General features: G+C 34.3%; 2 protein-coding genes across 2 annotated transcripts; both read right to left on the bottom strand.

Annotated features, from left to right (window-relative positions):
• Positions 1 to 13013: 13013 nt before the first annotated feature.
• Positions 13014 to 40240, bottom strand: LOC123555987 (uncharacterized). The gene is made up of 22 exons (XM_045346573.2): positions 39892 to 40240; positions 37995 to 38134; positions 37346 to 37541; positions 36682 to 37026; positions 35937 to 36314; positions 35533 to 35730; positions 33872 to 34159; positions 32999 to 33138; positions 32604 to 32802; positions 31398 to 31697; positions 29809 to 29948; positions 29137 to 29338; positions 28633 to 28947; positions 27694 to 28020; positions 26807 to 26995; positions 24604 to 24642; positions 20905 to 20934; positions 20069 to 20389; positions 19161 to 19487; positions 18513 to 18842; positions 15792 to 16142; positions 13014 to 15553 (listed from the first exon to the last, which is right to left on the bottom strand). The coding sequence occupies exons 1-22, from the start codon at positions 40238 to 40240 to the stop codon at positions 15381 to 15383; spliced, it is 5277 nt and encodes a 1758-aa protein (XP_045202508.2). The 3' UTR covers positions 13014 to 15380.
• A 3789-nt stretch (positions 40241 to 44029) lies between these two features.
• LOC128551880 (sushi, von Willebrand factor type A, EGF and pentraxin domain-containing protein 1-like) lies at positions 44030 to 53824 on the bottom strand. The gene is made up of 7 exons (XM_053532813.1): positions 53095 to 53824; positions 50481 to 50679; positions 49785 to 49906; positions 49366 to 49436; positions 47352 to 47563; positions 46546 to 46683; positions 44030 to 45672 (listed from the first exon to the last, which is right to left on the bottom strand). Exons 1-7 carry the CDS (start codon positions 53743 to 53745, stop codon positions 44030 to 44032), a joined length of 3036 nt encoding a protein of 1011 aa, XP_053388788.1. The 5' UTR covers positions 53746 to 53824.
• Between the last annotated feature and the right edge of the window lie 9325 nt (positions 53825 to 63149).

The raw sequence follows: 63149 nt of genomic DNA, 5'->3' as shown, positions 1-63149 counted from the left end.
CCATTAGTGATGCACCAAAACCTGGACGTCCTTGTAGTGCCACTTCTAACAATATGGTCAAAAAAGTATTCGATGTGGTTAAGTCTGTCGCAAGACTAACTGTTCAACAGATAGCTAGTATAGTTGGTATCTCAGCCGCAAGTATATTCCGCATACTAAAACGTAATTTGAAAATGAGACGTATTACAGCTTCTTTTTTTATTGTCGGACAAGAAAAAACGTGTCCGACTTGAAACAGCCAGAATATTGCTTAAAATGTTTCCAAAATACCATAGAAAGCAGTTTTCTGACATTATTAATGTAGATGAGACAAGGATACACTTTTTAGCCTACTAGGAAAATTAACAACAAAGTATGGGCTACCAAAAACTGCCACCGACGCTCAATTGCCAAAAGGTTGATGAGGGACAAGAAAGCAATGTTTGTTGTTTTCTTTGATATCCGTGGTCCGATTATGCAACTGGTTGTACCAAGTAGAAAATCTTATTTTATAACGAGAAATTGTTGAAGAAACTTAAACAATAAAGTTTCAAACGACACCCACACATTGAGTTTAAGCACCTATCCCTGCTGCACGACAACGCCTTTGCGCATAAGTCTGCTGTTGTGACCTCGTTTTTGAATAAGGAAAGGGTTCAAGTTCTTCCACATGCACCATATTCCACAGACCTAGCCCCGTGTAACTATTTCTTGTTGAACCCTAGTCTAAAAACATTTATCTGGTAGACATTATAGGTCCCGACAGGCCCTGGGATCAGATGTTTATTAGTATATGCTGGGTATACCTGAAAATGAGTATGAATGCCTTTAAAAGTTGGATTAAACGTTTGAAACTTTGTATACGTAGCAAGGGTGATAACTTCGAGGATTATGACGCGTTAATAAATTAAAATCTATCAAACGCGCGCTTTTATTACCCCAGTTGCATTACTTTTGAATTGCCCCTCATATTATTACCCGTCTTTAATTTTGAACGAAGTTTAAGGCCAGGGATGATTCCCTAGTAATAAGAAATTAGGAAATAGTGCCACAGACATTTGATATCTGTTTTCAAATAAATCTTATGCACTATTATCACCCTTGTTACCCGCATAATACAAAATGATGTGATAACTCCAACATGCTATAAAATGGCCGATCAACGATTTTGAAAATTTCACGTTTTTCGGTAAGTTGCTGTGGCTGGATAAGTGATTTAACCCCCAGATGTTGCAAAAAGAACGAATGGCGATTTGTTTCCATCGAACTCAAACTATTTTACTGTATTTTTGTGAATACAATACACAATATGTTAAATAGTTTACAAAAACCATGTAAGTTTAGTTTGAAAAATCATAAAAAATATTTAGAATTGTTTTTCATGCTTGTAATTCACTGTATATACGACTTTACCATTTCACTATCTGTCATAGTTTACAGTAAGTTGTTTACTTTTGCCGTTTTAATGTCAAAACCATTTATATTGATCTTTGTATGAAAAATAGATAATAGCCAAAAATGACCATGGATAATGCCCTACATGCGTTGTCTTTGAAAGTGGATAATAATCAAAATTAATTTTTTTCATTGACATCCCATAACAGATTGGCCAGTTTTGTTTGCGTGGACATGTTATGATAAATTACTTTGTAACAACATGATGATATGAGCCTGTTAACATTGTTATGCTGGTAACAGGCGCAGTGTACAACTTGCACCTTCCTGGTATCAAGTACACATGTGCATAAGTATTATTCCCCCCCCCCACACACACCCCCGCTGTCCCTTTTCACCCCACTGTCTCCATATTCCATATAAAATACATACATGTATTTGATTGTCAATTACCTTTTATAATCACTAATAGCACAAACCCTGTTCACATTCTGAATACCCAGGTGTACATATTGGTACACCAAGACCTCTCTTACTGACCACATGTATAATACATTGCACTGAGCATGCTACAGCAATAAGTTACCACATTTCATGCGTATACTTATCTAATATACAAAATTCTACCTTAAGAACAGCATATGCAAATGTCAAACTAAACTTACACGAAAAATAAACGCAACAATTATATTTCCTCACCATTTCGTTTTGAGAACATACATCAATACTTATATTCCATATTTCGCTTCCGGTTATCTAAATGGCGCTGCACAAAATGCTCGTGAACCTCGTGCTATTTTACCACGTGGCGAATCAATATAAACTTTGCTGTGTATAATTCAACGCCAATTAGGCGTGACTTAACCGCTATTTTCGGTGTTTACCGCAGTATTGTTATGACCAAAAAGTGCAGACACGCCTCGATGCATAAAGTTAATCTATACATTGCCTCATTTACATAGAGGATAATACATGATTGTCTTTTCATATTGAATTTATTAAACGAGCTGAATAAAATTATAAAATGCGAGGCTCTGCCAAGCATTTTATCAATTTTATTCAACGAGTTTAATAAATTCAATATGGAAAGTCACAAATGTAATATTCTTTTTATCACATGTTAGCCTTTCTTATCGAAACATCAAAAAATCGACTTTCTTTTACTATATAAACAAGACAATTTGACCGACGTCGCCTATACTATAAATGACGTCGATGTCAAAGCTTTATTACACTAGTGTATTATCATTTTTATTTAATGGCTTTATTACACTCCCGCGACGGCAAACATGTGATAAAAGCAGTATACTCAACACCGATTAAATTCCTTATTCAAATACCAAGGCTTAATATGGCAGAGAGAAATCGAATTTTGGGACTTTTAACCGGTGGAATTTCACAATGTTTCAAAATTAACAATTCCGACGTTAGTTGAATGTGTTAACATTACAGTAACAGCTGGTGACCGTCCACGTTCAGTTGCACCGCGTCTGACAAGCATATGTCAAGATAATATGATACGTCAACGTCATTTACGTGACAGCTTTGTGACGTCGCAATCCACGTCACATGTTGTAGTTGGAAATCCCGAACGACTAATTCACCGTGACACAGTCATAGATTATTTGTGTAAACGCAGGATTCATTTCCGTACTTCAACTCGATGTCAGGCTCTTGTCATCGTCAAGAAAAGCAACGCTGGGCTCTAAATAACCGGCGACGTCAGTGGGGAACTGTTGTATTTAGCGACGAATCAAGAATCCATCACGCTGACGGATAGGTCAGAATATACAGACGCCGCAACGAACGTTTCGCAAATAACTGTGTGCGTGAGGTTTATCCGTACAATGGTGGCAGAGTCATAGTATGGGCAACAATCAATTCCACCTTTAAGTCCACCCTTGTATAGGCTGTCATACAGAGTAATGGTGGCTATACGCGTTATTGACTGCACTGACGTTGAAGCATGGAAAGAAATATTATGATCTCAGACGATATTCATTTTTTGATGATTTTTTTTTTCTGTTATGTTTTTTTTTTGATTACACATATTTTGTATGGCTAAACATCAGTAGGTTATAAATATTGACTATTACAATACTTGTTGCGTTTCTTTTTCGTGTCAGTTTACAATGTTGACTATTATCCATATAACATTTTGGGCTTTATCTTCGAAATTTCTGTGAACACTTTGGTCAGTATCCATCGACTTATACATATGCTTATATATTTGTAAATTTGGGTTATTTGATCTAAGATAAAAACTTCCTAACATGTTCATATCATTGTTTATATATTAACTGAAAATTACAAAATAACATTCATTACCGAAAGTCCATTAAATGAGGTTGACAACGGTTTGAATCGCCAAACTCGTTCTCAGAAGCAAAATGTAAACATTGTTAAAGGGTTTCCAAAGTGAATAATATGTCCCATATGCAAATTGTTTAGTGCAAATGGTACAGCTTGTAAACTATTTTGAATCAGTTACAACACTTTAAACGATCAGAATGAGTAATTAGAAAATATTGAAATAAACAATGCCCTTACCAAGTTTGACAGTTCATCCAGTTTGTAGTATTTTGGAATTATCATATCATTTTGTATTATCCGGGTAACAAGGGTGATTATGTGCTGCGGCAGACGGTTATACACACAAAAAGTCATCGAAGCAAATCACATCGAAGCATATGTTAAATGAAGTGGAACTGTTGAATATGGCGGGTTACAACTTTTAGTCTACTGTATCTTTTCGGTGTCATAAGAAAATAACAACTTATTTTGATCTGTTAAGAGATGTAAAATAAACTTTCAAAAATGTGTAGGTTTACTGTTCCTGCTATTGAGAAGGAACACTTACGGTTGACATTTCACACTTGACCGAGCCTGGTAATGGATTCAAAGGTACTGTCAAAGGCATTCGATTATCTCAAAATATGTGTGATGTTGTGTTATCTTAAATTCGATCTATAATTCGTACAGAATACTTTTTATCGGGTAATATCATTAAACCGATGGCATTTTTCGAAACTTTACTTGCAAAAGCATCATTTCGACATATTTATAAAGTATACAAGATTTAGTTAAGCAAAAGTTCCTTCTAACGCATATGTTATATTCTGTATTTTAAGGAAGCCTGACTTCAGCATCACGTTGCAGATATTAAAATCTTTATGAATTCTGTGCATATTGGTTTTCCTCCCGGATGTTTACGTCATATGATTAACACAAGCAAGCACCTGCATATATCATGGTTAGTGCTTCAACTAGGATGAACAATTTGTACACGTCTGCAGACGTGTTACTTTTATAGTGTTGCAAAATACGACTTTACTGGAGGCCAAACACTTAAGCCAGAAAGGGCTAATATTTTTGTGACAAATGGTTTTCTTTCGCTACTTCTAATAGCAGTACTATTAATGGTAAAGCTGGGAAAAATAGTAGTTGTGAAAGTTGTAGAAGTAGCAATATTAGTAGTAGTATCAGCAGGATAAGTAGTATTATTAGTAGTAGAAGTAGTAGTAGCAGTAGTTAAATAGTAGTGGTAATAGTAGTAATCTCACCTGACTAGAGCCACCGATCTTTCGATAGCCAGTTTCTGCTTCCGCATATAAACAATTCTACACCCTAAGTGAGGTTTCGAAGTGATTCGAAATTGACGAGTTATAAAACATTGCATTTCTCATGCAAGTTATACAATTTACCACTGTTTATGCAGAAAGTTCATTTGAATCATTTGGATTTCGATCTTGATATTTTGTGACGGATTTTACCTAAAGTAAATAATTGAATCATGTATTACTTATCTCCTGTTTTACGTTTTTGCCATTTGCACAGATTTTGCAAAAAAAGGAAGTCAACTTCTTCAAGTTTAATTTTGATAGTATGTATCATGCAATTTAAGGATTTAATTAAGGGGTTTCTGGGCAATGTTTTAATATATATATATTTTAATGATTTGTGTGCGTTTTGCTATTTTGAAGTCGAAAATTAGTATCTGTAGGTAGACGCTCATGGAATTTTAAAGCGCCAGAAGACGCTCTATGAGTGCAGTTGTATAGGTATTATGCTGGTGTAAATCGGCTTTAAAAGGGAGCTTGCGCACGGTTGAACGGGCGGTTGAAAGTTGGTCGTTGGCGTGAGTAGATGATGAGTTGTCCTTGAAAGAGTCTGAAATATGTGTAAATATTTACTGATGCGCAGAAAGCTCAGATAACTGGCATTAAAAATATTTCATTGCTTAAGTAAGACCTCTCGGGCAAACGTTTGATAACAGATCTTTAAAAAATATTCTAAAGATGTTTGGTAGTGTGATGGTGAATGGGATGTTCTCGGATGGATTATGCTGGTTGTCCATGTAAGTTTCAGTATTTATATTTACTGATGCACAGAAATCTCAGATATCTGGCATTAAAAATGCTTTAATTTTCCAGTAAAACCTCATGGCACATGTTTGAAAGTGTTTGGAATATATAGGATATATCTAGAGTTCAAAAATGGAGGAGGTCTTTTTAAGATTCCTGAAATACGCATTCGAACGAAGAGTTGTTTGAGAGTCGGAAATAATTTGATAGTTTGAAATATTTTATATGTTTATGATTCAATTTATTCAGATAATGTTTTGAGATTGAAATTCTAATTATTTTAATACAATAAAATCATTTCTTGGAATATAAGTCAATCATAAAGTTGGGAAACCCGAGGAAAATTAATATATTTAAATAGTTGAAATCAGTAGGCAAAAAAGCCCAAGGAAAATATTATTATACATATTTCAAGTTATTTAAGAAACGCTCCTGTTGCACGCTACAATTTTGCAACAATGGAGGTAACAGCTACAAATTACTGAACTGCAATTCAACCAATAGGAAGCAAAGGAACAAGCTTTTTTTGTAAAAACGAAACGGCAAATCGTTACTATCGTTACATTACAGCATGAACATGCACAAAAGCCAGGTGGTTATCAAAGACCACAGTGTAACGTCAAATGGTAACAATTTCTTGACACAGTAAATAAAAGTAACAGTTAAACAAACCAGCAACTATTAACAATAACAAAATTTTATTCATGAAAGTAACAATTCAAATACCTTTAAAATGTCTTAATAGCAGTAAAATCCAATTTTATATGTAAAAGCAGTCCAAATCCCGTCCAGGTCAAATTAAAATCCAATCAGTATAATCAGTATAAATTCCACAATATTTCACAATATTTCAAAGTTGAATTTATTATATCCAAAGAATGAATAAATCCTCTCTTCAAAGATAACTTTTTAAATCCACAATTTTAATGTAAAACCTTCAAATGTTAAATATCAAAACTGGTAATATTTTGTTATTAAGAAATTCAGGTAAGTTTTCAATACTATACTATACTATACTATACTATACTATACTATACACTACACTACACTACACTACACTACACTACACTACACTATTCTATTCTATAGTATACTATACTATAAATCTAAGGTCTGGCTTGTTGTCAGAAAGCACATTATCTAATGTATCGTGGAAGGTTCCAGACCTTTCATATAACACTAAGAATAAAAAGAACAAGAAAAAGAAAGAACAATCCTTTCTAAAAATAATTGTTACACACTGTTTACTCGTATCAGTATTATGGTAGAATATTCTGGAACACAGTAGAAATATTTTGAGTATTCAGGATGTCTCAAAACTAGGTTAGTAAACAATGACCCTACAATAAAGTAAAACCAATTTAAGGGGAACGACATATACATAACAACAGAAAAGGGATGTCTTCTTTATTCTTTATAACACTGCGAAACTTGTAATGGCAGCAGCATACTGGATGACAATTTTTCACTTTTTTCTTGCAGTACACGGCAAGTGCTGAATGAAAATTAAAAAGCAAGTGGACATGTTTCATACAAGGAAACAGTTTATTCTCAACAAACACTGTAAAGACGGCTCAGAATTGATACCCCAAATTGTAGTGGTGGTGAATGACCTACGTTTCTATCATAAATGCTGTAATATAATTATTTCATGATAGTAATGCTACCTGATATCATCAAAAGAACAATTAAAACTAAATTAAGGGGAAAATGCTCTGCAGAGCTTACTTGTTTAGTGTCTGAAAACTTTTTTAAGAAGATGCAGGTATAACAGAAATTAATAGCTTATGAATGCACGACACTTCAGAAATAATTTACGTCATATTGTGATTTGTCGTTGAAAAAAAGTCTTTGTTTGGAGTTCAGATGCGAAGGAATAACATCAAGACGGCGTAGCTCGAGTGATATAATTATGATACGCATCTGAACGGCAAACAAACATTTTATTCAAGAGCAAATCACTAATGAGATATATTATTTCAATTCTAACACGTTACCAAGAATTTTCTAAGTACATCCTTGACGACAACCAAAACATATTTGCCTGTTTTCTGTTTGTTTGTTTTGTTTTCTTTTCTTTTTGCTTCTTTTTTTAGCGCGCCGCTATGCCGTTTAACTAAATGACGTTATAACTGGGACGTCAGAAAAAATGAATTGTTGTATAATAGCACACACTTTTTAACCTCCTTTGTTTAATAGGAAATCGGGTCGTGTTAGAATGGAAGATCATAAAGTGACAAAGCCAGAAATATATTTGTATCTATTCTGTATGATTCACTTATATCAATAACAATTTGGTGGACGATACTTAGGAATAGCTAGCCAACCTCACACTTACACCATATACAACTTGATGGACAAACAGTGCTAGCCAACCTCACACTTATGCTAAACACAAGAAAATCTATACATATGAGTTCAGAAGATTCTACGTAATATCATCTCATCAACGTAAACATTATTATATCTGAAAGGCACCATCACCGAAACGTTAAAGGTAGTCGCAAGTTAAGACAAGAATAAAGTCACTCAGTCGGTACTGTGCATGATTTGGAAGAAGAGCGTTAACTAATCACTGATACCGTCACAAAGCTAAAAAGTAAAACGTAGTAGAATCTCATAAACATTGTGATAAAATATAAAATCTGAAATTAACTGTTTAAATTTATTTACAATGAGACAGCTTGATGAATATACTTTCTTACTTCAAGTTCATAAACAAAGACAAAGACATAGATTTACATGTTTGATAACATCTTATACATGATTTTTTGACATTTTGCTCTTTGGAAACAACTGCACTGACTTCTTGAAGAAAAGTAACGTTATGCATCTCCTTATGAGTACCAACCCAAATGCTTTATATCAGCATGTAAAAGGGTAATCAAGTCCAAAGATCTAATACAATTCTAACCGCTTTCTACCATTATATTTACAAAACTGATTTTGGTGATTTGTCTCAAACAACAGGGTCATGATGACCCTGGATCTCTCGTCTAAGTTATATGAGCCACATATTTCAAATGGCAAACTTATGCTAAAATATTAAGAAAGTAGGTCAGTAGGTTACGTTTATGGAAACTGAAAGTCATTTTTAAGATCGGTGTGCAAAACTGTACATGTCATCCAAATTTCAAGGCTGTATCTGAAAAAAAAAAAACAAGAAAGTAGGTCAGTAAGTCAAGGTCACAGTCAAGTGATCCCTAATCGCTTGGGGTCATCAGGTAATCATAATTCAACAGTCTAGGAAATATGATCTGATCATTTTTGATGTATTTTTCCTATATAACTCATATAACAAGTGACCCCCAGGGCGGGGCCTCTTTTTACCCCAGGGACATAATTTGAACAATCTTGTTAGAAATTCACTAGGCAATGCTACATATCAAATATCAAAGGCCTAGGTCTTCAACTTTCAGACAAGAAGATCTTTTTTTTTTCTTTGTAAGTCTATGTAAAACTTGGTACCCCACGGCAGGGCCTCTTTATCCCAGGGACATAATTTGAACAATTTTGGTAGAGAAACACAAGGAAATCCAAAATACCAAATATCAAAAGCAAAAGCCTTGCAGTTTCAGACATGAAGATCTTTAAAGTTTTTTTCCTATATAAATCTATGTAAAACTTGAGACCCCCGGGGCAGGGCCCCTTTTCACTCAAGGGGCATAATTTGAACAAATTTCGTAGAGGACTACAAGGCAATGCTACAAACAAAATATCAAAAGCCTAGGTCTTGTGGTTTGAAACAAGAAGATTTTTTCCCTATATAAATCTATCATAAAACTTTCATCCCAGGGGCACACTTAGAACTGTCTTAATAGAGGACCATAAGATGATATCACAGGCCAAATATCAAAGCCCTATGCCTTGAGGTTTTGGACAAGAAGAATTTTAAAGTTTTCCTTTCGGTTGCCATGGCAACCAGAGTTCTGCTGGGAATTTAATTCTTTGAAAAAATTTGAAAGAGAACTATCCAAGGATCATTCCTGTGAAGTTTTGTGTAGTTCTGCCCAGTGGTTTTCAAGAAGAAGATACTTTTAGAAAATGTTGACGGAAGCACGACGGACGACGCACGGCGGACGATGGACATTGAGCGTTAACAAAAGCTTACCATGAGCCTTTGGCTCAGATGAGCTTAAATGATCAGGAACACTTGATAAAAAATGTGAAAGCCATTTTTTAACATTTAACGATAAATTGCTATCAAAAAGTGTCCAGAAGAAATGTTCCGCGGTTCGTGCTTTTCACAATGCACTTCTGACGACGCTGTGTGACCTCGAAAATGTTCCATTTCCCACGTCAAGTTAATGTATAGAAATTGATAGTTAAATAGAATCTAGTCACTTTTAATACAGGAAACGCATTTGAACTATAAACTATAATAAAGGTTTGTAACAGTTGAACACTTGATTCGATTACAACAGTGAACAACAAAAATAGGTGAACGTAAGGACATTTGTAAACAAATTAAATAATGAATTTGACTCTGTATGTCATTGGAAGAAAATTCCTTCTATTTTTATGCGCACCATAGATAAAGACATTAGCGCTGGGCTTTCATTATCTCAACCATTTATTTCAGCCAATTCGGGGAAAAGAAGGTAAAACTTTTAAAGTCAAATATCTTTGCCATACATGTCAATTTTTCCAAGAAACTTTCATATGAATATTATGAACTGTTTCTTCATATCAGTCAAAAGTTGAGGTCCAAAATTAGGTGGGACAGAATGTAGTGTAATAAAGCTTTGACGTCGACGTTCTTTAAAGTATAGGAGACTTTGTCAAATTAACTTCTTTATGATAGTTTTAATGTTTCGGCAGGAAAAGCTACATTGGGATAAAATAATACTACATTTGTGACTTACCACATTGAATTTATTAAACACATTCAATAACATTGATAAAATGCTCGACAGAACCTTGCATTTAATCATTCAATTCAACTCGTTTAATAAGTTTAACATGAAAAGACACTCATGTAATATCCTCATATAATCAGCGGTTGTTATTTTTCTCAAGTTACAGCCTTAAATTCTGCACGACTTTATTTGTTATGACATCGCTGTTGTAGGTAAATATGTGTTTTGGGCTCAGCCCTCGGGTATATATGACATTTCATCACATCATAACTGTGTTTAGACCTGTGATTATGAATATAGTTCTTATAATAATGCTAATCATAATTTTAGATATCATCCAATGAATTTTGTAACCTCACAAAGTGATTTAAATATCCCCTTCTCATAAAAAAAATTAATATTTACAAAATAGAATATTTGAGATATTTTAACACTATACAAATTATTTTAGAACTAAAATAATTTCATTTAAGAAGTAATTTATAGCAAAAGAGTGCTTTAACATTATTTATGCACGATGGGCGGTAATACGTCGTACTAATAATTTCACTCGGACAGATAGTGTAAAAACACTCTTTTGCTATAAATTATTTCGATTCTAATATATCTATTATCTAAAACAGTGGATAAAGTACAGAAGCGCTCTTTCTTGGTCGCAAGAAAAACTTTTACGTCACCACACGTGGACGTGACGTCATTCTAGCGTAAGAGTGTTTTAACAGAGACAATCATATTAGAATTATTTTTTCTCAACATTGTCGTCTGCTTCGCCTATTCACTACCACCATACAGGTATTAGTTACACCTAAACGATCACGGCTTGTTTCCGCTAAAAGTATTGATACGGCTACTCCCCCACCTCCCCAGTGCATATAAAACATGAAAATTCGTGTTTTCCTCCACTTTTTCGCTAGCTACACTGACATTAATGTTCACCACACCCCATTGAATCGTTTTAACATGAAAATGCAATGATTAAAGTTTTTTCTGCCTTGCCTGATTAAGTTAATAAATTATGTTGACGGACAATTTATTCATACATGTATAATTGTCGCTGAAAGTATTTTTGTTACAGAACTTGAGTGCCAGAATCGTATCTCACATAGAGATTACAGAAGAGTGGATTGTATACATACGAACTATATGGTTTGGATGTGTTCTGGTCAGGGATGTGATTAACTTTTATATTTTGGAAGGAAGTTTCGATGAAATATAACTCTCCAGCTGTTCTACGTGTTTGTGTGTTAGCTCTCTGAGATTGGCACAAATTTTAGTTCATTTATATTGTTTATTGTGTTCAGGTTTTTGCATTTGCAACAGTATGTTCAATATATTGTAATGGTATTGGACATTTATATTGCAAGCATTGGATAAATAATACATATTGTGTCGTGTATTGATTGTAGTGAAAAAATGATGCAGAGTATGTTCAGAACTTTAAGTGTTTGAAATTAATGACGATTCTGTAATTAAGTTTATTCATCTGTAAACATTGTAGTTGAGACACTGTAACCCTGACTGTGACTTAGTCGATGTAATATAAATACCGTGGCATTGCTTATAATGGCATGGAAATATGTAACAATTTGTACATTTTCTTTCCAGTTTGTAAAGTACAGGTCTGGATATTATGCATGTTTCAGTAGGAATTGTTGCTCATATTACTGTTATTGCGGGGTGGGGGTAAATTCTTTCGACCTGGGGGTGACCGGATTCAAGTTTACAATGTTGCTTAGTTATTTGCTCTTCGAGATATGTTGCCACTTACCACTCGCTCTATTGTGACCGTGTGTGGAAAGGTTTTTGCTATAGTAATTGGTAATACCTACTTAGCTTTGCTTCCTTACTTCCAAAGGTGTTTATTTGCGTTGCATAGCCACAGCGTTCGTTACATTCTGGATCAGGTTGCCAATACCACCTACTGCATGGAGCCAACCAGAGTATATGGGTCGGCGATTAGATACTGAATTATTGACCGATATTTCGAAGTTGCATACGTATTTCACTTTCTAGCAAACAGTGGTCACTTCGCAAATCGATTTGAACGTTGCTTGCCTAGGTTTTAGCTGTCTGGTAATACCTTGCCTTGGCCTTGCATTGCCTAGCATTTAATCGACGTTGGGTGTGGATTAAACGTTTAACGTGGGGATCGGACTTATGACTTTGGCGTTGCTGGATCAGAATGTTTGATAGCAAGGTTCTTTCTCCTATCGAACGACGGATTTTGTCCTTTTAAAAAATTCCGCTTACATTTTATTCAATATGTATAGGGTTCATGTCTTATAAATATTTTCTTTAAATCGTCTATTGTACGAATATACCATTAGGAACCTGTTATATACTCAAATAAAAAGACTATACTGAATAACTTTGTTTAGTCTTTATTTTGAGTAATACATAAATAAATAACCTCTTATATTAACTCCATTTTATGATGCCGAAAATGAAATGTTTTGATATCTAATGTACATTCTATAATATCAGTAATACAATTAAAGTTATTTCTAAACTGATGTAATTTTATGTTCCTCAATTCGATTAAAGGATATGAATATCATGTACACAACAGCAGAATTGTGCGATATTTTTTGTACAAAATTTTTAGATATCCCAAATATTTTATATTTTTTGTTATCCATTTTTCATTAATGACATGCATAAGGTTGTGTTGAAAGCTTTTTTGAAAATTTATTTGCCAAACCTTCTAGGGTTTGCACTTTTTATAGTATATGAATCTTTTTATTTTGAAAAGTATTCTAAATTTCAGAACTGATTAAACAGAAGTGACCATACTGCTTATGATTAAAACAGATATAGGTCACTTTAAGAAATAAAATTCCTTATCCATTATCACTTATAACAAGGCCTATAGATTGTGGTAACCCCTTACACCCAACAGTTTCACCGTCACAGATGTTTCAATATATGGTTTCATTCAATTTGTATCACATTTTCAATTTGTATCACATTTTTTGTATGATTAAAGAGGTATAACCTTCTGCCACTGTACATTAAAAGACATTTTGTTTTTAGAAAACATATTTCAATATTTTGTAACACGGTTCCGTCATGCAGGGACAGTTGTGTAAAATTACTGGGTGAGACACCTCTCCTAACAAGAGTGTTAAAAAATTATGGTCAGTAAGAAGCGTTTCATATCTCACTGTCTTGTAAAAAGATTATAATGAGTTTTGTTTTAAAAGAACTTTCCAAGAATGTACAGGTTTACATACTTTCTAAATACAATAAAAAAGGATGCAAGTCTCCTTAAAGGTGTTTCTCTTGTTGCTCTGTCTTCTGAAAAGGCATTGAGTACATACGTTTTTGGTTCTTAAGGTTTGCTTTTTATATATTTATACACGAGCATTTTTGTGTTTTACATGCCATGCCTTTTTGTTTCCATTACGTGTGTTAGAGATTCACCTGGAGGGGATTACTTTTATTTACACTGTCCCATGTCTTTGGAACATGGTGGGGGTAAGAGTGAGGTTGGGTGCGCACCATAAACCGGTTTAAGCTCCCCAGTGGTGTTTTTGCCACTGACCGTTCCAAGGCGGTGCCCCACTGTGTTCCTTTGTTTGTTCGTTTTGTCCTTGTGTGTTGACTTTGTGTGCGCGCGTGTGTGTATGCTTATTGTTCGTCTTGTCCTTATGTGTTGGCTTTGAGTGTGTGTGTGTGTGTGTTGTTCGTTTTGTCCTGATGCGTAGGCTTTGAGTGTGTGTGTGGTGCACGCGTTTGCGTGCTGGGGGTTCGTTTTGAAGAGGCTGCGCTTTTGGTGCGTGGCACTCCCTGTTTGATATTTTTCTTTGTTTTTTTGAAGATTTCAGCGTATGATATTTCCTAACGCATTTAACACGACCTTATCAAATAATTAATAAATATGAAATCATACAATTGATCAAGTAAAGTTTCAATGCTATCGTTTCCATGATATTTTGAATTATAATCTATGATATCCTTCATTCATTTTCAAATGCATTTAAAGGTACTACAAATAATCAGCAGAACCCTAAAATAAATGTGTTATATCAATAAATGGATTAAAAAATTAGGAAAACGAAACCAAATACAATTGTGATACAAAACAATTTACATGTAACATTTTAGCTATTGAACATTGTACAGCTTTACAGCATGTCTTAATCTATTCAATTTCAAACATAACATTGACTGACTTTATTGTTTCATGTTTGACTTGTTGGATATAGGTACTATGATATGACTGAACGTGAAAATAACAAAAACACAAAGCCACATGACTAAATAATGCAATATGATAGGGGTAAGAGACATATATAAAAAATAAAAATAATGTCTGAGACAAACATTTCTTTTAAACGGAGCTTACATCCAAAATTACAAGTATTACATTGGAAATCATTCTCCAGACACAACTACAACGGTAAAAATTATATCACATCTGAAAATTTTCCAAATATGGCACTTGGCACACTTTAAGGACGGTACACTTATCATTTAATAAAATCTGTGAAAAGATCCTTTTGAAGCATAAAGTGTTTCAAGAGAAGAATTTTTAAAAGTATTTTCTATTTTTAGATGCGATATAATTTTACACTATGTTTGATTTAGTCTGTTCGTAAGAGTGCAAGACCTATCATGCCCCTAACATTGTAAAGCATGCAAATGTAAGTTAATTTTTTGTAATATGTGAAACTATTTGTGATAATGTTTCTGCAATTTGTCTGTTATCAATTTTTTGCAAGTCGTTTTGTAATCATGCTTTTGCAGTTCGTCTGATATGTTTTTACATTTCGTTGGTTACCTAGCAGTCAGGAACACTGCAACCTGTACAACCTGTCATAGTGGTGTTTACAAAATTTGGACAGTCTTTTGAACCACAGTCACTGACGGATATTGCTCCTTCACTGCATCTAATATAGTAATGACAATTAAACGGATGGTAATATTCCGGGTATCCAGTAGACGGACATTCATCTGAAAAATATGATTGAATGAATTGATTTGTTATCGTTCTAGTTTTACACTGTGTTAACAGTAAAGCGATTTTGACAGTGAACATTACATTCTTTCCGACGTAAAGTATTATACTTATCCACTAGCAATTATGTTTTTACCTACTTCAAAGTCACGAATATCCATAGTGTGCCTCCTTATTTCATATATTTATAGTTGACTAGTACATGTTTGCCAAACATAAAGCAATAGTACTTACTTTCTATCAACTTTATTCGCTGTACATCCGAAACTAACATTGGTTCGGTGACGTCAGTATGATTGTAGACTGCACATCGTATATCTGTGTTATTCCAAGATTCCGTGAAGGTGTGTTCTTTATAGGAGACTGTTTTGTTGATAGAACATTCCTTTTTTAATTCTGTTTCTGGTTCTTTAGTTCCAATATTGTATGTGTCGTATGATTCAAAATTGTTTTTACTGTACTCAATGCGAATTTCTCCCGCCGGGTATCCGACATTTGCATCACATGTTACTTTTTCACTGTATTCCGCTAGATTTAAAACCATTCTCGTAGGAAGTGACAGAAGAACTCCTCCACTCGGTGGCTCTGTTTTAGAACGTAAATATTGAATTATATATAATATGGCATAATTGTGTTGAAATTATTTTCCGTTTGCAATCTCTAACGAGCAATATTAAATTATTAAACATACAAGGCCGTTCAGTTCCTAAAGGGAGCTGAGCGTCTCAGTTCAAGCACAATTAGGAGAGGACACAGATTAAATTTGATATAAATCCAAGAGAAAAATTGCTTAGATATCTTCTTTCAAGCTTTCGTGGCACTAATAAGGACCGAGTATAAATTTAAACATAGTTTGGAGAGGACTCATAGTGAAATTAGAGACCATGTTGAGGAAGATCCATCGAGCGGTCCGTGAGAAGAAGTTCTTTAAAGGTATTTCGAATCTCAGTTCTAATGACTCCTTAAACAGCATTGGGAAAAGACCTTATAATTATGCTACAGACCAAGCTTGATAAAGATCTATCAAGCGGTTCGTGAAAAGAAGTTGCTGCAAAGGCATCTTTATTAAAAGGGCCTGATGCCCAATTTGAACAGAAATGAGAGAGGGCTTAATTATGAATAACGATACTATAGAACAAGTTGATGAATATTCATCAAGAGGTTCACGAGAAGAAGTCTTTAAGGGCACATCTTGTTTCAGCTTTAGCGGTCCTTTAAAAGGGGCACTCGAACATAATTTAGAGAGGACCTTATAATGATGCTACAGATCAAATCTGATAACGATCCATCAAGCCATTCATGAGAAGAAGTTGTTAAAGTGTATTTCTATCTGTAGCTTTAGTGGCCCCTAAAAGGATCGAGTGCCCGAATTAAAACAATGTTCGGAGAGGACTCAAAGATTTTACAAAAATACTGAACGACGATCCATCAGGCGGTTCATGTGGAGAAGTTCTTTCAAGATTTATGCCTTTCTATCTTCTTTCTTTCGGCACATAAAAGGGGCCAAGTTTGGTCATTTAAACGAAATTGGAATACGGCCCAACGCAGACCAAGCTTATGGAGATTCTCAAATACTTCATGAGAAAATGTTGTTCAAAGGTATTTCTGATACAAGAGGCCGAGTGCCCTAATTCGAACAAAAGTCAGAGAGAACTTTCTATTGACGCTGCAGATAAAGTTTGATGATTATTCACTAAGCGACGCATGAGGATCAGTCCTTTATAATGATATCGTTATTTTAGCTTTAGCGGCCCTGAACAAAACTGAGGGAGTACCCTATAATTTTGCTAAAGGTCAAGTTTAATAAGGATCCGTCAAGTGGTTCACAAGAAGGAGTCGTTTAAATGTATTTCTTTACTTTTAGTTAAAGCGGCCGCTAAGTGCAATCGAGCGCCACTAGTTTAGAACATTTTGGAGGGGACCATGATTCTACATTTCAACATCAGCTCTAGTGGCCCCTAAAGGGGCTGAGTGTCCCTATTTCAACAAATTGAGCGAGGTCCTTTAAATCATGCTACTGATAAAGTTGGGTGTAAATCCATCCAGCGGTTCAGAAGAAGTTGTGTAAAGCTCCAGTAGCCCCTTAAAGGAACCATATTGCCCATATATGATTCAAATTAGGAGATGGCCGTACAATGATGCTACAGACGAAGCTTCGTGAAGATCCTTTAAGTGTTTCAAGAGAAGAATTTTTAAAAGTATTTCTATTTTTATATCTAGCAGGACCGTATGAAGCATTTTCAGATGGGGGCGTCACACATTATGAAAATCAGCTAAAATTGACTCGCTGTCAAAAAATGCTAAGATAATTACTATTATCGGTCAAATTATTGGGGGCCCGGCCAGCTGCCCCAACCCTGTTCCTACGGCCTGTCTAGCACCCAGAGAGGGTAAAACAGATCGAGTTGAAGCAGATCTAACAAGCGGTTCAAGAGAAGAAGTTGTTTAAATGTATTCATATCTTTAACTCTTGCAAAAACTAAGGGTCAAGCGCAACCATTTGAACAAATTCTAGAGAGAACTTTGCCAGGATGCTACACATTTTGACGTGCAGTTTCAGAGGAGAACATGTTTATATAAAATGTGCACTATGGACGAAGGACATGATGCTTCTATACTATTATCTCACCCTTAATCTCTGATTTGAAAGTTTTCTTTTGACTTTCATTGATATGAAAATGTCATACGAAATTCCATTTCAATATTGTGTTGATATTAAGTGTAAGGGAAAACGTTTCATTCATATCATGGTTTGGTATTCTAATCAAAAGATATGGGAATTTAAAATAAATGTTGGAGATAACTAATTACTTTAGTACCGCTATTTTTAAAAAGAATTATTCATTAAATAAAAAAATGTGTTATTATAACCATGCACGTTAAATTGAAACGGTTCTTACAAAGAAAATGGCCGATCTATAATTTTTTTGGCAAAGCCAATTTTTAAATACATACTTATCGCTGATAGTGTAAATGACGCCTGGAGAGAACTGTCAGAGACAGATTGGCAGTAATATGTCCCTTCATCTTCACATCTAACTGGGTTGATCGTAACAACTGCTGTCAAGTTGTTGTTTGCATTTACAGCTCCTATGCCATTAGTATCCATAGAAGAACATGCAACAATGCCGCTACTGCTGATATTACATACATGTTCCTCGCCTAATACTTTTGAGTTTCTTGTAAGGATTGCTCCCGATTCTGCTGAGATGCCTTCAATAACGCATTCAAGTTGTAGACTGCTACCTATCTGCACCGTTTCAGATTCCCTCATAAAATATACAACTGAAATTTGACGAATTGTAATGCCTTGAAAAAAAATGTCATTAAAATTAATGTGATATTTCACTAAGAGATAAAACTTTGACTATATAGCAGAAAAAAATGAGCCTTCGCAATCCAACACACCACAAGTTTATGCAAAATATAGATCTTGGTTTTTTCATTGTCTGTTACTGTGATTTTTTTGTCATTTTCTTTAAACTTCCACTATTTAAAACCTTGTTACTAAAAAGTTAATTTGAAAACCACAATGAAAGAAGGAACATAACTTTTAAGAAAGGTTACTGGTTAAGATGTTCACATCTAAAAAAGCTCAATTACCTGGATTTGAAACTTCTATTGTTTCTAGATTAGACTCTAAAATGTCATTATTCGCGCCTGTTGCTTCACAGATATATTGATGACCCTCCATGCCTCCACTGATATAAAAGACATGCGTGACTGACATAAAAGTAGTACATTTAGCTGTTTCATTTTCAGATTTCGTTACTTCGGCTACCTCTGTCCACTTGCTTTCACCCGATTCTTTTACTTTTAAAGCAAGGCTTCCCTTTGGTCGTCCTACATCAACACTGCAAGTTATCTGTACTTCTTGATTACGATAGAATTGGTCAGGCTGTTTTGATAGGGCCGGCTTCGAAACGTTTGCTTAAAACAAATGAATGAATTTAAGAAATAATTTATAGCAAAAGAGTGCTTTAACACTAATTATGCACGATGGGTGGTTATACGTCGGGCGTAATAATTTCACAAGGTCGCAGCCTGAGCGAAATTATATGAACGACGTATTACGCTTGTGCTATAAATTATTTAGATTCTAATATGCCCTGAATTTCGAACAATAGATAAAATATAGAAGCGCAAAACTTTGACGTCACCACACGTTAACGTGACGTCATTCTAGCGTAAGAGTGTTTTAACAGAAACAAGCATATTAGAATATTAAATAATGTTCAAACTAAGAGCGCAGGAGATTAACTGAAATAGTTCAATTATTCAAATGTCTAAATCACTTTGACCATATGTGCTTTTTTCTCTAAAGAATTATGTGAAATCATTTTATTTGGTGTACGCTTAACTAATAGATAAACTGAATTAAATCCTAACGAAAAATAAAATTCCCATCTTCATAAATTCCTGCCTCGGTGAAATAAACGTTGACGAGATTTTACGAACTCAGAATTAAATGATGTACTGTATACGTATTTGAAAAGTAAAAGTAATCGTACCTACTACTTCAACCTCGCTGGATCCTTCAACATCTGAATATTTGAATGTGTATATTCCTATGTGCTGGCACTGTAAAGGCACGAACTTCAATGTAATTGTACTCGTATCGAGAACTATTTCGTTCGCCGTTGCTGTCGTAAACGAATTTGACGTTAAGTTATCTCGGCTTGAATCAAATATCAAACCAAGGCTGTTATCAGCGATGATAGTCACCGATGACTGAGTCAGATTGCTTAGGTCAATATCAATGTTGTTTAAGCTGCATGTCACTTCCATATTTTCGTCATATGCACCGGTCAACAAATTGCCACAGACCATGTCTGTAAAGATTCATTTGTCACAACAAAGGTCATTATCATTATAAAATGAAATTTTACATGAAAATGTCAAAAATGCCAAATTATATGTTGAGGTCTGACTTTTCAAATGTTTATTAACATTTGTTAAACGAAGGTATTACTCAAGTAAATAAGATGCCAGATTTAGAAAAAAATATCTTGATTTTGAGGAATAAAGTCTAGATGTCAAAATATTCAGTATACCTCAATGTCAGGTTATCGCTTCGGGAGCCCTACACCAATAGAATCTGTAAAGAGATTCTTTGGAAGCACAGGATGCAACCAAGCAAAATAATAACAGACTCAGTTTGATTGAGTCTGTTCATGGTGTAACACCTCTCACGCCCCCTAGCACCGGCTTAAGCGGTGTTCTATTAAATAAAAATGAGTGTACTCCGTGAGCTCAAAGGACAACACTGAATCCAAGTACGGGGAGACTTTTTACAGCCGCCTCACGCAATTTCTATTCAAATAATATTGTTTAATCTATTACTTACATGTTGAATTTGGCGAAGGTGTTGTCGTTGCTAAAAGAGAACATATATATGTATTTAAAATTTTGGACTTTATGCATAAGAATAAAAGACATTTTTACAAATATATAAACTAAAGTATTGTGTTTTCTTTATCAGATAGAATGTGACGTCCATAAGATATGTCAACCCGATGATCTATGACAGTTACATCTCTGACCAAATTGGACACAAAGTATTGACACGTCTATTTACAAAGTATGCTTAAGGTAATTTTACCTACAAGATTGCTTTTTCCCATGTCTTATATAACTTTTACTTCTTTTGTTTTATTTGGGTAAAGAAGACATATTTCAACGTCTTAGTCTTGGTACCCTATTGTTGTGTTATGTAATCGGTAAAATAGTGTCCCTTCGAGTTGTGCCTCAAGAACTCATATGTATGTGAATCGAGAAGAGACGAAAACAACAAACATCCTGTCAGATTTTATAATGTATTGATTGTTACTGTTAATTACTGTTAATTAAAATGTATAGAAATAATCGACGTGAGCCTAGCTCTGTGTTTACGTATATACAAGTTTAAATAGGTAAACAGTTTGTATAAAATAGTTAATAGTTCCAAATGGTTTCATACAGCACACCCTGACGCTAATTGGTGGCTGGAAAATAACGTATATACTTTGCAAGTATCTATCTAACAGTGCGCGCTACAATCGCGAAACATCGGGGTTTTGTTACAGCTACGTGACCTTGTCTGGACATGAGGACATAGTTATTATTAGCCTCTTTCTAAACATATGTTTGACCAATGCCCATTTGATCGGGTCAACTCTATGTCACCCACCGATGTATGTATACCTGCTTGACCGGTATTTCATGTATAAACTAAATTATACGAATATACATGAAGAATGGAATTCTAGTTACCATAATGACCAGGGCTAAACGTTCTAGTATAACAGTTTATGTAGACCGGTATATAAATTAGTGTCGGACTTTCAGAAGTCCAGTGATTTTGAGCAAATGTTGAGCAAATGTTTAAACTTTCGGATTAAAATCATTTCCAAATTATTCTCAAACGACCGGTAGCAGATGTCAGCGTTGTTTGCGAATTCTGGCGAGAAGCATGTTGGTACTTTTTGTAATGCTAAAAACATGTACTAAGTGATGGTCCCCGTGGTCAGACAGTTTCTATTCGAAATATGTAGGGTCAAATGTCATCACTCCAATAGCATTTTTTCCAGCTTAAGAAATATTGTAAATAGGATTTATGAAAAAAATGTGCCTCATTTTCATGTTGCAGCATAATGAAATATTTCTTTCACCTATATACATATATACCCGTACTATTTTCAAATTAAGTGAAAGAAATGTATATATATGCAATTAATTAATGCTTCTTGTTTCACAAAATAATTGAAACTTGTGAAATAAAACCTGTTATTATAAAGTATAACTTTATATTTAATGTTTGTATAAATTTACAGAACATGTAAATAATTTTCTTTTCATTTAGAGAACAAAGAAATGAATGAATACAAATGAAAATTAGTAGTTTTGGTACGATAACACGATGGTATGTCTTAAAAACAAACGCAGCGCATTACTTTGACGAAATACTTATAAATCTATAACATTCGTGGCACTTAAAAATAGATCAATACATTGATTGAATATGACATGGTGAATAACGCACTATATAATTTTCTACTTACAGTATATTTGGAACATTTGTAGAAGTATTTTAGTTGTATGGTTTCCGATGCTTATCAACCAAACGATCTACATTTGTCACTGATAAAGCAATGTAACATGTTCTACTAGTTTTCCTTAAACGTAAGGTTCAGATAAATGCATATGATTAGCATAATGTTAATTACTAAAATCGGGAACTCTTCAAAACTCTCTTTTGACTTCCAACTTTCAAAACTATTTAGTATTTCTAGCTCGAAATATTGAATAATTTACAGAAAACGACACGTGATTTTCGTTTAAACGTGTAGTTACGTTAAAGTTATTTAAGGAATATTATAGTGTGACAATTGTTATGACTGAAATACTGTTGATAAACGGCGTTAAACCCAAAACAAACAAAGAAACAAACAAACATTAGAATTCACGAAATTCCGAGTAATAAAGTAATGAACACAACATTTTATCATGTTTTGAAGCTTTAAAAGACAGTCACAAAAGCAAATTGACATGATCCCTTCCGTGCAAATAAGATGATTTTTGGTCATTTCCATGTCACTGAAATCTTTTTGGATGGCAGATTGTGGAGGAAAATAACCGTTCCCTAATGGTCAATTTTTAATAAGCCAATAACCTTTTTCGGTTTCATCACCACATAGCGTATGTTCCGTCACCAGATATATTGGTAACGAAAGGAAAAGCTAGAAGCCGCGATTTCCTGTTTTAGGAAATGTTAGGAGTATTAGCTAGTTTTCATAGTAAATTCCTGTGGTAACACCGTCTCGCCAAGGCCAGCCGGCATAACAGTTCCTTATCTCGCTTGAAATTCTTTGACTATTTTTACAAAAGGAAAACATTGGGAAAATAACATACGTGAAATTCTAATCAGCACTTCTTATTGAAATAGCATTAGAAGAAAAAGTAAAGTTACTCACTGCAAAGTCATACATTTTGACTATCACCTTATTATTACCCCTCGTTTCTCTACCAAATAAAGTATATATTCCGGATTTGCAGCATATATTAACCAAGTATATAACACGAAGAAAAGGAAAAAAATCAATTGCTAGCTGAATCGTATTTAACTCCTTGGTGATATTGTAGATTTAAAGAGGCATTGCACGCTCATATACTCTTGAAACTTTTTACAATCATACGTGCATAATCTAAATATTGCCCTCTATTCATATACATTTTTTTAACCTGGCTTGAATACACTCAATAAAATTCCTAATCGGTCAGTTTAAATTGTATTGCTATTTTGTTAATAATGCATGTATTCAGGCGAAATTTCACATACCGACATTTAAATAGGTACTGCAGCTAATTATTAACTTATTTTGTTTTACATGAGTGTAATTATTTTTGCAATTTCGAAAGAAATTTGATATAGTTTGTTTGTAGTTGTTACTTTGATGGTTATTTCCATTTTTAATATTTTTTTTCTTTTACGAGAACCTTCGATCGTTGGTTATCTATCATCCGCGCTCTTTTCGCGAAATTTATCCCAAGTACAATTCATTGAAGTGACCGATTTTGAATTTTGTTGTAAAATTCCGAAAGCCTGGGCGCGTTGCTCTTGTGTCAATTTCATAATGATATGTGTTTTTCTAGTATGACTTTCGTCTATAATACAAAATATGATTATCAACAGGTACATATTGGTGCACATGCCCTGCACGTGCAAAACATGCTATATTGGTGAAAACGCCTATTGTGGTTAGTTTGGCCGTGACGCCAAAAAATAAATCAATTAACTGCAGTACCTATTCAAATATCGGTATGTAGAATTTCTTGTAAATACATGCATTACTAACAAAATAGTAATACAATATAAACTGGCCGATTAGGAATTTTGTTGAGTGTACATTTTTTAATAATTGCAGCATCCAGATTTGCGTTCGGACAGACGAAGGTCATTTCTATAATCCCCTCCGGTATTTCACCGGTAGGGGACTAAAAAAATCATATACGCGCTAACTACATAATATATTTTAAGCAATATGCTATAAGTTTATAAATGTCTTACTTGTAGGAGTACTTTCCTCCTCTAATGGATCCCGTCGACCTGAAATAAAATGCATTCCAATTTCAGTCTGACTCTGTGACATTTCAGAACTTAGTCACCTTTACAAAGAAATTATAACAGTTATTACAAATATATTATTGTATGTTTACTAGCAGCTTGTTTGGAAACTTATGAGAACAAAACAAGAAATATCTTTAAAAATGATGGTCGGCGAATTGTAATAAGGAAAGAAGTTTATGAATTTTTCAACTAACATTCATCTTTCATCTAACATTTTTCAAATTGCAAAACTAAACACCGCACTTTAACAATTTAAATGGTTCTCTTTTAATTTTTCGCAAAGGTTTCGTAGGGTTGCAATTTTGTTTCGTTTATCCTTAGACGAATAATTACAGCAGTAGTTTGATGAAGATTCGTGAAGCGGTTCATGAGAAGAGGTCATTAAACGTGTTTATATTTTTAGCTAAATTGGTCCCTATCCCCATTTGTAACAAAATAGCAGGAAACCTTACGATATTGTTACACATCGAGTTTGATAAAAATCCATTACATTGTAGTGGTTAATGCGAAGAAAGGCATATCTACTTTTAGCTATAGTGGTCCCTAATAGGGCCCAAGTTCTTATATAAATAAATTTGGAAGAGGACCTTATAATGATGCTCCAGACCAAGTATGACAAAGATCCACCGAGCTGTTCATGAGACGCTGTATAAAGGCATTTCTAGTTTTAGCTCTAGCAGCCCCTAAAAGGGGTCAAATGTCCCAGCTGAACAAAGTTGGCTGCGGGCCTAATAAAGATGCTACAAATCAAGTTTGATTAGAATACATGAGAAAAAAATCAATTAAAGGATTTTTTTATTTATTATTTTTATTTATTTCTAAAACAGGAAAACTGATCCCGCTTTAACAAATAGCATATTCGCTATTCATGAATCTTTGGACAATGACGTCACACCTATAAAAAAGTGAAGGTCAAGCAAAACCTACAATTGTAATTATTTCAATACTTCTGTTTCATAAGCAAAGTTTGACCGTAGTTTCACATAGATAAACTGTATGCAACGTACCTTCATTTCAGTGTATTTGTTGGGTTTAACGTCGCACCGACAGAATTTTAGGTCATATGGCGACTTTCCAGCTTTAATGGTAGAGGAAGACCCCAGGTGCCCCTCCGTGCATTATTTCATCACGAGCGGGCACCTGGTTAGAACCACCGACCTTCCGTAAGCCAGCTGGATGGCTTCCTCACGTGAAGAATTCTACGCCCCAAATGAGGTTTCGAACCCACATCGATGAGGGGCAAATGGTTTGAAGTCAACGACTCTAACCACTCGGCCACTCCTTCATTTCAGTGTAATGAGATTCAATCATTATATAGCATATATATAATAAAACAGATTTCAACTGAGTTCAATATTTGCATCCCATACTAAAGAAAAATATTCATATGTAATAAATCAGTTAAATAATTTATAACAAATATATCAAAGCAAACAAGTACTCATTTTAATATGCAATCTGAATAAGTCACAAAAGCAAGAAACTTTTCATATACAGACGACAATTGTAACAAGGAAATTCTTTTAAAAAGCACTTCTCTACATAAAAGACTCTTATCACACCCTTATTCATGTGATACGCAGACCGTATTCAGCTCTTTCTTTAATTTGATATATGTTGGTATTTGAACAGGTTTTTATCATATTTATTAAACTTACTTATCATTTTGAGATATATCAATATTCTTGCCAAATATATTGAGCCAAAGTTAGCTTTAAAACTGTGAACAGCGTCGTTTAGGATAAACGCTTTGTCTACATTTCACTCAGCGTAGCACAATCAACAGAGTGAAAGAAATTGACACTCTCGTCCAATCAGGCAGAGTGTTGCATAAATCTTCCATTTTGATAAATTATCTATAATGCGTTATCAAGTAGTTTGATTTGCAAACTGAAGTCACGTGGCATAGGTAACGAAAACGAATAGACGGCGTTTGCCGAAAAATATATGATTACATCACACCAAAACAGTGTCAGTTGCACGCTAACAAATGGGTACATTGACTACATACATTTAGTATAACGTGATAGCAATTATTATTACAAATATATCATTGTATGTTTACCGGAAGCTGGGAAATTTATGGGAACAAAAAATATATTATTAAATCACATCGCTAACAAAGTCTACACTGACTACATACATTTGCCAACGTTGTCACAAGGAATACATTTGGACGTGTCTAAAACATCGTAACACTCATCTACTTGACAGTCTTTGTTAGGTCTGAGTGCAGTAATATTTCTGCCTCCTACTCCACACGTAAACCAAGCTCGACAATCAAATGGATGAGGAACTTGAATACCATTTGCAAGACCATTACAGAGCGTTTCTGAAAATAATAAAATGGAGAACAGGTAGTAATTCAATGAGAGTCAGAATATACCAACGTCATCCAAAATGTATTACCTATTCCTTATACATATCGAATATGATTCAGTGAGTTTAGTTATTTCTTAGAAAACCTGACAGCATAGTAACATGGTTTCATTCGCATATTGGAACATACTCCAAATCTTTACTTCATATATGCCCATGTATGCATAACATTACAAGGAATTAGTTCATAACATCATTGTAAATGAGTCACTTTGACATTTTATATCAGAAAAATGTCGAATAAAATCCACCTGACTGCAATGATTCCGCAGTTTGTGCATTTGATGTTCTGTAGACTGTCTGGGTACACGTGTTTATAGTTCTTGAAAATGAATGGGTCTCATTTGGACAGCAACACATCAGAAACAAATACTTTACATTAATTGTAGCGTCAACGGTTAAGCAAACTATGGCTATTGATCAGTGGTTCTTGATAAGCATGTTTCTATTAGAAAAGAGAGAGAGAGAGTCATTTTAGCAAGGGCGAGGAGTCGAACCCGCAACGACAAGGTGATATCACTTAACAACAATAAGTTGCTATCAACACTACCAAATGCGCTACCGAAATTCTTACAACTGTTTTCAAACAAAGCTTGATGAAACGATAAGTTTTTTATCACACCTATGAAGAATCGTATATTCAAATCATACCTGGAACAACTGTAACGTATTCGGCATCCATCAGCTTTTCCTCTTCCGTTTCAATAACACATCTTATAACTGTTCCATTCCAATCTGCTGTATACTTGTTGTTAAAGTTTACAGTGGCCAAGTTTGAACACTCATTTAACTTAAATTCTGAAGAACTCGGTGATCCAATTTTCTTAAATTCTCCGTCTACATTTGATTCTAAATATATAGATGCATTTTGAGAGCCGAGTTCGCCGGTACATACAGTTTCAAATCCAATCCCAGCCCAGGGAATAGAGTTTTCAACCATGTCACTTGATGGATCTAGTACTGTTGCAAGGGCTTTCCCTGAAAAGAACATGTCATGAATTAAGTTACAATCTTCCCATGAATTTAATTTTATGTTTTATTAGATATCGAATATATTTATCATCAAACGTTCCAAATAAATACGGATGTAATGCGATCAGAAAAAAGGAATCATATTTATCTACATTCCTTGTAACAATTTGCAATGTTGATAAATAGGTCAAGTTTAACGTCACACTGACATAATTATTTGTCTTATGTCGACTTTGAGACTAGATACGAGATACAATATGACGATCATTATTCAAACAATAATAAAACTTATATGGATTCATACCACAAGAGCATGATATGAACAGTTACGAGTCGTTAGTAGAAAGGTGTAGAAAATACATATAAAGTGTATTCAATATCACTTTTATTTCACATGATGCCATAATAATGACGTTTGTTCGGATAAGCAGTAGTGGCGTTACATTGTAAATGATGAAATAAATAATATTTTGTGTCAAGAAATAATCTTATTTTATAATTTACACTTGATATTTTCTAATGTATCATATTTTCAATTTTACAAAATAAAGATTTTAGGACACTGAATTGCACAGAGGCAATCTTGTTTTAAAATGAATGATTCACCTTTAAACTTACATTGTACAGATAAAACAGCCCTGTCTTCTGAAGGGTTCACTAAACCACTCGGTGTGCAGAAGTAGTCACCGTCATCTCCACACTGAACTGTCATATTGATCATCAGAACTCCGGAAGAATCATTCAAATTACTCTCTTCAGTTATAACTGTGACACTGTCGCTGTTTGAATCTCCTGGATATGATGCTACAATAATTCTTTCTGTTCCTTTCGTGATGCTTATGCCGGTAAGACCGTCCACGCCGTCCACAATACAGGTTAGTATCACAGATTCACCTACGATTCCTGTTAAGTTTGTAGTTTCGAAATACATATCTGAAATTGTTGAAAGTAACTTTTTATTCTTTCAGAATCATTATAAACTAGTATGATTTATAATCCTGAAATTACTTAATTTATCTTCTACATCTTTGCATACTGACTCCGTCCAATCTATAATAACTTCCTATGCAAACAGAAAATGTTATGCTGATTTCTAAACCATTTTAATATAAATACACCTACTGGGGCTATCAAGTTTAATAGCTTGTATTGTTGATGACTGAACCACATTAGTTTCGTTACGAGCAGCACATCTGACCTCAGAATTGTTCCAGCCAACATCAGGATAGAAGATCAAACGAACGGTTTGTGTATACCGACAGTTTTCTAGGACCGCTGGATCTTGTTCTACACTTTCGTTGTAAATAGAAAACTCAGACTCGTTCTGAAATCAATTACAAAATTAATTACAAAATTAAAGATAATTTTTAACTTTCTTTGAAATAAATCAGTGCAAACAATGCGGTCAAACCTGTTTTGTTTTTTTTTTGTTTTAAGATTACAGGCTTGTTTAGAAATGTTTACGAAGCAAATAATTAGTTTATCTCCACAAGGAAAGTAACTTAACGTTCATGAACAGGCTCAATAAAACGGAGCAAATGTTTAGTTATGCTGAAACCGGGACTGGAGAGCGTTGACTGTAGCACGCATTTCCACACCGTCCGTGAATATGCTCAGTCAAAGTGAGCCTGCAATAATTTCTTTTTTGTCGTGTATTGAACGACATATGGAGCTTCCACTTTTTTCTATTAAAATTACAGAATTTTAATGCATTTCTCACAGATTTCACCATTCAAAGCAAATGATAACTCAAGAAGAAACTGACATGAAGTATTATAAGACGTGCATTATTACCATAAATTTGACCTCCAGAAACATGTTCGTTGCCGCGTTTCCGTCTTGATCCCTACCAATATCTCCACTGCAACTGATTTCAAGTCTCTCATTTAGTCTTACTTTTGATGACTTATTTAGGCTAGGTTTAGTCGCAGGAGCTTTTATATAAAATAGAAGCAAAGCAATTAGAACATTATTAGAAACACATTTTATGGGTTTATGATGTAAGAAGCCGAAAAGCATATTTACCACATTTCATATATATTTTATTTCATTAAAAGATTTTTGATGCAGCTAGCTGTAGATGGTCGTCGAATGAACAATATATTATATTAAGTGTAATAACTTAATAATTTTACAGAAATCGTCCCACAAACGGAAAGTTTATATTTATCTATTGTAATATAAAGGTATTGAATAATTTTGTAGAAATATAAAATTATATATTGTTACAAAAGTATAAGTCGGTCTGAATTTAATTTATTCATAGCGATACATATGATGTTATTTCAACGATCAGACTTTTGAACTAAATTTGTGACATCTACTTTTAGCTAACATACCAAATAAATGTTCACTACACATCATCTCATCGCCACTTACCTATGCCATGACAGAAGTCAATAGATTTTACGCTCCGGACACGAAATATGATGTACAGAATTTACCTTAGGGTTCCATTTGTGACATTTACTTTTGACCCTTTGATCCGGTTCATTGGCTTTGATCACTGTTTTATCACCACCTAACTATATGCAGACTTTCAAACGTACACGAAATATGATTTAATAGTTATTACGTCAAGCACCAAACAAGAAATATCACGAACAAATTTAACTTTTGTGCTCCATTTGTGACTTTGACCGTAGACCTACTGAACCATTTTAGGTGATCTGCATATCGCCTCAATCCCTTCTACCAATAAGTAAAGTTGATGTTAATAATAGGAATGTTTATTACGTTATGTTTCGGACAACATATTTGACGACTGAGCTCATCTTGTGACCCTTACCTTTGACCTACTGAGCCGGTTCATTTTTCATCGCCACATATCTATATGAATTCCGAAGTCAAAACCTTGATTGACTATTAAGTTATAACTAGGACCTGAAAAATGGCGGACAAATTTGACCTTCAAGCTCTATTTACTCTGTTATACGCTCTGCACAACGTCATATACAACGTTTAAAACTAATGTCTTGAATGGTTATCAAAGTATGCTCAGTACACGAAAAATGATGTGCAAATTTGACCTTTAACCTCCATTTGACTTTAACCTTTGACCGACTGAACCAGTTATGCTCCATGCACTAAATTTGACGGACAAATCTGACCTTCGATATATGATGGACAGACAGACAAATGGTCAGGCGCACGCGAATCACATAATACATTGATAGACGATTAACAATTGTATACATGTATGTCAAAGCTGCGAACAAAGAGATGAAACGTAGTAAATGTCACGCCTTTTCTTTACTGATATTTACAATTTTACATACTTATTATCTAAAATAAACAGGTTTCTAGTAATATATGAGACCTCTTTAAATATATCGGGAAAATATGATGCGTTGATCTAGCAATTAGTTCATTCATTTACTTACACACAACCCTTAGTGTAAGAGTCGCGGAAACAGCATCATTTAACATGATATCGTAGTCGCCTTCTTCCTCGCAACTGACTGTTGTAAAAGTCATGTTTACTTCGGTGACTGTAGGTATCGTAAGTGTGAATGGCGTGTCGTCCCTTTTATAAGGTAGTGCCACATTGTTTTCGTTGATTAATGTAGAATAATTTTTAGTAACAACTACACTTGTGATGTTTGTTATGTCTTTCAGTGCACATATAAACAAAACAGATTCACCAATATCTCTAGCCTGTAACACAGGCTCACAAAACATAGCTGAAAGATGAACAAAGTAAATGTTATTAGACATGTACAGGTATTTGTCGAGGGGTTAGTGCCAGAACCAGCTACGTACCAAAATTGTCGTTTTTTACTTTTTGCATACTCTGATAAAGCATATTCAGAGACATATTTGGTAAAATTCTTGTATTTATATCTTATGTTTATCAAAAGGTACTCAATAACGATCAAATCAGCCATAACTGATAGTGGCCAATAAGTTGTACAAAATAACTGCTATCGATACACATGTCTACTGATCTAAACTAGAGATTCCCTCATTTAACTTAACCATAACATGCTTTACATTGATAAGATGTTCTGGCAATTTGCCACTGAAGTTTTAACTTTAAAATTTTTATTGCTCAATCAAGAAAAGTAGATAAAGCTGTTCTTTTTGCAGAATGCATTTTCTAAATTTGTCATATTTTCTCAATGCGAGAACAAGCTTTTAAAATATTTTTCTTTCTCACTATGACACGCAAGTAGGTTCTAGTATTTTAAATTAACTATTTTTCAAACTTAACAGATAAAGACAGTTAACAAAAACATTTACTTTAATGTATAAGTAACATAAATAGTTATAACAGAAATATATGTAGACCATTTCTTTCCTTCTGTATAAAGATACCTCTATCTTTGTAACACATAATGGTTCCTTTGAAAAATTGCTTGTGCTGCATTTTCGGACATCATGACTGTAATGTGGGATAAAGCTTTGTGTTGATTTTGATTATCTTTCTTGTGGCTGCCTTTTTAGAAGAAACTATGTATATAATTTATATGTTTCAAGGCATTTTTTGCTTCATCAATTTGTTTATAGTCTGCAATTCTGTTTAACATTTTTATTTTAAATCTTCTATTAGATCTACTTTAAAATAAAAGCCATGAATCACATTTTACCTGGTGTTTGTAACACAATGAGTTTTGGTGACGAATATGTTACAACCCCGGTGTCATTTTTAGCTGTACATCTAACTTGAGAGTTATTCAAAGAAACGTCAGGTGTTATGCTGAACACCACCGATTCTGAAATCTCACAATCCTCTTCTGATGATGCCCTTGTCTCGTGGTCACTGTATTCTTCAAAGTCGCTAGATTGCTTCAAAATAATATAAATAAATATACATCTATAAATTATTTGCATAAGTACTTTTTCCATTTTTCTTGCAATCGCTTTCATCATTATCTTAACAAAGTTTCAAATACAAGCAAAGACGAACGTACAGATGGTATTCTAAAACATTTACTACCAAGGAAACGTAGATATATAGTCATAAATAAAGTACATTGCTAACCTCCTGCATGACTTCTAGGTAGATAACTGCTTTGTTGTTGCCCTCTTTATCACGACCTATTCGGCCACTGCAATTAATTGCTGTCTCCTGATTTACAGTCATTATGTCAGGTACAGATAAATTTGGTTCGGCTGGTTCAGCTAAAATAATTTAAAACACACGAATTCTGATATCATCAAAACTGACAAACATTCAAAAAATATTCGAATATAAGTACCAGTCATAAATGATTTTTCTTGTCTATCTTTTTTTTTTACAAATTATAGAACAAAGAAAACAAAACGAAATACTTTCTTTACAGTACTATTTTCTCTACAATAGCGTATTTAAACAAAGCGCAGGAAGTAAACGTCCTTATAAAATTGACGCCATGACGCCCTTGTGACGCACAACTACGAAGTTCCGGTTCAGTCATATCATCTGAAGCGTAACGATTTGCATTTTGTTCCGTCTTTAAATACATTTTTGAATCGAGGAACAAACATAACCATCAAGGTGTTTTATTTTTATCGAATTCTAAATAGATGCTATACCATCAGTGTACAGATCATACGTTATTAACAGCACGAGTTATCTGGGATTGGGGATGGATTAAATGACCGATAATGCCGATCCGATGTGCAAGAACGGTATTTTCAGATATCAACATTTTCTTGAGTAAGGAAATGTTCAACAGTATTTTTCTTTATTCTATTGTATTTGAAACTTTGAAAAACAACACTCACATGTTAGTTACATTCATTGAAATTTATATGTAATAATCGTACTTAAAATGCCTTATCATTTTGACATGCATATTACTTAATATTCTTAATTTGCATGATAAATAAGTAATAAATTATGAAATAATATTGTAAAATACTTCGTACTTACAAATAACAACCAAAGAATGTGTGATGGCTGTTTGATTATTTAGACTGATAGCGTAATCTCCTTCCTGATTACATGATACATTTGAAAAACTGAGGATGACAGAACCTTCGCTGACTTTGACATCTACATCTTTGGTTATTGGTATCGTCATCTCTGTCACATTTATTGCAAATGCAGCGTAATTGTTTACTGAAATATGTGTAACTTCACCAAAGTCTTGAGTATCACAAGTGAAAGAAACAGTTCCCCCCTTGTATGATGCTGCATATGTTTTGTCGCACTTGATACCTTTGTAAAAAAAAAGCGTATGCTTAGGATTACAATACATTTCCTGTAATACCACAGTCACACATACGGCGCGGATAGCTACGTCTAAGCACGGATAGAAACGTAGTTATCCGTATCGATCCGTACCTGAGCCGTACCTTAAAATAGTAATCCGCATCAATCCGTACCAATCCGTACGGCTCCGGTACGGATCGATACGGATTACTACGTTTCTTTCCGTGGCTAGACGTAGCTATCCGCGCTGTATGTGTGACTGGGGTAAAACGGATTAAAAGTGAAATGATTTTGGAGTTAAAAACAGTTGGTCGAAAATTATAAGCGCTGATAATTTTAAATATTCTTTTATGTATCAGAGTGTCTAGTGAATGTATATTTACAAATCAAAACCTCAAACCAATTCATTACAACTCTAAAAACAACTACTACTTTTAGGCCGGTTATATTACTAAAGCTTATGCCAGAACCTTAAACTACTTTCAACATAAAGTTTCGTCATCTTTAGTTACTAATCCAATATCGGGAAAAGGCCTTACAACAAACTCTAATTAGGTGATTTTAAGGGCAGCTCCTTTTAGATTATAAGTAAACAAAGTATTGCAAATTTACCTATTTATACATTTCAAGTAAATATAGACACTATCAAATATCCCACCAATCAGCAGAAAAATTGTAAATACATTTTTGTTTAACATATCCCTATGAATGTTTTTTGTCTTATTTCTGACTTTGGGTAAAAGGTTTTTGGTGCTCAACTCCTTTTAACTTCAATGCCGACGAGTTTATTTGAGATATATGTATGTATAAATTTGGTTAGAAATTCTATGTTTTGAATTTTGACACCCGGGGCTTTTTGACAAAAGTGGTAAAATACTAAACGTAACCTACCAGTACTTGCTAGAAATCTAAAAAAAAATCCGATATTCAAAGCAAACCATTCAGAATATGGTCAACAATAACGGCCACAATAAACATATAAGACGTTACTTCAGAATTATAATATCTCAAAAATGTGCCATGATATTTTCGATGACTTTTTATCTGTCTTTCATTTCCTTGCACGCTATTAACTTCATACCAGAAAGTTGTTCATTTCCAATAGTTAAAATAATCAGTCGCTTTTAAAGCATTTTCTCTATAGGTAGGTGACAATTTGACCAAAGCAGTCAACACTAACTTTTATGGAGATACAAATTTGCAAAAAAAAAACGTTTCGATTTTGTTGTTATTATAGCAACAATGCTACAAAAATTACAAAATGTGTACTGAGACACTATAAATGGGCAACTCGTAATACTTTCAATGAACAAAGTAGCATCAAATTTTACAGGTTGTAAAGACGTATAAATGTCTGAATGAAAACCCATTTTATCCACCTGTTATATTGCAGCCGCCAATAGAAGAGCATTCCACACAAGGATTACCGTCGACAACCGCATCGTCAAAACATTCATTTTCACTGCAACCCATGGGAACTCCAACAATGTGACCATCAGTCGTTTTATCACATTCCACATAGAGATGGCAGAAGTATGGATGTGACACATAGCCAGCTTTCCCAACACATATTTGTTCTTATGAAAATGTGAGAAGTTATACTATAAAAAGTATGTTGCAATGGCCCTTAAGCAGTTTATTACATTTTAGAAGAGAATTAAAAAATTAGATGTACAAATATTTGTTAGTTTTAAAATTATCATTTCATTCTATTGTTTAAGTTGTTTTATCTCCAACTTTAGGAACAGAATCATAGAAAAAAAGTTAATTTAAATACGCTTACCTGAAACAATATTAATTGGTTTGTCATCAAACAAGTCGTCCATGGTGGCCGTAAGTTTATCAGAAGGACGTATTGTACATCTTAAGTGTTTGTACTGCATATCAATGGTTACATTATGAAACGCAAAACCTAATGTTTTGTAATTCTTACACTCGGATGAATCTGGTTCATTGCTTACAATCCAACCAATTGTATTATTATCAATCCCAGGCAATGGTGCCAAGAAGGTTTCATATGATCCATTAAAATTACTTTGTACTTCTATAGTCCCTGGTGGGTCTCCTACATCACCCTTACAGTAAAAGAGTCTGTCCCCTAACGTGTATTTGTTTTCGATTATTTCCCGCGACATTTCTAGAATAGGCACTTCCGGTTTCCCTACGAATTTATATGGAAAAAAAATGGTATAATATGTATGTTGTCAAAACCATTGTATTCTTCAAACAGAAAAAGACTCTTCATTTATTTCGTGCAAATTAAAAGATTCGTTGACTTGAAGGTATATCTGTTTTAATATAAAGTCCAGTACCTTAATATAAGTTTCAATCGACTGTAACATTGAAAAGGTATAAAATAATGACCTATGTAACAAATAAATGTTTGCAAAGGGAAATTCAATGTAGTTTGGTCACAACGAAATAAAAACATCATTTCTGCAGACTTTTATGTATTTATCAATGACCTAATGCTGTGAATATTTGAATATTTCTACATGCATAAAACTGGGTAAAAGGGCGATACATACTCTGATACGTCACTGTAGTCACATCTTCTGTTGTTGAATTGCTAGTCATAACTGCGCAGGTGTAATTAATATCACCCACCTCTCCCATTGCATCACTACACATCACGGCGTCGAAAACAACAGCTAATGTAGCTGTATTATTAGCAAAATTGCTTTCATTCACCATCAATCTTATATGGGGTTTATTCGAGTCTGGTGATTGACCGGTACTATTAACGCCAATGACAACTTCACCGTCAGACCTTCTTATCTCTATTCGTTTCCAGTCCGGTATATTCACGACGTCACATGTAATCGATGCTTTCTCGCCAATATTGAATATGTACGAAGAGGTCCCAAATGCAACTTTGAAATATAGAAGAGTCTTTGGTATTTCCTTTCATTTAAAAAACGTCTCAAAACCGGAAAGAAATGAGACAGAATTTATTTTAAAATTTTCATCAGAAAAGAACAAAACACGAGGGACATTTATTTTGCAGTAAAAACATATATCTTAACATGATATAATATCCTAAATGTTTTAAACTTCTCTGGTGTCGTTTAAACACAATTAATTGATGATTTCTCAATGCATATATCATCTAAACTAAGGCTTGTGTTTAGATATTAAGATGACATATACTTAATTCTGCTAAGATCAATTAATATATAAACGCTTTTATACCAAAAGATGTTAGAAAATGAACTTCCTTCTTTCCAGACGAAAGGTCATCCCCCTGTAGAGGTCGAACAACACACTGTGCCCATAGGTCGGAAGTTTCTGTTGCGGTAGGTATCTGTACTGAAATCGAGTCTTTGAAGTAACAACAAACCTCTTCTGGAGTATCTGATGCGTTGTAAGTTACATTGCTACCATTGTCCTATCGTAGAAACAAAAAAAGCAAGAATAAATGCACGTGATAATAGGACAATACATTCTAGCTTATGAAAATGTATGAGGTATATCGATATCTTCAGTTTAAAATTTTAAAGCTGCAAAAGAGTTCCGCCACAACAGAACAAACCATATGATCACCATTGTTTTATCGATATACAAATTATCATTCTTAGTATTTTTTGTATAACAGAAACAATCCAAGCTTTTTAACATATGAAATAACATTATTTTGATATTTTTCCAAAATATAAACAATGAAAGCTTTGTACAAAGTAAACACAACAAAAGTCTTTAAATTCGCTGTTTTACTGATGAAACACAATTTTCAAATCACAGCAAAATGATGAAAAACTTACATCCCTATATCGAGGGATTGAAGAAATAAAAAGCCACTTCATTTAAATCTGCAATATTTTGAACCTTGAAAATACATTACCCCAAAATTGGTTTCAAGTATAAGTCGTCCTTCAATTTGACCCGATTCTCCTTTTCCAATAAGACCAGTGCACTCAACTACTGCCTCTCGACCGAGATATATCTTGTCCGGGATAGTTATTTCTGGGATTTTTGACTCAGCTTCATTTTTAAAAAATAAAAACAAAGGCATATTCAATGTAATTCTATGCGCTTATGTAAGTTTCTAGATTTTGTAAAGAAAGATTTTAAAAAGATAAAATGTATGACCAATATAAAGACATGAGATACATGAGTAGTACAAGGACAAACCCCAAAACAGGGAACGCGACAATCATATAACGCAGCTACATATACAGTGCTTAGAGCATAAAATATATAGACGGATCATCTGTAATTAACACATGGTGACAATGAGCATAAATATATAGACGGATCATCTGTAATTAACACATGGTGACATAGAGCATAAATATATAGACGGATCATCTGTAATTAACACATGGTGACATATTTTATTGGTAAAAATTGAAAAATAATACATACAAATTGGTGGCAAAGTTAAGATATAGCTAGAAGTACAATGGCTACTCTTTCGCTACGCTTATCTTTGAAACAACCTAAATGTTATGTATTACACATAGAAATGTTCATGATTTCTTTCATACAGCGTAAATGAAATCACTTTTTATAAGATTTGTTTTATTTGCAACACAGGAACACAAAGATGTTTCATTTTTTGGAATTTAGACATCATCATAGTATGATGTTCTGAAACATAGAAACACAATGACGGTTTGTCATATTTATATACAGTCAAACTTGTGAATAAAGACCACTCATCGGAACAAGCAAAAGTGGTCTTTGTTCACAGGTGTTCTTTATTCGAGGGAAAGGGTCACTTATCAGTTAGCGATCATCACGCTGATAAAAAGCATTTTTACAGCTTCTACAGCATTTGCTTTCTTTATGTTCTATGTATTAATTCCTTTTGTAAATCATAACCATCATCATCATCGCCATCATCATCATCAGGTACTCAGAAACTGGACAACACTCGTTTGGAATGAAATACAGAAAAAACCTTAAAACTTTGGGAAAGAAGAATGCAATGTTATGTTTCTTTTTATTTTAATGTGCACTCTAATCAACTTAATCAAATGATTTACTAAGCATCAACCATATGCTAAATATGTAAGCATTTTACCCTGTACCTTACATATGAACTTTTGACACCAAGGAACATAAGGGTATTTCATTTCTTTTAAATTAAATATCATTATAGTGTAGTCTTTGTTTGTTTTGGGTTTAACCCCGTTTTTCAACAGTATTTCAGTCATGTAACGGCGGGCAGTTAACCTAACCAGTGTTCCTGGATTCTGTACCAGTACAAACCTGTTCCCGCAAGTAACTGCCAACTTCCCCACATGAATTATTAGAGGTGGAGGACGAATGATTTCAGACACAACGTCTTTTATCAAATCATCACGGAGAACATACGTCCCGCCCATCGAACTCGCAACCCCGCGATCCGTAGACCAACGCTCTCCCTACTGAGCTAAGCCGGCGTGCTCTATAGTGTAGTCAGTATCAGTACAATGTCGTGACAGACTAATTACTGAATTATTGGTATATTATTTTTGTTACAAACACTGTTGATTTACCGCTGAAAAACTATACTGATCAGTGTATTACATGTTAGCATTTTGATTGATAATATTTCGCCTAACTTAGTAAATAAGAATGTAAATGTAAGTCATCACAAATGCACACTACAACTGACAACTTATTAAATTATGACAAAACAGTCACAAGATGTGACTCGGGCCTATGTGAAGTGAAGATAAGACACTTACTCTAAGGTACCAAAATAATAACTTAATCTGCCGATCAGCCAGTTAAAGTAAAAGTCAGCTTACTTGATATATTAACTGTTGTGCTGGCATTATTGATTTCTATTGGACTTTCCAGTTCGCCAACAATTGCAGCACACATATACAACCCTTCATTCTCACATGTCACAGGGTCAAGTTCCAGTGAAATTAAAGCACCATCTTTATTCAGTATGTAGCTGGTAGTATAGTTGTTATCGAAGGTAGTATTTACGACAGAGCCAGTTAAATTGGAGATCGTAAATATTTGACTGACAATGTCAATATTTTTATCATCAACCTTTCCAATGATTAGGGCTTTCCAGTTTGGGTTATCCTTCAGCTGGCAGGTAATATTTACAGATGTCCCCTCTTTGAACGCATAGCTGTTTTCCATAAATGAAAGCGACCCTGGAATCACAGGCAAAACAAACTAAAATATCTTAACAAATGGTAATGTATTTTAAACATAATTATTTCAAAGTTTCTTTCTCAGTATAATGTGTGGTAAAATTGTTTTGTTTCTAATTGTGCTTAATATCTGTCATACAACAAATAATTCAGCTATTCAACTATATATTTCATATGTACAAAGTATCTTGAGTGGGCAATAATTATGCTTGAAATGTGTAACTTCCTACCAGGAATAACGCAGACTGGTTCTCCGTGCCAATTTCAATCAACTTCACAGGTCACAATCTTGACCAATTCATTTTTTTTCTTCAGAATATGGACATAGCCGTTCAGATAGTTTTGAAAAAAAAAACACGACCAAGATCTCTCAATGCTATTTTAATAAATTAAAATGAAGCAGAAACAAATGTCTCTACTAATTTCCAGATAAATATTCTGAGAGGTTTTCCCCTAATCGTGTAGAGGCCCTAGCCCCTTTTTGTTTTGTGAAAAACAAGTGCTATTTTTCTTAAATTGTGAAGATTTAGCGTTGGAGAATATTTGTATTTAATTTTAAAATGATATCACTTTTGAATACGTTCTAGTTGTCAGACTAGCGAAAGCATGATTTTTTTTACACGTGTTTTAAATGGAACATTCACTACCGGCTATTTCAAAACGTCACTATTAATAGATAATCTCATGTCAGACATAAATAGGCAAAAAAGATAAATATACTGTGAACAATGTAGACGTTTTGAATAGCATTATGTAATTCATTCTTAATAATTTTTGTTTTCAAGCACTTAATATTGTTCACATTTTTGACAGCTTTTTGCAATTTCATAAGTTTAAATCTAAAGATTACTTAAAGTACCCGAACATTTCATTTTGTTTTTTAGTTTTTGTTCAGTGCTGCTTTTCAGCAGTGAATAATTTATTAAAAGGCCCATAAATATGTCAATACAATGCATGTTTTTCTCAAACTCAAAAACAAAATGCTTTATTTCTCACGTAAATAATTGCATAGATACGCTTCACAAGCACTCAAAACAAGATAAATGTTCCATTACAAAAACATTTTCCATGAAAGGCAGCCCCAAATATACTATGAACAATGTAGACGTTTTGAATAGCATTATGTAATTCATTCTTAACAATTTTTGTTTTCAAGCACTTAATATTGTTCACATTTTTGACAGCTTTTTGCAATTTCATAAGTTTAAATCTAAAGATTACTTAAAGTACCCGAACATTTCATTTTGTTTTTTAGTTTTTGTTCAGTGCTGCTTTTCAGCAGTGAATAATTTATTAAAAGGCCCATAAATATATCAATACAATGCATGTTTTTCTCAAAGTCAAAAACAAAATGCTTTATTTCTCACGTAAATAACTGCATAGATACGCTTCACAAGCACTCAAAACAAGATAAATGTTCCATTACAAAAACATTTTCCATGAAAGGCAGCCCCAAATTGTAACCCTATTATCAGTGTACGGATGTTAGCAGGGATTTATACATAATTAATATATACAGAATATATACATAAAATACATTATCAGTGTAAAATGTAATTATTGAAAACAATATTGAAATCATCAAATAAAAGAACACCATAATTAAGAAACTGATATAAGTATAATTAAACTGACAGAAGCATTAATTCAAATGAAAAAGGAACATTGAATGTGTAATGAATGTTTCAGACGATTTCTTTGTTAACAAAAGTAAAGAAAGAATGTTAGAATTAATACTTTAATGTTTTAACAAATCAATGATATCATAATATTGATAAAAATGATTAAAATTTCTTTCTACATATTTGTAAATACAACAAAATACAGTGGTAACGTATTTCAAAGCGCAGTTATGGAAAAAATCTCACTGCTTGGGAAGTATAAAACTATACTATCTTGTAAGAGTATTTGATAACTTGATAACTAAATATTCCTCTACTATTTTCTGAGAAAATAACGATACAACGATACAATAAAACAAGAATACTGGAATGGTAACGTAACATGTGTAAAGTATGTAACAAACAGATTCCTCCTTCAAATAAGTATTTACACTATATTTTCATATGATATAGTTCAATTAACACAAGTTAATTGATTACAGTTTATTTCATCATGTTGTTCAGTTTTAGTTTTACCTTATTTCCAGAGATGTCTGTTTTAGCATAGATAAATTTGTGCAAAGTACCTAAAATACCTAATATAGAAAAATTATTAACCTTCAGAGTAACAAAATACTATTCTAGAAAACACTGAGAGACATTAAAACTAGATCAAAACTGTCTAATCTATATTTTCTAAATAATTGATGTAATAAAAAAGGTTATTGAAATGGTAACGTAACATGTGTAAAGTATGTTACCTACTGATTCCTCCTTCAAAAAGGTGTTTAAACTACATTTACAAACAATATAGCTCAAATTATTGTTATTTTATTGATAACAATTAATTATATCATTTTATTCAATTTTAGTGGTCTCTTGTTTCCTGAGACGTTGATTGTGATAATGGTTAAGTTTTATGCAAATTAGCTAAACATACCTACTTTGGAGTAAAAAAAATTACCATCAGTGTTACAAAATGCTATTTAAGAAAACTCTAAGAGATTTTCAAAACAGATCAAAACTGTTTGGTACATTTAAATTGATTTAAAACTTTTAAAATTTTGTCATTTTGTAACATTCTCATTAACATTCATGAATATGCAAATTAGTTAATTAAATAGAAATACTGCTGTTTTAAGGCCGATGTCTTAGCTCCATTTTGATACCATTTTTATTGTTTTATCACCAAAACTGACCAAGATATGACTGATTATCATCTATATGGTTGTCCTTTCCAAAAATGAACGGTTGCCATGGAAACAGTGAAATCATATATAGTACAAAAGAGTTTTTTCATGGGAACATCTTTTATTTTGAAAGAGTTGGTCCTTCCGAACAATTTGGTACCTATGAAAAAAGTCTAGAGGGGTGCATGGTAGACCTTATTAGCTCCCCATCTATATGTATATCTTTAAAGCAAGTGAGCAGACGAAAATAATGGTGGGATGACCGTTTACCTTTTCCGCAAATTTGAGCTGAATCTAGATGGATGGATGACCGTTTCTATTTTGCCTGACTTCTGTAACTTCAGGTAAGATTCTAGACCCGGACAGGAAAATCAGTTCATGCATTTATTTCTTTTACACAACAATTATTCGTTCGCAAGAATCTTTAGTTCTATAAACATCGTAAATAACAACTTGAATATAAATGCTTTAAAATACATCTACCTATTTGTTAAAAATGTACCCGCGCCACAATACGAAACTGGTTCATGCCACTCTATATCTAGGCGAAGATAACTAGAGAGGATAAAACTCGGTATGCGGACTCTGGGATGGAATACGCGAAAATTGTCATTTTTTTCAATTGTGAAGTTGTAAACTAGCCGTTTTATAATTGTAAAGTAACCTTATATCGGCATCTGTTATACAGTGGAAAATGGCCTGATACTGATTTGGCATGCGTAGGTCAGTTTAGCAAACTCATTTAAATGCGCATTTACGTCTAAAAGGTGAAAACTAAGCTGCTAATTCTATCTATATGTTTAATAAACTGTTAAAACGTTTCCATGATAATAAAAAGGATTTTATATATTGCCCATAATTTTACCTAGATATCCTAAAACCTCTCACACACTTGATATTTTTAGTTGTCTCGTGTCAAAATAATTCTACTGTTCTAATTTCATTTTACAACAGACAAAAGCAAATGCGTGCCAATTTATAAAGCTAAATCTTCATTATTTCTTTGAACTTAGACTTAAAGACTGTTATATATTTACCAGGAATTTTACATTCGATGTGTCCATTCCACTGTCCATCTGCTTCACATGACACTACTTTCATAGAGTCATTTGTTAGTTCCAGACCATCTACGCACGTAACCGATATAGATGTATTGTACGTAGTTGTAGAATTTGATTCAATTGTATATGTCTCCCCGCTTGGTTCATATGGTCCACAATCTACAATCACACAACTTGGAAATTCACTCCAATTTCCAGCAATACATGTTACAGAAGAATTTCCGACGATAGTATAACCTTCCACACATTGTACTTCAAAGGTAGATACAGTCTCGTTTACCATTGTTGTTTCACTATTTTCTGGCATTGTAATATTTTCAGTTGAACAGTTAGCTGGTACGCAGGAAATAGCTGGCCATGTTCCATTAGCATTACAAGAAACTTTACTCTCACCAACAAGAACAAATCCATTTTGACAGCTAATAGAAATTTCATCATCAAAGTTTAGTCCAGTTATGTTTGAATTTGTTTCAGCATGTTCGGGTAATTGTAGTGTACTACAATAAATTGGTTTGCATGTCGGTATTTCGGTCCATGATGCATTCTCTTGACATGTTACTGTGAAGTTACCTCGGATTTCATATCCACTTTCGCATTCCAAAGTTACGCTTTCACTGTAATTATATTGTTGTTTGTCCGGTTCTAAGTTTGCTTTGTTTGGTACATCAAAACGTTCGCATTCAACTGGAGAACAAGCTGGTACCTCTCTCCAAGTTCCGTCAGTTTGACAACTAATTGTTTCATTACCTTGAAGCTCGTAACCAATGTTACATTTTATCGTTACATTTTCGCTGTAAAAGAACTGGCTTTTGTTAGGTGTAAATTCAGCGTTTTCTGGTATAACAAATAGATCGCATTCTTTTGGAGTGCATGTTGCTGCATCAGTCCACGACCCATTTGCTTGACAACTAGACGTGTTCTCACCTTGAATTTTGTAACCATTGTTACATTCGATTGTTATGTTGTCATTGTATTCATACTGTTGTTTGTTCGGATAAATAGCTGCATTATCTGGCACCGGAAGTGGCTCGCAGTCAACTGGAGAACATTCTGGAATGTGTTCCCATGTTCCGTTTGCTTGACAACTAATTGTAGCATTACCTTCAAGCTGAAATCCAGTGTCACATTCAACTGTAACGTTTTCGTTGTATTCATATTTCTGTTTGTCCCATGATATAATGGTATTAACTGGAATGTCTGATGCATTGCAGTTTACGACAGAACAAACAGGGGACTCACTCCAAGACTGGTTGGCCAAACATGTCACCGTAGATAAACTGCTATCTAGCTCGTAACCTGTTATACATGTGATTTCAATGATATCTGTATATGTGCGACCAGTAGTATTTGAGTCTATTTCAGAATTGTTTGGTGTTATAAACTCTGGACATTCCTTGGGTGTGCATAATGGCATATCTCCCCAGGTCCCTGGTGTGGTACAATTAATCGTTGCATTCTCTGAGAGTTCGAAACCTTCATCACAAGTGATATTTAGTGTTGACCCATATTTGGTACCGTTTGACGTTACAGTTCCGTTGTTTATGACAGGTTCATCACCACAGTCGACTGAAAGTCAAGTATGTATTAGTAATAATGCATGAACTACTTCTTGTGTTACCGATGCCAGATAGTAACCGTTAAGAAGTTTCGTTCCTGCTGAGAAAACTAATAATATGATATTCTATTAGATATTAGCAATCCGAAAATGTTTCCGATAGGAAAATTTGACCTGACGCACTTTTTTTATGTACTATTTATGAAATAGATCAGATACGAAAGACATTAATTATACTGCGTACGTTGACCTATGGTGTCATATTTCTGCCGCGAGATAGGTAACTATTGCGGTACTTAAAATATCTTGATTAAGTTTTCTGAAAAGATTATCTCAATAGTCGAAGGTTTCCTGGAAATATTATTGCGATAATTTATATTTTAATCTCGATACCATTTGTGTAAATTCCCACAATTGCCCAATTACTAGCTAGATAGTTAGATCGGTATTGTCAGAAATTAGATGATATTACTAATTTTTCTGAAAAGATTTTCTCAATAGCCTAAAGTTTCCTGAAGCACATCTAGAAAAAATAATTTATTACGAAAGTCTTTTCAGAAAAATGGACAAAATTGCTTGGAACATTAAGATATCATCGTTATAGCTACCATCTATCTTGTGGCAGTTTGAAGCATAGAAGCGAAGTTTGCGCGAAAACATTTTTAGGAAATAGATTAAAATATCTAGAAATTATTATTTATTGCTGAAATGTTTTAAAGAAAATGTACACATTTCCTGGAAAGTTTACAAAATTATCGTGATGGCTATTTATCAGAAACATGCCACCATATTGACTATACATTTAAAACTTTTGCTAAAACGTCGGCGTATTCTACAAAGAAAGTTTTAATATTAGCCTGATAATATGTATGACTTAGACTTACTTCGAGTGCAATTGTCGGATGAAGAGTCATGGGTTCTGTCCACTGGGCACTTGCAAACCCCTTCTATACATTCAGAGTGTTTGGTAACACAACGTTCTTTATTGCTACCCACCAAGCATACCCCGTTGAACTGTATCTCTAGGAATGTAGGAAAATTTACCTGAGTTTTATACGTGATATAAGTGTAAGTGAGTACACGATTTTATTATTTCGTTTAACGTGTATTGTTATTTCAGTTGTCCTGAGATCAATTTTAGTTGTCATGAATTCATTTGTATGAAGTTTCATTGGTAAACAAATTGTATATTTAAAATAGTGGAATGAGTTTGTGCCGTAAACATCCAATGCGCTAGTTATACAGTATATATATTTTGTTCAAGGGAAAGTAATTCTACAATGGTTCTTCAACTTACTCATACTCTAAAAATATGTAACGCACATAATTGCTTCAGGACCATTTGCATGTAAAGTGTAATTATTCCCTTTAAATTCTTACTTCAAACACCCACATACCAGTTTTATGACAGTAAACATATTTTGCTTAAGCCCAAGGGCGCATAATTCTGCTATATCTGTAGCCCTAAAATACATTGCGCACATTTCAACTTTATGGGGATTGTTTATAAGAGGTTCCATTGCCATGCCGTTTAAACTGGATGAGAAATTAGCTCCACATGTCTCAATTTCAATGGGCATTGTTTATCCAACGAACGATCACACTGCAGCAAGATAACGTAATTATCACCTTCAAACTAAGAAGAACTTTACAGAAAAAAAGAAAAACATGTCAATAATATTGTTCTTACTTTTCTTGACAGGATTCTCATTCTCTGTGATGACAGTTGGAACTGTTATTTCAATTTCGACAGTTACAATCGTCAAATCACCGACTGTTTGATTATCTGCGGCAACTTCAATACCAACAACAGTACTCACTTCTTGTGGTGTTGGTAGCGTTCCGTCCCTTGAGACCGAAGTTCTGATGACAATTATGTAAATAATGATCAAACTGCCATTCCTGTAAAAAGAAGCAAATTAACTAAACTAACACCCTTCGCCGGACTAAATGGCACAAATCTATATTATATCTATTGAGACACTGATGCATACATGTTTTATCACATACCTACAAATTGTCCTTTTCAAATAAAGCACGTATTTTGTTAACGAATGTACACCTTTGTATTCAATGCGTCAAAAATTCTTTTCGAACGAGTTTCTGTCTTATGTACCTCAAATTAGATCGTTTTCGGCTGGTATAACACCAGAAAAAGGTATATGTCAGTTCTCATGAATTTTGCCAGGCCAGATCACTGTCCGCGCAAACGCACTTGGCAAAATCCACTCGAGCCAAAATCAACATTGTTTATCAGGATACTGTTTTAATTACGAAATGACCAAGGTACACGGCTTAAATCTACACGATATCTAAAGAGACACAGATACATACATGTTTTATCACATACCTACAAATTGTCTTCCTCAAATAAGGCATATATTTTGTTAACGAAGGTAAACTTTTGTATTTATCTCCCATCGGATACGGCTCCCATTGGATAAGGAAATAAATATTCAAACTGCAATGACGTAATGATTGCGTCTCGGAGTACAATGAGTCAAAAATCCGTTTCGGACGATGTTCAGTCTTATCTACCCCAAATTAGATCGTTCTTGGCTGGTATAACACCAGAAAAAGGGATATGTCAGCTCTCCTGGATTTGCCAGGCCAGACCACTGTCCTCGCAAATGCGTCGTGTGATCCGGACTTGGCTGATTCCACTCGAGCCAAAATCAACTACTGTTTTAATGACACTTTTATACCATTTTATGACTTGATTTAAAATCTGCAGACGGCTTAGAACTCAAGTGTTAATACTTTTTCCTCGTGAAAATTTATTAGAATGTAAATACCACATTTTTTTTAGTTGAAAAGCAAATAAATTAATTTTTCAAGGCTGTCCCACTAGAATCAATGTGATATTTGTTTCATAACACCGAAAACTAGAAATAATTTTAAATGCATAATTTCAAAAATTCATTGAACTGGTTCAGTGAAAATGTAGTTCCAGTCTATCAAAGACATGTAAATCGATACGTGGTGTTTCATTTCAAAAGGCTGCAAGATAACCATCCAGTATATTGGCTAGAAATGTGTCCATGGGACACAGATGCCCCGACTACATGACAAAGGACACCTGACCAACATTCCTGTAAACTTTCGTGACTCAAGGTCAAATACTTTTGGAGCTACGCGCGACACAACATTAAAATGACAAATTTTTAACTAAGTCAGAGGCCATAACTCCTACACGACTGAATGAATCCGGATGCAAAACCCCAGGTGCACAACTGCACATGCTGACCAACATTCCTGTAAACTTTGGTGACTCTAGGTCAATTACGTTTAAAGCTATGCGCGAAACAACATTAAAATGACAAATTTTTAACTAAGTCAGAGGCCATAACTCCTACACGACTGAATGATACACAACTACACATGCTGATCAACATTCCTGTAAAGATGTGTCACTCTAGGTCAAATACTTTTGGAGCTAGGCGCGACACAACACTAAAATGACACATTTTTACAAAGTCAGGGGCCATAGCTCCTACACGACTGAATGATACGGACGCAAAACCCCAGGTGTACAATTACACATACTGGCCAACATTTCTGTAAAGTTTTGTGAATTTACGTCAAATACTTTTGAGGTAGGCGCGACACAACATTCTCGGAAGGACGGACGGACGGACAAGGGCAAATCTATATGCCTCCCCCCACAAAGTGGGGGCATAAAAAAGTCAAGTCCTAACACTTACTTAATTTCTTTTACGGCACATCCATCGTAGGAAAACTCCGCTGTTCTCTTGTTAGCAGCATTTTGATCCAGCTAAAATTATTTGTGATATTTCATATAACTATACCAGTCAAAATTGATTGGAAAACATACGTTCTTCAAATATGCTTTAGCACGAAGATTACATTAACTTTCAAGATCCAAGTTTTATCTTTTATAGTTTAAGAATTATTTATGCACAGACGCAAACACCGGCCGGCAATGTTCAGAAAGACACCTTAAAATACAATTTAAACTTCCGGTCTTCATTATCCTTCTTTTACGTAATTTTGGAATAATATATTGCAACAGTCTCTGTATGTCATCAGTCAAAGCGCTTTATTTTGTTCCACTAAAGTTCGAACGAAACATTTCTTATTTTTTATTTGTGAGAGCACATACCTGATCGCAAAATTCGTTTTCTACTTTTATGAAGGCGTCAGAGTTATTCCCGGCCATGTCTGCACTGTACTCTCTATTTGTAATTGTGGCCTTAAACTCATATTGTGCGAGAACTTCTTTTTCTGAAAACAAAGAGAGTTCAAAACGTATTAAAGTTCGTTAAGAGTTTGCGGTCCTGATTTATGACATGCGCATTCAGTGACTTGTTATCACCAAAACAAATTTATATCAATTGATGCCATTTTTAGTTACTAACAATGACAAAATATTTGATGAGATTCTTTTAGTCTAGCCTTAAGTCTTAAGATATTTCAGTAAGGATATTAAGGGAAACCCCCTCTAATGATGATAGTCAAACTTCCGACATCTTGACATTGTGTGTGAAAATTTATTGCTTTACAACCCTGCCTCGCTGGTGAACAGTATATTTAAAATCGCTGCATGAACTACTCAAAAGTTTATAAGGTAAACATATTTTTTACTTAACTATATACATGATACCAATGCATTTGCGATGTCAGTATTGAAGGGAAATACTTTAATATAAGGTATCGAAAACGGTAGACCTTTTTCGAATTTTGAGAATTATTTAAGTAACTACTAGTAAAACTAAAATTGCATGATGATTTACGGTTTATTTTAGAGTTCAATCTAAAACGAGTATAAAAGTATAAACATTTTGATGCAGTCTCGAACCTTCGTCCTTCCCGAGTGTAAGTAGGAGTGTTGGCACAAGAGCTGCCACCAGAACAACCACAGCCACTACAGCTACTATAATGACCAGCCTAAGGTTCCGCTTTCGTGGGTCACCATCCTTGCTTGAATTTTCATCGGACCATTTGGAGACAGTTGCCGGATCGTCCGGTCTGTAACTGGGTGCCCATTTTGTTCTTATCTGCAAAAATATATAGCATAAAAATGTTTAGTGTAACGTGAACATAAAGTAAACATAATATAAATTTTTAATTTGCATTCTTCGGAATAAGTAAGAACCTATAAACTTCAGGTTTTGAAGAGTTTAGGAAAGCAATTTTGACATTTACCTGTTGTGTGCAGATATGGACTACTGGGTCGCAGTTTAGCCCTGTGTGTAACTAGGGACAAATGGACTGCATTTGGCTCTATCTAAATCGTAAGAGTAAAGCACATCAGTTTGATCTTGAGTACAGTTAAAGATTAATGAGCCTCAGTTTGTTTCTGATTAGTACTAGTGGATCTCAGTTAAGCCTTGAATGACCGTGGTCTGAACCTACGTGTAGCTAAGGGCTAATAGACCGCCGTTTAATCATGACTGTAACAAAGAACTTATGAAATAGAGTTTAGTACTATGTGAAACTACGGGCAAATGGACCGCAGTTGTGCCATATGTGTTGTTATGTTCAATGGACCGCAGTTTAAACCCCTGTACAGCTAATATTTATTGACAGAAATTCAGCCCAGTGTTCAGCTACAGACAAAATGAACACACATCGACCCTGTATGTAACTATAGACTAATGGACCGCATTTAGCGCTGTAAATGATGGGGACCAATGGACAGTTTCAATTTGCTAAGAACTGATGAACTGAAGTATGACCCTGTTTGTAGCACTACAGTTTGGTAAGGTATAAAATTATGGACAACTAAACCACAGTATGGTGTTGTGTGAAGGTACAGACTAATGGGCCACAGTAAGGTACCGTTATAGCTGCCAAATAATATACTCCAGTTTGGCGAGGTGTACACTTTGAGACAAATTGACCACAGTAAGGCACCGTGTGTAGCTAGAGAATGACAGAAAATAGTTTGGCCAGGTGTGCACTTTGAGACAAATGGACCACAGTAAGGCACCGTGTGTAGCTAGAGAATGACAGAAAATAGTTTGGCCAGGTGTGCACTTGGAACTAATGGACCACAGTAAGGCACCGTGCGTACGAGCTACGGAATAATAGACCCTAGTTTGCTAAAACGTGTACTTTGGGACTAATGGTCCACAGTATGGCACCATGTGTAGTTACGGGATGATAGACAACAGTTTTGCGAGGTGTGCACTTTGGAACAAATGGACCACGGTAAGGCACCTTGTGTAGCTACGGAATGGTAGACAACAGTTTGGTTTTAACACTGCTTCTAGTTTCGGAACTCATTTATTTTCAATTGGGTACAAACATGCATTGCAAACGAATTTCTGATATATACTGTGTACATCTAGAAACGCAACACTTGATCTACAGTCAATATCTTTTTTAACCTGATAATTGACAATAAAACTGCAGTTACTTGATTTTTTGTTTTGTTTTGATTTTAGATGATGGTCAAATATCCCATTATCTATCAAATGGAAATGTAAAACCAGAAATTATATCGAAAAGAAATGTTTGAAGCTATAATACTTTCATATTAAAGGGAGGTAATTATAAAAATCTACAAAAAGCAATAAAATGGGTCTAACACTATATATATCAGTAATGGGCCTTTTGATATTCGTTATAAATGATACAAAATGTTTCTTAAAATTGACAGAGTTTAGCGTTTGAAAAGATTAAGTATCTGGAGCCCCATTTAAAGAAATCTCCTAGTAGGAGTGTAAGTGTTTTTAAATAATCGTTCACGTGCTTGGTTACTTGTTATACCAAATTTTGTTGAAATAAGTAGTGTGTATTAGTTTGACTGGTTAAACAGTATTTCAGTTTTATATACAAGACTTTTAAAACAATCAGTTAACCGAAAAAGTGTTCTTTGTTCTCCGCAAGTAAATGACAACTTTCTCAAATGAATCAAAGTGATTCAAACATTTTTAATCTTTATCGAAGGGACAAATACTAGTATTTAATTTGAAAGGTTTATGTACCCAGGTCGATCAAAAATCATTTTGGAACGGCAAAAATGAGTAAGAGGAGTGGGGGATAAAGGAGGTGGGTATTTAGGAGAACGTAGGGAGACACCCATAGATATATTTTTAATTTTTCCTGGGCTATTTTCGTTTTTAAGAAGGTAAGTTGTGTCTATAGGGATCATAAATTCCGAGACACTTTAACTATGAAAACAGAAAGTATAACATATATATTTTTAGCAAAGACAGAACTGGCTTAGGGATGACGTCAAAGACCACAATGGAAATAAAAAAGCTTTATGCTCTCTTTTGTGTTTCCTTGGTATTGATTATACGTCATCTACAATTGCACTTGATATTCAAATTTATTATGTTGACATTGAATTTGTATTTAATTTATGGTATATTGTCTATTTTTACCACAATAAATTATATCTATCCAATCTGTCGCGTTAATCTACATTTCTGGTTTATGACTCTACCAAAAAATTCACGTACCTTACCGAACATAGCGTGCCGTTCTTGCATCAGATCTCTGTCGTCTGCTACACTCGTACAACGCCTCTGTTTTCCGGCACCTGTCTCTTGTCCACTACCTATTAAGTATTTTCCCTCTTTCACTGCGGAATCGTAGGGTTCTATAGTATGATATATGGTTTCTTCTCGCACATGTGTGGGATTGGGGCTCGATCTACTGGCTCCGTACTGTCTTGTATCTAGTACCTGACGATAGTATGGCACTTCAGGATTACCATACCTGCTATCCCGATATAGATTCCCGTTAGTAGCTCTTAAGCCGTCTGCAGCAGACGCACCAAAATCCTTATGCCGCGTGTCGCCTGTGGCGCCTAAATCCACGCGCCGCGTGGCGCCTAAATTTTCTTTCATGGTTCGGCCTAAATTGTCACGTCTCCGGTTGCCACTGTCATCTCGGAGGGTCGTTCTAAGAGCGTACCAGTCTTCTGGTACATCCCGTCGTGACATGCCGTATTCTTCTCTGCGACTCGCCTCCCAGTTGTATCCACCATTCAACCAGTCGGAACCATAGTCATTGCTACCGTCTATCCGTGTGGCTCCAAGACTTTTCCGTGTTCCATCTAACCGATCAGGACTCGAATCTTTTCTGCTTTTAACATATGGATAATCCATATTTCATTATTTTTGTTTATTATTATTTCATTTATTTTTCGCTATTGTCTTCTGTTTTTCACTTTGAATTCACTTACAGAGTATCTCTACTTCCTCAAGTAAATTTACTACCACACGTGATTTAATATATATGCATAAAGGCTTTAAAGCTGCCATGTAACTCCATAAACTGTTCCCCATGTTTACAAAAGAACGTTTCTTCAGTAGAATAAAAGAAACGAAATGGATTTCAGAACACACAAAAACAAGCTAGTCGACTTTTTTCAAGATGTATTTGTTAAAGTCGAACACGGCAATAAGTACATGTGTATTGTTTGCTACATGTTTACAGGAAACATTCTCTAATTTCTTATTAGTTTAGTTTATACATAATTTATTTTAGGTCGATTGTGAAGGAAGTTCTACAACTTATATGAGAGCAGAGGCCAGTTTCTGCCCTTTTAATGCTGAGCGCCAAGTAAGGGAGCCACTGGTACCATTTTTTACGTCTTTGGTATGAGGCGGCCGGGGATCGAACCCACGACCTCCCGCACTCGAAGCGGACGCTCTACCACTAGGCTATCGAGGCGGTTTACCACTTATTATACGACTATTTACAATACACAATGCAGCACAAATGTTTATGAACGATTTGGGACAAGATTGAGTAATCTTATTTTTACTATCTATCTTTATTGTCACTATATTTTTAGTTATACACTCAGTGTTGGAATATATAATATCAGATCACTCCGAAAGTCCCTGAAAGCAAAACAATCACATTCAACAAATAACGTACAAAGAGTACTGTAACAGTTGTTTAATTACAATTAAATGAAGTCGAAATTTCCAAATGTATTTGATTACAATGTCATGAGAAAAATGTAATTACATACGTCTGTGTAGGATTACAGATTACAACTGCCATATGTCTGACATATTCATAAGGCAAGGCAATTCAAATGAGTTGGCACTGTCAACGACATATATCGGTGTTAACCTTGTTGGTCGTTTATTTAAATATTTACAGTCTCTAGATATAAGATTCTTTCACTGGCTGTAGGTTCAGAAGGGTATATTCGGCCGCGAGGATAACTATTAAGCGGAAACGAGGCTCTGCTGAGATAACGCACAAACAGTTACCCAAGAGTATATCTGCACCTACAACCAGTGATAGAATCTTTTTCTTCCGTAATATATTCAACAAAATAAAACAAATAATTTATTGCTCTTTTTTCTTACATTACCGTATAAACAAAGCGCGCAAACTTTACGTCCGTAAACTAAAAGTGCGTCAAGACAAAAACAACGTAATAGTTTTGGTTTAGTTTTATCTCCTGCAATGGAACATTACCTTTTTTTTTCTTTTGAATCGAGAAATAAATTAAAATGCACAAAGAGGAACTATCAAGCTATTTAAGTTTTATTCGATTTAACGTAAAAATCACTAATTACTGCACGACATTTCTACATAGATGTAGTTCGTTATACGTCAATTGCAGCACGCGAGTCATCTTGCACTACAGGGTGTAAGATTATAAGATTCTTCCACTGGTTGTAGGTGCAGATGGGAATATCGGGCCTCGATGGTAACTGTTCAGGTGGTAACGAGGCTCCTCTCGGCCATTCTGTTCACCAGACGGAATAACTGCGACGTCATCAAAGAAACGTTCTCTCCGAGTATAAGCGGATGTCGGCCTGTTTTCACTAACCTGCGTTGTCATAACTTTGGTGCCGTTCCTTTTGGTGTCATAATTTCCAATGGAAAAGAATAGGGCGAATGTAAATACAAGAATGTAAACCACTCTGGGACTTCTTGCAATTCATACAAGAATTGCTTCCGCGGTTCATTAATTTGCAAGAAGTCCCTATGTATAAACGAACAAAAATAAAATTTAAAAGACACTGGCCAGCACAAACAATTGCAGTCTGAACTAACGATGGGTAAATCCAATGGACAATTTCTGTCAGTGTGTATACCTAGTATACCTAATGTTCTAATCTCTTTAAGGTATTTAACGACAGCTTTAATCACGGAAAGGCATGATCAAATAATTTCCAAACTGCAAAAAGTCATCTGGTAAAAAAGGTTTATTACATCTTGAACATGATTTATTCGTAAAAAACCTGTTAAGTATTTCGTAAATACGAACTATATAGAGGATATTGCACGAGTGTCTTATCATATTGAATTTATTCAACGAGCTTAATAAATTCAATGTGGAAAGTCACAAATGTAACATTCTTTTTATCACATGTTTGCTTTTCCAGCCAAATCTTAAAATACTACCTTCTTTAGCTATTATGAGCAAGTCAATTTATTACACTAGTGTATTAATTTATGTAATGGCTTTATTTCACTTCTGCGACATTAAACATGTGATAAAAATTTTATAATAACGAAAACATAAATTCTTGTGTTCTTAGGGATAATTTGCACATTTATTTTCGATAGTGCATATCTTATATTTCGTAAATACGAAACAATATTTCTTAAAAATGAAATACATTTGAAAAAAAAAAACACTAAGTTTACTAAAGAATGTTTTGTTTTCAAGGCGCGTTTTCTTTCCTGTTAAAACACCACATAAAAGTGACAAGAACAGGAGTTTTTATGGTAGAATTTTGGTTAAAAGATTTATTTTTCTAAAAATCTATAAAAGCTAAAACTTGCGCACAAATATCGTTTGATGAGAAAATAGGGAAAAAAACATAACTCTCGTCGCAAGAGATCAAGATCTCATTGCATTATATCAAGATTTTGACAATCTTTCTACAATCTTTCTACAATTTGTACTTTCAAAAAAAAAATGAATTTCTTGTTTAATATTTTTGTTTAGGTCCATTCTTAGAGCTACAGCTTATACACTAAGTCTTATTTATTATGATTTTACCCTTAAGTATTTGAAGAACTATAAATTTCTCTTACGTTTTGAGTTATGGCTCTATATGCTTAAAGATATTTGTGTTCTGTTCACTTTTTTAAATAATGTTAGCTTTGAAGTTTTAACAATTTATTAGTCAATAGCTATGTAAGAATGTAAGAAAGGACAATAAACATTCTTGCCTTATGTCAAGTGTTGGTAAACGCAGGGGGTGCTCTTGTAAAATTCACTTCCTAAATTATGTTATACGTACTTGTAAAATAGATTGTGTACCGAAATCGGCACATTCAATCTTCAACATTATACATATGTCGTAGATCAACATTTAATTCGGACCTAGATATATAGATAATGAAATCAGACTTTGAATGACCGTACACCAACATTCAAATTTGTCCAGATTGCAAATCAGCATACAAAACTGTTAAGGTTATAAATAAATACCCAATGTACACCCCCTCTCCCTTCTCCAAGGGTTTCAATCGTTGATGAAAGTCTATTTACTCTTTTAAGTGCCTTGGTTCAAAAGACGTTGAATATTTCGCAATTTATAGTTGAAGTTAAACTGATAATGAGCCAGTAACGAGGCTCTGTCGAGTTACTGCAAAACGTTACCAAAATTGCTGGACGTTCTTATCCGCTTCTTCAATATCTTCAATCAGAGTCAAATCATTTTTCTTGAGAACAGTATTCTACAAATAACAAAATATCTAGAAAATAACAGGTTGTTTTTTTTCTGTACCAGATAAATCATCAGAAATGCAAGTCAGGTATCATATGGTATCATATGGGTGGACGGATAGCTCAGTGCTTTGCACACTGGCCTTCCAATCCTGAGGTCGGGGGTTCGATCCCCGGCAGCTACTCCGGAATTTTCAGAAACGCTTTTCAGTGTTTCCCACCCAACTAGAGGTGTACTGGTCAGGAACCCAGGCAATCCTTGCGTGTATCAGTGCTATACACTGGGCACGTTAAAGAACCAGGCTGTCTATTCGCAACGAGCTAGCCTAAGTTAGCCGGACAAGCCTGTATCTGATTTCTGATCTCTCTGTCATGGGGGCTTTGTCTCACTCTGTTTCTCTGGTGAAAACGCTCTGTGTCTGTACTAGTAGAGGATGAGTTATGCGCCCTGTGTGGCTGCATTTGAACTATGTAAAGCGCCTTTGAACGTGAAATTGGTCATGAAAAGCGCGCTATATAAATCTGGTATAATAATAATAATAATGCAAGAAAGGTTTTATCTGCTAATATTTTCATACAAAGAGCTATAAAATAATGCATTTTATACTTCTTTGTTTAATACAAGGCGATTCTTAAGCACTGATCCATCAAGTTTTCCTCGAATATACTGGTCTAGGTAATTAAATGAAAGGAGTTCATTGGACTACTATTCTTTGGAGGGAACTTCATGAATAAATACCAAAGGAGCTAACAAAATATAATTAATCTAACCCTTACCCTGCTAAATTTCTAAAATGAACTTGTCAATCTTTCAATTTGGACAGTACCATTAGCTGTTAAAGGGGTGCTTACCAAAACAAAATACTGACTGAATGGCAAACAACGCAGATCTTGATCAGAATGCACGGAAGTGCTGGCTGATTAAAATCTTCACTAGTCTCAAAGGCAGAATCAGCTGTGTCCAGCTGGTAAGGGTTAAGGAATATAAAAAGGAAAATTCATCTTCGTAAAACTTTATTAAATTCAATTTACAAATATACATGAAAAATTTATATTTCTTTCCATCCATCTTTAGTTTAAAATATGACACAAATGAACAATCTAATTTTCCAGGAATAAATTCTGATTTTTTTTCAAATGAAAGTTTAAGCAGTATTTACTTGACGATAAATTATTTACAATGAATCACTAGAAAATACCTATATTTTAAAGCCAATTTTACTAAAAAGTTTTTAACCATGAATATGTGAAATCATCAACATGCATACAGATGTCAAATATGCAAATGACTTATGAGGTTAACTAACATCTATTCTGTATATCCTGGTCATAATATCTGCACAACCTGTAGCGCCATTATGTAACTATGTGTGCCATTATGACTTAAAAGTCGTTGATTTAATAACGTTTTAATTACATACCAAACTGAAACTACATTTTATACCATACCGATGTTGCTATGCAACAAACTTACAAACACAGGTCTGTGTATCTACGGCACTGGTTACCCGGGGCTATAATGGTCTGTGAGGCATACGGCACCATTATCTGTCCCTCAATGGCAGTCATGACGATTGTAAAGGAGGGCACTATTTATGGTACAGTAAATGATAAAGTTCGAATGAAATTCAAGCAGTGAGAAAAAAATTGATGAAGCATCGTCATACTGTTCCATTCACCTTCCACATTCAACAGGTTATAACAAAAATAAATGAAAACTTTACAAAATCCAGACAAGATTTTCAAGTTCTTAAAGTGAGTTATCATTTCCCTAGTACTGGAGATAAAATATATCAAAATGTTTAAAGTCTGTTCCATTCCAACTTCGATGACATATGACAAAAATACGACACTTATCGGCAAAGTAAACATGGTTTGATAAACTAAAAAAAAAATCACCCTCGAGAAATTTAACGATTTTTTTTCTGCTTTGCCAAATATCCAAATAAACGGTAAATTCATATTTTCAACGGCAGTCTCCCATTGTAATTTCTTGTCGCCATTGGAGTTTGCTCTCTAAATTTGAAGTATTACGGAAATTTCACGTGAATTTTATCGGGAGCGACTCAGAACTCACTTCGTTCACATGCGAATGCATGAGTGAACTGTACTTTTGTATTAAATAAAAAAACAAAAACAAAAAACAACAAAACAACAACAACAACAACAGTGAGCACTTTATTTAACAATAAATGTAAATTGACTCACTTTTAACCTCTCAAATCTTTAATCACTCCAGAGTTCTTCCAAGTCTCCAGTGGTTCTATCCAATCCTCGTCCTCGATGAATAAATTGTAAACAAACAAGCTCTTTCAAACATCGATGAAATTCAGGCACCAATAGCACCATGCCCACGTAACGATGATTTGTTCAGTTTAACATCATTTCCAAACGTATTGTTCAAAGATAACCTGTATTTTAGCATCCTTACTGAAGTATTTCCAGTCCGCCACATATCCAATTTCTTTCACGATGATCAGTTTTCAATAAACAGTAGCCTGTAACAAGTTTGATATGCATAGTTATGTTATCTCTCTCTCTCTCTCTCTCTCTCTCTCTCTATCTCTCTCTCTCTCTCTCTGCACATGTATTTTTCTGATGTTCTTTTTCTGTTTCTGAAAATCTTCTAGACAGCTCTTTACCGAGGTGCTGATACAACTACAGAAAATAGGCTTTAATCCTCTGTACGACTCGATCCTTCGGACGCCCGAACGTATCCAGGAAGCGTCAAAGTTATCCGTTAACCGAATCTTACATGAAGCCCTTTGTCGGCATAAATCACAAGTCGATGAGCTAATGGTCTCGTAAAGGGATGAAAATAATTGTGAAAATGATGAAAACAACTGAGTTAATGATGATGAAGAAAGCTTTTTTGACACGTAAGAGGACTTGAATATTGACCTTTTTCTTCTTAAAGGCACTGACCTCTAGATTTTGGCTAAAAATATTTATCTTTCGTATTTAAGTTTGGTCGTATTTTGAACAATAGAATACACACTGGATAACCGGCTATCCTGACGCCCGCGGGCGTATTAAGTTTTAGGAATATTACCCAAGAAATGAAGCCTTAAGTGCGTTAACAAGAGACGAACCGATACATTGTTGCCATATCAATTCAAGTAAGTTTCGTTTGGGGGTTTCGTTTTGAGGAGGCTGCGTTTTTGGTACGTGGCATTCCCTGTTTGATATTTTTCTTTGTTTTTTACAAAGATAACTCGAAACATGTAGCCTATAACGCATAAATAATACGAGACAATGCAGATTTTAACAAGTTTCAGGGTAGTAGTTCTATCGAAGTAAAATTACGGAAGCAGACTGAAGTTTTGTAACAGTACATATTCCATTTAAGTTTTGCGAAGAGTACTTTTAAAGATTAAGGTTTAAAATTTGATACTTCTGGTATGACTAAAATAGGCCTTGAAATAACTTAATCTTATACATTTTTTGATATTTTCATAAAGATAATAATTCCCTACTTCGATTCTATTGTGCTGTAGCGTATTTTGATTTCGAACTCAATGTTGCTCTTACATCTGCACAGTCACGCATAGCGGTTTTGTTACGTTCTCCTTCTATAAGAACATGTAGGTTTAGAATATGACTTTTTGTTAATTTAGTGGAGTTTGTGCACAGTTAAGCTTTTTAAACCCCACCGGTGGTGTTTAAGCCACTGATCAATCTAATTTGGTGCCTACTTGTATTCCTTACTGTGTTTGTTTTAATTTCATCGTCGTTTACTACATTCAGTAAATATCCATGTAAACATCCATCCACACGCTGCTGTAGACTGGCTTCATTTTCTAAATCAAAACGTGTCTACCCCAGCTTGAACCCGTTAAACTTTTTTGAACCGTTTTCATTCCTGTCATTGTTACCTTATGATTTCCTTTGTATACAATGTAAAGCTTGATTGCATTCAAATAAGAAAGGTACACAATACACCTACATCCCAGATAGCAGACATGCGATGGCCCAACGTTGGGCCAACTGCAGACTCTTCGTTGGCCCAACGAAGATTCCCAACGTTGGCCCAACGCCATTTTGCTAATTGGCGCAACGTTGGCCCAACTGTTGGTGCACCGTTGGTCCAACGACTGGTATCCTACACTTATCGTTGGCCCTCAATTGGGCCAACTACTGGTATCCTACACTTATCGTTGGCCCTCCATTGGGCCAACAACATTTTTTCGTCTATCATGGTTGGTCCTATGTTGGGCCAACTCTATTTCTTTGTTGGCCGAAAGAAGGATGCCAATGCTATCCCAACGATTACGAATTTGAAAAAATAGACTAAAACTAAAATTATTTAGTACACATTTTATTTTCAAATAATTGTAATTTTGTTAAACATTTAACAAGAAGAAATCTAACTTTTATTTAACATTTGTTTGCAAGTTTCCTGAAGAAATATAACCGAATATTTCATCACTACAACATGTAAAATATTTATTCCAGCCATTTATAAATCTATTTTTCTTTTCTCAGCCACTGATTAAATCCTATTAAAATGAATTACTGTCTGTATTTTAACTCATTATATATCCAAGTTTCTTTTCTCACTGAAGTTGCAGCTTTCTATGTTTTCTTTTTTTCCCCTGTGCCCCACAGTGCTAGGCGCTCAATTATTACTGTCTTGAACAGCATCCTGTATAAAACGAAAATCATAATGTGGATTGAACCATCTACGTCATATTGATAACAATAACTATACAGATGCACATAAACCTCTGGACATAAACTGTATGAAATTTATTTTTGTCTGTATTTAACCGAGAAAAATATGTTAAAATTAACGAGAATATGAGTTATTTTATTTACAGAATTAAATACTCAACACTAGTGCCATCCGCCAGTTTTAGATAAAAGTATTCAACATATGTTCATGTCACATAGATACTACATGCATACAGGCTATAAAAACAATTTCTCCATAAGATTCAACATTTTTATAAAAAAATATTCAAAAACTTATACTTACAGTTTATAGCTAATAGACCGGGTTTTTGTTATCATGTATAATAGTTTCCTTTACTTCACATGCCTATGCAGCTAGGAATCTCGCCTAGAGAGTAAAATTAACCACATTTTCTGGGATTTCTTACATAACTTTGGTTAACGAGAGTTCATGTTCTGGAATATTCAACATATTTATTGTAAACATTTTATGATTGTATAAACTTAGATATTTGTTATTATAATCTAATTGCTTCTATCTTTATCTAATAATAGCAGTTATTTTCTTCAATATTTTTGTCACACATTAGATTCTTCAGGTAGAAGATTTGAAACAGTTCAAAATATCATTACGGCTGCAGATAAGTATTAAGTTTAATTAGTCCAAACTATCAGATTACGAATCGGTACAAAAAAGTATTTAATTATTAATTAAATACTGCATGTTACACCTACACAACGTGTTTACCTGTAGGGGCTTGTGATAAAACAGTGACCTGTAAAATATATTATTATTATATTATTATGACTTCTTATGGGCCAACGTTGGGCCAACGATGTTTTCTCTGTGTAAGTCTTTCCCTGAAAATCAGTATTGGGCCAATGCAGAGATATATTTGACTGAAATTTAAAATTCGTTCAGCGTTGGCCCAACCGCTGTATTTACAATACTTATTATTCATTGCTGGGCCACGATTATCCTTTGACGGTTTTCCGTCGTTGGCCCGATAACTTCATGTTTACAGGGATATAGTGTTACATTTAATCTAGGTGTATTGAATGTATCTCTGAACGTTGTGAAACTTCCTGTTGAAATAGGGTTAAATTAGAAATGGTTTGATTGGATTAAATCTTGGAATTACAAACTGATATGCAAGCATTCAACGACGGATAATTACGTTTTCA

Source organism: Mercenaria mercenaria, unplaced genomic scaffold (genome assembly GCF_021730395.1).
Source record: "Mercenaria mercenaria strain notata unplaced genomic scaffold, MADL_Memer_1 contig_1792, whole genome shotgun sequence".
Lineage (NCBI taxonomy): Eukaryota > Metazoa > Mollusca > Bivalvia > Venerida > Veneridae > Mercenaria > Mercenaria mercenaria.
The sequence above is the reverse complement of the archived record's forward strand: the minus strand, read 5'-3'. Positions and strand labels throughout refer to the sequence as shown.

Excerpts from the sequence above, each read along its gene's own strand:
- LOC123555987 (XM_045346573.2), bottom strand. The coding sequence starts at position 40,240 with ATGGAAAACAGCTATGCGTTCAAAGAGGGGACATCTGTAAATATTACC. Across the intron at positions 38,135-39,891 it reads CACAACAGTTAATATATCAA|CTGAGTCAAAAATCCCAGAA; the intron begins GTAAGCTGACTT and ends TTAAAAATGAAG. Across the intron at positions 34,160-35,532 it reads TGGCGGCTGCAATATAACAG|GTATCAAGTGCGACAAAACA; the intron begins GTGGATAAAATG and ends TTTTTTACAAAG.
- LOC128551880 (XM_053532813.1), bottom strand. The coding sequence starts at position 53,745 with ATGGATTATCCATATGTTAAAAGCAGAAAAGATTCGAGTCCTGATCGG. Across the intron at positions 49,907-50,480 it reads TACACTCGGGAAGGACGAAG|AAAAAGAAGTTCTCGCACAA; the intron begins GTTCGAGACTGC and ends CTTTGTTTTCAG. Across the intron at positions 46,684-47,351 it reads TGAGAATCCTGTCAAGAAAA|AGATACAGTTCAACGGGGTA; the intron begins GTAAGAACAATA and ends CTACATTCCTAG.